The following is a 72,089-nucleotide window of genomic DNA, read 5'->3' as shown; positions in this document are numbered from 1 at the left end:
TCTAAACCTTCCAATACCTCTAAGCAATGTACCTCAATGAGATGAATTAACTGTAAATGGCTCCCTCTCTGTGTGAGTGTCTTCCAATTTAAAATCTCATTATTCGTAGAAGATCCAGAACAAGGTGACTCTTAGGATAGATCGAATAAGTGAAGATAATCTCACCGGCCAGTTTTATGCAAATAGGAGATGTATTGAATCAACTAAAAGAAGAATGGCGAATCAAATAAGCTAATAAAGCAAGGTTAGGTTAAAAACTCAGCATGAATTGCGGTTCTGACGGCGAGCACCTCGGCTCTCGGCTTTGTGCCATTGTGTGCCAAGTTGCAAAGTGTATTACGTCTGTCATAGAAGTTAGATTTCCACTATAGTCCTGCATTTAAAGTATTAGGGAAATCTCTGCATGAAGCCTGGGGTGGATTTGAGTAAGTTTTGGCGAGAGAATCAGGTCCCTCATGGTTGTTCAAACATTCACTGAACATGTTTAGGACAGAAAGGTACATAACGCTGGCTGCAATATCCCAGTTCATTAACTACATTAATGAACTTGCAAGCAGAAGTTGAAGTGGAGGCCTCATAGCTCAGACAATCATGTGAGAGTTCAAGTATATTCACCATTCATGCCATTAATAATGTAAGATTCATTACACAGAAATGTGAAGCTGCATTTTTTTTTGCACCCAGCCTGAACATAAAGCTAAAATATTAAGTGATGCAATTTGTTCTTGACCCAAAGCATGAACTGAAGTTACATCATAACCTTCCCATATATCTAGCCTGCAGACAAGGAAAATACAAGACCACATGTTATGAAGTAAGGCAGTTGTTGTTTTTATTAAATTGTGAGATTAACCTTGTCTTCTAAGCATATGATGATTTTTTTAAGGAATATCAGAGTTCAATACAGATTGTTCAGTTGAAAATAATAGTGACTCGTCCCTTGTTCTCTTTAAAAAAAAAAAAAAAAAATAAAAAAAAAAAAAATAGAGGTCATGTTGAGGCACTTACGGAAGTAAATGAAGTACATTTTCGGAAGGTTTAAAAGCAGAAATCTGAAGCTTATAATTGGCTGAAAGCACTTACATTAATTCTTCTGTTAAAATGTGTGCTATTTGAGGTTTTATTGTTTTTTATGGTTATTTTAGGGTTTATGTTATGTTGTCATGGCAACCGAGTTGTAAAATTGGATATGATTTACATAGAAAAGGTTAGTAAGCTATTTTTTCACACTAAACTCATACAACATGCTGTTGATCAAGCTTTTTTTGAACCCAGGCTATTCCTTTTTCTTGTTCTTTGTTTTTCTCAGTTTATTTACTGCATGCTTGAATCTTGTCAGTATAGCTTTGTTTATAAGGTCATTTGGATTTTCATTTTCAGCAGTCAGTTGACCGCAACTTAGTTTAATTCAAACTAATTATCAATTTACTTCCACAGAGGACTGGGATTTGCTAGCAAGTAAGCAAGTTGAAGTCTTACAGCATTTTTCATCTAGCTCTTCAGAGCGTTGGTAATGCTGCACAAAGAAGCCTCTGGAGAGACAATTTTTTCTTTCTGTTTCTGTTTTTTTTTTTTTTTTTTTTTTTTGGTACTGTGGATTTACAAGATTTATTGCAAAGACAGCTGTGTGTCAACCACTTTGAGCTCCTGCAGGCCCCCCATCATTCCATATTACAACTCCTTTGAACATCAGTGTACTTCACTCTGAGCTGCTGACATGCCGTGTGAATCTGAAGATGTAAAATTATACACATTTAAGCACAACTGCTCGGCATTAGAGGAGAGATGAGAGTCTGTAAGGATGCATTGTGGAGTTTGTTGAATATCAAGAGCCGTGTGATTCACCACGGTGTTGAAGGTGCTATGCCAGTGTTTCCTCCTCGTTGACGTGCCTGAAACTTATGATCTCTTACCACGCAAACTCATGTCAGTGACAAAGAATTATATTCTTTGTTAAAGTGAACTATAACTATAAAACATTTTATCTAAAAAAAAAACAAATCAAACAAAATTGATCTAAAAATCAGTATAAGGATGATCTTATATAAAGATTATATAATTAATTAAATAATCTAATGTTTACAAACATTACATTTGTTTTTTAAGCTTATATGATGTCATAAGAGAATATTAAATTCCTATGACATCATAGAAGAAAATATTTTTAAGATTCTATCATGCCAAAGAAAAGCATTTTAAGCTCCTAGAGCCATTAAAGAACACTGACATCATAGGACAGCAAATGTAAGTCTTGTCACATCATAGGAGAAAATTTTGCTCCTAATGCCATTGAAAAACATTGACGTCTAGGAAAAGATTTTTTTAAGCTTGCATGATGTCATAGTAAGGAGAACAACTGTTTTAAAGTAATTTGAGAACAGTAATGTTGTAGAAGAACATTTTAGGCTATTATTATGTCTATGAAGTACACAGGAGTTCAAAAATGTCCTACTATATTAATGATCACATCAGACTGAGATTGTAAGAGAACATTGTTCATCTCCTACGGTGCCATAGGAGATCAGGAGAAGTTAGGTGTTCGCATGATGCCAAAGATGACAACTCTAAGTTCTATAGTCCTAAAAACCCATGTACTTGCTTCATAAAATCAGTTAGGCTGTAACAAATAATTCTTAGAATCTTTACACTGACCTGAAGGACCTTCAATGTATCAGAAACATTTTTAAAAACCAGATAGTCAAGTCAAAACTCTTATATAAAATGTAAAAGGGTTTGTTTCTGAACTTAAGATGCTGCAAAGACCTGTTAAAAAAAGTAGGTGTCGAGAAAGGAAGATCCAGTAACATGATTGATTCTTCAAGCCTGTCAGCACATTAGTAGGGATCAGAACAAATCCAGGGTCAGAGTTGTACAGCAGGCCGTGAAGAATCTTCTCTTCCTCTTCCTCATGCCAGAGAGGGGATCAAAGCAGCAGCGGCGGCTCCATGACTGCGCCGTCCTCCATCAGCTGAGCATATATGTCAGCCGTGATGAAAAGTCATGATTTTATGGGGGGAAAATTAGATTTATGGATGTATTCATTGCGAAATACGTTCTAGTGCTTTTTGTGAGTTACAGTAGCTGTGAATTTGGCAGAGTGGTTTGAAACGATGAGGAGACGCCAAAAACAATGACAGTAACATGGAAGGAATTTGGAATAATCCTCTCTCTTTTTTTATCTGGCTGTTGCATCCTAAAAAACTGAAACGGCTTAAAAACGTACAGAGTATGAGCACAACAATCTGCCCCTCTGACTGGCTATCCTGTTTGATTTGGCAGGATATTAATCATTTGTGTCAATAAAAAGCGTAGTGAATGCAAATATCCGGGCTAGCCGTCAATAAGTAACCATGAAACCAGTGCAAATTAACCTCTAAATGTCATGGGAAAACCCAATACCAAATCCATTATCCACTGATAGGTAGAAAATGCTCATATTACTGTTGCTCCACAGACTGAAGAGGAAAAAAAGACCCCTCAGAGAAGAGGCTTGGACATATTCAAGCCTCTGATGGGCCACTGCAGCCTTATAAATGCCACCGGAAACTGCTGCTTTCATTACTTACGTCAACATGATGAAACTATGAGCAAGTGCAAAAACCAGCAGCATCACATGATTCTGTTTTGTTTGAACAGTTGTTTTGTCATGTTTCCAGTAAAAATTGTTAAAATGAGAAATTTACTTATAAAAATATATCTAACAAATTGTTAGATTTATTAGATTTATGCTTAAAACAAATGAATAAAGTCCGAAAAATCAACAACTCACATTCTCTCCCTAAAAAAAAAAAAAAAAAAAAAATTCAAGTCATAAAGGGAAAGTTCAAATTTTGTCACTATTTAATAACCCAAGGGAAGTCCACACCACAACTATAACAACAATGACACAGAGGAACGTTATAGATGGAATCAATTTCAGAGCATTTTTTCCAGCTGATGAATGATTAAAACATTGACAGCCAATCAGAATCCATTCAACTTTAGAGAGCTCTAGCATTTGAAGAAGCAGACAACATAACTGCAGTGTGTGCTTATAATAAACAAATCATTGTTGTGCACTGGTGTGGACGCTAATATAATTACAGTTGTGAATGGGCCTTAACTCCAGTGCCTTGTTTTTAGAATGCCATGTCATACGCAAGATGCAGCAAAAGATGCAAGAGCAACGGTCAAAACTCATCTGTCTAGTGCATGTTTACATAGAAAAACTTTGTGTAAACAATCCATAATTAGCATTGTATAAAGCTCTATATAAACAAACTTGACGACATAAAAGCTGTGTGGGCCACTTGAATGATACTTTTATGGTGTTTTGTGTCTTTTTTGAACCCCAGTTCAATGTAATTTGCATGAGCGGCCAACGCAGTCTTCAGAATATTGAAGGGGGAGTAAATGCTGACAGAATGTTGATTTCTGTATAAACTATCCATTTAATAAGTTATGCAATCTCATCAAAACCAAAGTTTTTTTTTTTACTATGCGATTAGAACATATACTAGGAGAGTTTTTCCACCAAAACGTGTGTAAAGTTTTGCTGTTATCCTCTACTTTCAGCCGGTTACTCTGGCAGACACCTCTCTAACGTGGAGTCTATTTACGAGCGCACTCTCTAATCCATTAAAAGGGATTCATGCGCAAACTAATGTTTCTCTGCATAATTTTAATGGCACAAAGCTCTTCAGTGTTAACCTTACTAGCCAGGCTTTATTATAAAGCAGGTTAGAGCTTTATCCCATCAAGAACATTTTTATGGAAATTGTGTCATTTAGAAATCCAGCTAATATTAAAAGTAATGTCACACACCAAGGTCCTAATATTCATAAGCGCTTGTTTCATGTGTCTCATTAAGTGTTTATTTTGTGTTGCGTCGGTGAATTGAATGACTCCAAAGTCTTTGATAAGGTCACTCAGCTTTAACAGTGTTGTGCTGTCGCACGTGTACAGTGACTCTGTTTAGAAAAAGCAACTTTGAATGTTTTTGTAAGCTACAGTGAGTCAACCAATGACAGGCCATCTTTAAAAAAAAAACATTGAAATGTTGATGATAAGCCTTAAGAGAAAAAAACCCCAGAACAAATCCATGTCACTAATGTTCTCTACAATGACAATATCAAAACAAATGTCAACACTGAGGTGCACAGGTGGGCCGGGATGACTGAGTAAAATGTGACATGGGTGGTCTGGTGTTTGCTGAGCCACTCGGCTTTTTATTATCCAGCTGGGTTTCTAGAAACCACTCCGCCGGCCATATACTGACTGTAGAGTGCTCGCATGTACATATATGCTTTGTCTGGATTCATAATGCTCAATATATTCATTGCTGTTTTTGCACCAATGCGTCTTGCTGCAGGCCTGCTCCAAACTTCCAAATTTATTTCTCTGTGACATTTCAAAATTGATCCCTTGTTTCTTCTCTATATGTCTCTTCCCGAGTTATTAAAGACATATGAGTCTCTATTTTAAATGAAGAGGCTGTGTTATGCTCTTTGGAATTATATTTCATTATAGTCCATATGAGAAAATCAGTGTTTGTTTGCAGAGACGGTGAAGCTCTTGAGCAATACCGAATTCTTTTGCATATATTACTCAAGGGTATTACCCAGCAAGCCAAAATATACCTCCTCGCCATTCAAACCGGCTTACTCTCCCTCAGCCACTTAAAGGAATTATGACAGATGAGCTGTTCCAGAACAACATAATTTGTGTGTTTATGTGTGTATTGTCTAAGACATGCAAATTGTTTGCTTCCCATTGGTTTGGTCTGTGTGGTGTAAAAGGCTTCCAGCGCCTGTGCTTTAAAAGCCTGGATCGCGTTGTTTCCGTGTTGTCTTTGGCTCACGCGTATGCATTTTTCTTGTGTGGATAATATTGACGAACTTGTTTGCCTTCTCATGATAAGATTCTCTGTTGAGTATTTGGCAAATAAAGAAAATATATACTTGATGTTTTCGAACCAAGCGAATGGTGTCTCAGCATCTCAGTGGCAAGCTTTTCATATTACTTACTAAAGCTTGAGTAAAGAGTATATTATTAGAGCAGATCCATTAATTCCTGCATGTAGACACAGGGCTTGTGTAGAAAACATTGCCAGGCTCATTTGTACTATTTCTCTAGATTCACATTCAGCTCTCTCTGCACAACTGTCTGTGGTACTGCAGTGAAATACATCCTGACATTTCACAAATCTATTTGTTATGAGAAAGGTTATTTAGTTTCCTTGTTGTTCGGCTCATTGAACCGCACCGGGGCCACACGCTCAATCCAGACGAGTGTTGCCTAACCACCTCACAAGCTTTTCATATTCCCATTGGCTGCACTTTGAGATGGCTGATTGATATGTTCAAACCAGACACTGGCCATTTATTGTACTCTTGGCTCGTGTGCTACCAAAAGCATTATAGCAGAGCTACTCTGGTGCTCCATCAAGAATTTCACATGGGCCGTGCAAGTTGACTGGCTGAATGAATGTATAAATGAATTAATAAAAATATGATAAATAAAAAGGCATATAAATTAAGATCAAATAAAATAATATAAAATAAGCATAAAAATTTATAAATAAATAAAAATACACTTTTGTTCAAAAGTTTGGGGTCAGTAAGTTTTTGTGGGGGGAAATAAGTTAAAAGTTTTATTCAGCAATAATGCATTAAATTGGTCAAAAGTGACAGTAAAGACATTTAGAATGTTATAAAAGATTTATATTACATTGAATGCTGTTCTTTAGAATTTTCTATTCATCAAACAATCCTGAAAAATGTATCACAGTTTACACCAAAAAAACAATATATATATATATTAAACAGCACAGCTGTTTTCAACATAAAAAAAAAAAATCAGCATATTAGAATAAATATCAGAATAAATTACATAATAAAATATATTCAAAAAGAAAATGGTTATAAATTGGAATAATATTTAACAATATTACTGTTTTTACTGTATTTTTGAATAAATGAATCCTTGGTGAGCATAAGAGACTTTTTTTCAAAGTGACCCCAGACTTTTGAAGGGTAGTGTAAAAAGATTAAATAAATATTATTTACATAGAGCACCAAAACTAAAATAGTCAACTAATTGATTTTTTTTTTATCAACCAATTTACTACATGCTCATAGTAAATCCAGTCTTTCTATTCTAGTGAACCGTTTGTTAATTTAGGTTAATTACTTCCATTAATTAATATTAATTAACCTTAAACCTTCATTAATTAACTGTAAACAAGACAGCAGTTTTTTCATGATTATGTATCAGTTGTTCTAATGATAGTTGGGGTGTTAAGTGGTCCTGAAAAACTTTGAGCAGTACTGCAATAAAGTACATTTTCAGTTTCTGGATAATATAGGATTTATCATGGAGCCCCTGTAGTGGGACTGGTCAGAGGTGGGGATATTTAACACTGGGAGGGATTTCTCCCTTTGAGAGTGCTAATTACTTACTGAGGACAACTCTGTCCCCATCCCTCACTCTGTCACTCAATATTAATACGGCCGCTCATTGATGTCTGGCAAGCTGTCTAGACATCACCTGAGCCATTAATCAGAGTTGTGTTAAAGCAGAGACGAATCTAGCAACACAGGCTACAGATAGATAACCAGAACAAGTCTCCACAGCACAACCAATGACTGACTAATACGGACCCGATCAGCCCGCTTAAAGTCCTGTGTTAACATTTTAAATCTATGGGCTCATAAAAGGTGAGTGCAAGGAAACGTCGCACTAGCATTTCCCCAAATCACACACTCCTTGATTTGCAATTCTAAAAAATCTGGTACATAAATAGAGCTTCACGGCCACGGTGTGAAACCAACTAAAAAACCTTGAATAGATTGTGAATTTTAAAGTCAAGATCAAATGAAAATCGCACAAAGGAGGCAGCAAGTGGAATTGAAAGTGTGATACAGAAGAGGGGGGTGTGGATAAATACAGGATTAGACTCCGCAGGCCTGGTTCCCACAGATTGCCTGAAACGGGGGTTACAGATTTAAAGCAGGTACTGGCTGTTGACAGGTTCGGTTGTGCACATGCAAACCCCCCCCCCACACACACACACAAACACACCTTTTTTTCTGCATGTCTTACACATTAAAGCAGACCCATGTCAAAACCTGTTTACATGTAATCACAAGGAATGTAACATATTCTAGTCTGGTGTTTTCATTTGATCAAGCTCGTCTATACAAACACAAGCTCCCTTTTTTTCACGCTTTTTCTTTAACTCTTTGCTTTAATTTCTTTACATACTAACAGGTTAGGGCTTGCTTTCCTGTGCGTCAGCAAGTTTAGTAGCTCCGTGTTTAATGGGATAAGGAGGGACATGTGGCTCACTTCAATCCCAGGCCAATTGAGTGTTTTTAATGCAATTTGTGAACTAGCCTCTGCTAGTAGGATTTGTTCCATACTGTTAGATGTGGAGTCAATTACACAGTATCTCCGGAGTGAATTTGGAGGAATTGCTCATCTAGCTATAAAGATACTTATGACTAGTATTGAATATGTGAGCTCAGCATGGCAGTTTGAAGTCTCTACTTATATATATATATATATATATATATATAGATAGATAGATAGATAGATAGATAGATAGATAGATAGATTAAAGCAGTTTATTGCAATTTTCCAGTCACTGTTTTCCAGTTAACAGTCTGTTTTTGGTCAGCCAATTAACATTTTTCCAAACCAAACCACTGGTCATTGCTACACAAAGTAGTGCTACAAATTTATTGAGTGATCGATTCAGTGATACACTCAAAACTCAAAAAAGACCCGTTTTGTTCTGAATGAATCAGCGTTTTAAACGAATTGGCTGAATGAATGATTCAATGATTAATTCAAAGCCAGTCACTTGACTCCACCTACTGGTGTACTGATGTAACCTGCGGAAAAAGTCACAGAAAAATCCCCACCACTAGACAGGCCTGCACTTCCCAAAAGCATTCTTAGCCAACAATGGGTGCAAGTTCTGTTGTTACCAACTGTTAGATTATATTATGCTCTCTGCCAGATGTTTTTTTTAATTTGTGAGATCCCTCCTCCCTTCTTACTCCTTTTCTTCTGTCTTGCTCCCTCCTCCCTTCTGTGTTCTCTTTCTATACCTCAATGTATGCACACACATGCATATTTCCTCATGAGTTCAGATGTTCAGACCAGGACGGGGGCTATAGGCCCGAAGGTTATTGAGTTTGGTCTGTCCTTCTGCTCAGAGTTGAAGTATCCTTTGCCAAAGAGTTATGCCTAATATGTCCAGAACTTCCTGACCAGACTTCCATTCTATATAACATACAGATGTACGGGCTCTAGAGGCAGCAGGAGGGAAAACCCCTTGTTTTCTAGACATTCCTATATGGTGTAGTGTACAATGCTTATTGGATAAACCACTACACCACCCTTTGCAATGCAACTATATAATGTGTGAATGTAATAATAAACGGTGAAGAAGTTTGTGAGCAGACTAAAAGGCTTCATGTTCATTTACTTCTTTCCATGAGCTCATGCAAGGACTGAGAATGGTCGGACGGCATCGAAAAGATAAAGACAGAATTATGTGTTATTTAACAGTGGGGGCTCGTCCGGGATTTCTGCAGACAGGTGAGGAATAATCTTTAATTATTCTTACTGTCTGTTAAGAAATTGAACATATTTTTCGTGCCGTGAATTTGGACTCTGTCATATTTGGCAGAGTGGGTTATCCTCGTACTGTGTAAGACATACGGGGAAGAACAGTATCGGGTCGCGACCGACTGTTATTGGAATAGAAGTTTCGCAATAGATAACTTTTTTTCATTACTCATTCTTAAAAAGCGAATGGACGCTTCGTGAAAGGCTATCTTTGTTACCTATTCTCACATTGACATTCTCAGTCCTTCCTAGATTTAGGATTTTAAATGATTTGAGAGTTTTGTGAAGTCCTTGCAAGGCACTAAAACAAATAAATTGATAAATCGCAATTCTTTTAATTGTCTATGTATGTCCCTTGATCTATACAGGATGGGTGAAACAGCAGAGTAGTGTTCCATCAATTGTTTTTAGTGCACATTCATCTAATGGCTATTTGCCATTCTAAGTTCACTTGGATTTAGTGAAGTTTTGAAACGAATCTACTCTTGCTTTTTTCTCTCTCAGCTGTGTTTGATCAGTGAGTTGCTATTTTAGGAGGCACTAGGTGGGTTTCCATTATAGATTTGCGCAAAACTTTGTTGATATTTTATGAATGTCGATAAAAAAAATAAAAAATTATAAATGAATTAAATTTTTAAAAAAAAGCATTGTGAAATGACAGTGTTTTCCATTAACCAAGGTTATGCTTCTAAAACATAATATTTTGCCACTCGCGATAAGTCATGGCAACTGATTTTGGCTATATTTATTCAAAGGAGGCGTATGCATGTATCTTTACAGCTGAGAGCTGCTTCAGAGCCTCCGTGTCACGGCTTGAGCAAACACAAGCATTGACTAGAGTGGCTGCGATCAGCTTCAGTGGCTGTATCAGAGCCAAATTGCATCGCAGATGTGTGCAGTGTAAATTGTCTAAGCATTAATGGTAGGGGAAAACCCTTATACCGGACGTATGAAATGTTTTTTTGGAGGTTATAGTACATTGAAAAATTATCATATGACTTTTTACATAAGGCATGTGACATGTAAATGCGAAAACCCTGTTTCCACAGCAGGTTTGCGAATTATTAATTTTTTAATAATAAAATATAAAATATGAATAAAAACAGCAAGTTTTTTTTAAATTGGTGTTTCCATTAGGCGTATTTTCAATTCGCAATGTCATTTTGCGCAATATGAAGGGAAATGGAAGCACGCCTATATGTCAGTAACCAACAAAGCCAAAATTAGGACAGTATTGTTGATCAGAGGGATGGCAATGTGTAGAGGAGAAATGAAAACTATATTTAGATGATTTGGCAGAATTTTTTTAGGATATTTGAGTTAAGTATTGGCTCTGAAAAGTTAAAGGCTAGTTTATATGAAAAGTGGGAGCCACAAGGGAATTATATTGATGAATAAACAAGTAATATAATGATAAATAGATGTTTTCAAAGAGATAGCTTGCATTACATTTTATCTTTACAAGAGTGAAGTTTGTGTGTCCGTTATCTCTGGGGGACAGCCTGAAATGTGATACATTGTGGAGATTGAGACTATAGTTTTTGTGTTAACTAAAATAACTTGTGCATTGTGATCAATGGGAACAAGATTGAGTGACTATTTTAAACGGCCGTATTAAGCTAATAATTTAGATTAAGAAAAAAGATTTCAGTCTGAAGTTATAATACAATGCATCATGCTGATGTATTCATAAGAATTATAGAAGTATAATGCTCATAAATGCTCATATCAGATAGAATAGGTTACTGCTCTTTTCTGCATTCTGCAAAGAAGGAATTGCTTGCACTTTTCCAGCAAAGAAGAACTTGCTTATTAAAATAAACCAAAGAACTGCTATATATATATATATTGTTAACTGGATGAGATTCCTTAAATTTTGGACAGTTGCACAAGATGACTGACCATACCAGAGATTGCTTATATGCAATTGTGGTCAAAGTTTATAATGCGGTTCTCTTGAGTGTTCATTTTATAGAAGCAACAAGACGACATCTTGGGCAGCTGCCAAAGGGCGATACAACATGAAGAAAGAGGCATTATGGCTGTGAAGAACAGGAAAAGCTGAGGAGCGATCGGCTACACCCCCTGTAAGAGGAATCTGACACTTCTGGGAGGGGCTGGAATGGAGAAAGACTGAAAACATTGCAGACATCTGCCATGAGAGGCAGAGCGGAAGATAACTGCATCCCGAGTCAAAACTCCGATGCCCCATCATATCCTCATCACCAAGTGACAGACTGGAAGCCACTGCAGAAGGAAAAGACACTAAAACAGCCAAGACCTGTTCAAATGACTTTCAGAGACTTTCATCTTTTCCCTCGTGGGCAGGTACTGCATATACAGTGACCACTACAGAGACCGCCTCAGATTTTGATTTGTCATATTAATTTGCAACTTGATAATTCAATGGTCTAATAGCAGTTCTTTGTAAGCTGTTTAACTAACAACAAACTGCTTTCTTTTAATAGGCACCAATCCAGCCCTATGAAAGAAGTTAACTGTTTGCTTGATTTCTCAATCAGCTAAAACTTGGACTGGATTTAGCATAGAGAGGACTTACTGTGAAATACAGGGAGAGTTTAGACTCTGATGTAAAGACGGAGCTTCTTGTAAAGCTGATAAACAGAGATGTTCCAAGATTCCTTAAAACATAGGGGAGTAGAGGGCACAAAGTGTCCAAGATCAAAATATGAATTGTAAAGCAATGATACTAGTCACTCCATCTTGGTAAATATAGATTTCTTAGGGCTGAATTTAAGTTTTAAAATTCCAAACTTGTCAAAATACAAATGCTGTCATATACCCAGAGAAAGCGGTCACATGATGTAAGTGTTTTTGGCCATGAATCCAAGATTATGTGGAGATCTCCAATCTTTAAGAGCAGCTCATGAGCAATATAAAAAACTAGTAAAGACAAAACTAAAATACAGAGATAATTTTATTAGAAATTAAGAAAATTAAGAAATTAAAAAGAAAATTAAATTAAAATTAAAATTGGTTCTTTCAATAATGGCATGCCTAGGCCTAAAAGATTATTTTGACAAAACAATGTAAAATTTTGGGGTTATGAACGCGATGAGGAATTCAACCCCATTGTGATGGACATCATCCAACGGTTATAGTCCAGCGTTTAGACACTGTTGCAAGGGGAATGCCACAGTGCCTACGTTGAGTAGCTTCTGTCGGTACCGAAATTGTTTTATTCGAGAAAGACTTGGTGGTATTCCACCCTAGAAACTGACATTCCCCATTCAATTCACTGTCTGTGGAGACAGTGACGAAAAGAGATGCTCTGGCCAGAGGGGGGGTGTGAGAGTGTGTGAAAGTGTGTGAGTGATGGTGCACCAAGGCAGACAAACTGCCATGAACAGCTGTTTCAAAATTTTATAAGTGGGCACACAAGGTAGATTATGCCCCAGAAAATAATGGCTATGGATTAATTTGGCTAATTATCCTGGCTTGGGATATTAAGTGGCAGGTAAAGAAAAAGTGCCACACCTGCGCAGGGTTTAAACATGGGAAGGCAGAGCAAGAAGGTTTGCTCTGTCCACCCCAAACTTAACTTTTTATTTTTCCCTTTTCAGGATGTCATGACGGACTTCATCAACTGATTATGTGTCAGATGTATGAAATATATTGTGCTTGTTAACATGTTACATGTGGGCTGAGTGTTTCAAAGAAAAACTGATATTAATAGCTTAAAAGCCTGAATAAAAAGGTCATGTTTCAGAAAGTATTTGATGATAGTGAGATACCTTGAAACAACACAGAAATAATTGAGTTGAGTTGAATTGAACTTTAGTGTATACCACTTAGACGTGGTATACAGGGGGAAGAGGAAAGAAGTCAGATGGAAAAAAAAAAGAAATAAATGATATTGATTGAAATTGGAATGATATGGGTTCTAGTCCTCTCACTTTACTGGTGTTATTGGGAAAATGGACAGCCCTCAGTCCACATGATTTTTTTTCCTCACAGGTCACTACAATAAGGATCGACTGGGTGATGAGTAAACGTGTTGTTTCTAACAGAAGCTTTTTAAGATCTCCTATCACAGGTATAGGTAGTTCAAGGATGGGTTACTCCGCTAATCTGGAATGTCCGATGAGACAGCGATATACATGGCTTCGGTGTTCCTTGTCATTGAAAGGAGGAACATCCTGAGTTCACACCAGGTGTGCCTCTAACCCAGGCAGGGGCAGAAGAGTCCCTTAGGGGGACCAGCGAGGAGAATGAGCAAACTCAACTGGTGGCTTAAAAGCCCGCTGTTTGCTCCAACTGATTAAGATCCTGCCGGAATCAAGGGAAGATTGAGGAGCAACTCTAGGCAGGGAAAAGAGACTGATTAAATCATCCTGATCCTGACCTCATTCTGATACAGCATGGAACGAAGAGATTATGATGTGGTTTACATTTATCAGAAGATTTATTTTTTGTGTATTTGATTGACATTACTGATAATGTTGTTGTTCTAGTAGTTGACTTGAGTTACTGCATAGGTCTATAGCACTGATATAGACTTTAATAGAGTTAATTTGTTAGATTAACTTGATTTTTACATTAGAATTATTAATAACACAAGCTAAAATTAAAAGTGCAGCACAAATGAGACTAGATGAAAAATTGGACCACCTCTAGAAGTCCACCTGACATTATAAACCTGAGAGCTATAGTAAGTCAGCAACCCAGCAGACATCCAGGTGACATTAGGGGTTAGTTATATTGGCCCGAATCTGACTGTCCTGGTTAAGGTCTCATACATTAAGCATATCCAGTTGGGGATAAAGAGGTATTTTTAGAAACCAAAGATGTGAACAATGTAATGAAAAGCATTTAAATGTTTGCAGTCTAATATATTATGTTTTGATAGAGAATTATGTGTAGGAAACCAGAATTTGTAAGAATAATACTAAAAGTATTGGGCCATGGCTGCTTAACTGGTAATATGCCTGGCTGTACAGAAAGCTTGCTCACCTGTACATGTTCCCTTGTAAATATGGGTGAGGAAAATTGGCTAGATAATGCAGATAAACCACACATTTGCTAAGAACATGTAGTAGTGACTAGCCAACCATATTATTAATATTGAGGCCAAGGAAAAGCTACAAGGCTTACAGTTACCTGCACTGCAAAATGAACAGATTATGTTTAAAGGACAAAATGTGTTATAGTGGGAATATTATGTTACACAGATAACCCTCATAATGAGGCGGATGGTAAATGTTTGATCAAGGTTGATTGATGCTGATTGATAAAGGTTTACTGAATATGTCTAGGAATGCTTAGGAATTATAAGGCAAGGGAAGTAGCGAACACTCAGAATGATTTTTGCCTTGGTTCGCAAGTTGGTAAAGGATGCTCGTGAGTGTGTTGATGAATAGAACTGTTGAATGTGCTGATCTTAAGTGGAATGGAAAAAATGCTGAGCTAATGTTAAGAGAAGGGGAATTGGGCAGAGAGCCTATGTTGTTTATTATATAAACAAATGGGGGAACTGTTAGATTATATTATGCTCTCTGCCAGATGTTTTTGTGCCTCTCTGCAATCCCTCCTCCCTTCTTACTCCTTTTCTTCTGTCTTGCTCCCTCCCTCCCTTCTGTGTTCTCTTTCTATACCTCAATGTATGCACACACATGCATATTTCCTCATGAGTTCAGATGTTCAGACCAGGACGGGGGCTATAGGCCCGAAGGTTATTGAGTTTGGTCTGTCCTTCTGCTCAGAGTTGAAGTATCCTTTGCCAAGAGTATGCCTAATATGTCCAGAACTTCCTGACCATACTTCCATTCTATATAACATACAGATGTACGGGCTCTAGAGGCAGCAGGAGGGAAAACCCCTTGTTTTCTAGACATTCCTATATGGTGTAGTGTACAATGCTTATTGGATAAACCACTACACCACCCTTTGCAATGCAACTATATAATGTGTGAATGTAATAATAAACGGGGAAGAAGTTTGTGAGCAGACTAAAAGGCTTCATGTTCATTTACTTCTTTCCATGAGCTCATGCAAGGACTGAGAATGGTCGGACGGCATCGAAAAGATAAAGACAGAATTATGTGTTATTTAACACCAACATAATACAGTGATTCTGCATTTCTAGAAACTATAGTTCAAATGAACATTCGCAAACATTAATGATTGGCACTACGACTCCTCAACCTGTGTTTAGAAGCATTGTTTACATGTTAGGTTGAGCACAATAAGCAGGCTAATATGCAGTGCAATCTATATATTTTATTTAATTTAATTTAAATATATCTAGTTTTTTACATTTTATATATATATAGTGTCCTCAGTAAGCAGCGTTTATGCAGAGTGCGCATGTGCATAAATGTGTAAGGGAACCCGCAATGAATCAAGCATCAAGTGAAGCAAAATGACAAGCCATCAGATGCCATGTTCATTACAGCAGCATCTCAGAGATCTCAAATTGAGTCATTAACAGTTTTTACTCCACTACCTGCATGTGATGTTAATAGTGATGGTCCTATATTGTTGAACCAGTGTGGTTCAAAAGACAGAGGTGTGACCATGTTACTACAGTTTCGGGAAACAGCCATGATTAGTTGGTAAGTTTCACCTCAGAATGAGATTGATAACAAGGACAAGTGTAATGATACTGTTTGACTGTTACATTAACACTCTAAAAAAGTTAAACATTCATCTAAAAAGTACACATTAATGTGATTAATATACTGTAAATAGCATGATTAATTGCAATAACAGTGAGTTATTACAAGCTGCTGTACAACAATTGCACAAAGGTTATATGTTGTTTCTATATATTGAACACTATAAAGTGTGATGGTGTTATTTTGTGTTTTGGCTTTTTGATTGTGCTGTTTATCTTCTCAGCAAGTGCATGCCCTGTAAAAACGTTCTGCCTGTGTGTTTGTGTTGTGGAGAAGAGGTTCCCTAGTGCCCTAAGTGTTATATCACACACATCTCGCACCCCCAGCTGGAGCTCCATACATTAATGTATAAACTGCTTGTGCAGACTCAGCTATTGTTTGTAAGCTAGAGTCCATATCAGTGGGGAGCACTACAAGCATGCAGGCCCACAATCAGATGGAGGTGTATATGTGCATTATGTGACATCATATTGTCCTTCCTGTGTCCATATTTTTATTAAAATTAGTGTGTAATGTTGTTCCACGCATCATGTTTTATGCATTATTTTATGCATTCTGTTAAAATGCAAATGTATTTAAAATGTAAATATGTTTGCTTTTTACGGATTATTCAATTTTCCAAAACAAACGGGAAAAGAGCCGTAAAAACCATGCATTTGAGCTCTATCCATAGAGAAAATGAGCCTGAGGAACGTGCATGAATCACCATCGGAAGCAAGGCACTTATTCGCTAAATGAGGGTCTACTTTGTTTAGGCCCAGCAGTAAATAGAAAGCCTTCGCTCCATAATATCGTTATTATTGAAAATGTTCTATATGATTAATCATAGATTTGAAGCACCCCCAATGACTTATAGGATAATGTTAACAAATAATTCTCCCTCGAGGGGTTCTATTAATAATTTTCATATTCTTTCCAAATATTATTCCACCCACCTGCTGGGTGAGATTCTTTTTTTTTTTCTTCTTTCGTTTTGTGATCATACATTATTTAGTCCCATGCCACATCTAATAAATGATGTTGACATATGCTCTAGGAGGGAGCAAAGCCTGGAAATGTTGGATGATAAGCTGCTTTGCATTCACACTGGATCCAATTTTGTCCTATCAGTGCGTGTGTAGGGCTGCAGACATAGTCCACTAGGCCCTGAGATGTCCTGGGGCTTGTGATTAGTGAAAGCAGTGCAGAGAGAGAGAGAGAGAGAGAGAGAGAGAAAGAGAGAGAAAGCGTGAGGGGGAATCAGCAAGGGACTTGAAAAACAGAGCCCACGAAACTGTCCTATCACAACTGCTATCAGCTGTCACAGTAATGTTCCCCCATTGCTGCCGAGTACTTGATTTCCAATTTCCTTTCAATATGTGTGTATATTTTTGTATTTCATCAGGCCGTCTGCTTCTTGTGTTTCTGTTTTTATTTACCCGTGGGGAGGTTATTGCATTGATCTGCTATTCTATTTGTGTTCAGTCGATTCACACTCGCTAAGAAATAATCATTATTTATGTATGTAATTAGTCTCTTTTGTAATACACTTATACTCTAAAAGGTATAGATCATAATTTGAAATATGCTTAAAAACATTTGAAATCTTATAATAAAAACCCGTTCCACATAAAAGTTTAATATACAGTATAAAGATACAGTATACATTAAAGACATTTGTAAAATGCACCAATAATTCTGTTTTAAATAAATACTGTTCATTTGAACTTTCTATTCCTCAAAGTGTTAAATATATTAAATTCTATCTAAAAGAGATATTTTATATGAAATATTTCAGAATGTAACTTTATTTTGATCACATAAATGTAACCTTTTAAAAATGTGTGTGTGTGTACATGTTAAAAAGCCATGTTTAATGGCTTTTAAGTTCTTTTGTCTCAATTTAACGAATCTTTGGTGCTTTAAGTTTAAAGTTTTTCGAAACAAACTGAGCTGTGTTTCCCTTGGATGTGCAAATGTTTTCAGAGATGTTCAGGGAATTCGGTTTCAAAAGCCTCGCCGGCGAATCAATTCAATCAATTCCTCTCCACCAATTGTTTGTTATTTTTCTGCTGACCACACTGCAAGAATTAATATTTGATTAGCCTTTAGGAGAAGTGGAAAGTACTTATTAACCTTATTTGTCAATCTGTCAGTGCCACTCTGTGTTTTGGCCCTTGCTGCAGGCGGAGGGGTAGGGAACAGGAGGAGGACCATTTTAATTTCCACCGATGGCTCGCAGGGTAGCTCGCAGGTACGTATCTCACAGGGCAGCCGCGCCATAATTAGCCACTTAGGCTCGAACATGCATGCATTTGCTATCAGTTTTCCATGACTGTAATCTGATCTTTTTAAGCAGCTTGCCTGCTGTGGTGTTTGAGATCAACAAATTAGACATACACGCAATTATGCTCCAGTAACAGACATTACACTTGGCACCTGATGTAACGCTAAGGGCATTTCTGAGCATAATTCATGCAAAAACAAGAAAAAAATGTTAGTTTTTCATATTGATGCTATAGTAAGAGTCATTATAAGAACAAATGAAGCTCTCTCCAGGGACTCGACTCTTAACAGTTTTCAGAGTTGTTGTGTGGTGTACACACCATTTCTTCCACATTGGATCAAAGTGATGTGGAGTGAATACACATTGATCCAGAATAATGAGGAAATCCTCAGCCCACACACGGATCTAAACGCCTCCGAGACCCAAGCCCCCCACTTTCTCAAATAGTAATATTCAAGAGCCAGCAACTTTACTTCTTTATTTGATCATGTACACCTTTAAAAATCAAGGTTCCAAAAGGGGGTTTTGCAGCAGTCCCATAGAAAAGCCATTTTGGGATCCCTAAAGATCCTTCTGATGAACAATTCTTAAAAAGAATGTGAAGAACATTGTAGTAATCTAAAGAGAATTTTTCCGCTTTTGTGCAATGATAAGGTTCCATGGATGTTAAAGATTCTTCATGGAACTATCAATGCCAATAAAGAGCCTGTATTTTTAAGAGTGTAGGCCTCAAACAAATGCTTGTGTTTGTGCAAGTTGTGTGGTGAATGTTGGGTCTCTAAAAAGCATTTACTTGCATATGAGGGAATTTGTTTAGCATTATGAATAATAGTTTTCATTTTCACTCATTATATAGTTCTGATATATTTGAATTGGGCTGGTGGGTTCTATAATTAATAATACCTTTAATGTTTCCATTTATTTGTAAATAAATCATGCTTTATTGCAAGTAAGGTCATTTTCATTACCTTGCAAAAAGTAGGAAGGCAAAGCATTTCAATTCCCTTACTTGAAAATTGATAAGTACGGCTCCTTGCAAAGACACGCTCATTTTTTCATTACTAATTTTAATTAAGTCGTCTGCACAACATAGAAATTGACTGTTTGTATAATTGTTCATTATGGGCCTTGTTTTCCTCAATGGCTAGATTAAAATTCCCCTAAATAGAAGAATTTAAGAAATGATTAGTCTTTTCATCCAAAATATATAATTGCCTTCTCCAAGAGCAAAGGCGTTGTGAAATGAGAATAAATTAAAGATATTGATAGCTGTGGCTATACAAATCCAAAAATGAAATCTGATACAGCAAAATATGGATTCTGCAAATTGCTTCTCCACGCTTATAATGAGATATTGTTCCCTGTTAGTGACAAAGAAATAGATTCCGCCAATAAATATTCAGCACTGTAAAGAGCTGATGCTCTAATTATACCTACTGTTGTGGAAGTTCGCTAAAAAATTAAATGAAGGTAAGACATGAAAACGCTTCCACTTGTTGGCAAGCTATCATACACCATGTCCCAGGTGCTTTTATTTATCTGAACCCTGGAATATTCTTCACATCATGATAAGCTCTTCTCTCTTCTCTGTTCCCCTGAGCTCACTGGAGGCCTCATCTGCTCAGCCGAGTTTTATCAGGGATCATCCACCCCCATGCCATAGCATCAGGCTAAAGACCGTCCTACAGTTAGCCGTCTTAATTACAGATCCTTTGATGTGATAGAGCGCAGCCCTGTTGAGATTGATTACTGTTAGAACTAAGTTGTCTACCAATTACTTAGACAATTAGCGAACTAATTAAAATACTTACCCAGTGCATTTGAAAGGGAAGAGGAGCGGTGCTATGAGAAGCTCCCCTGACAGATGAGCTGCCTGGGATTCTCACTGTCTTACAGACACGAGTCAAAAAACTGCTATGATGTGTTTATTTACCACTAGCAAGTGGCTAGCAAGTTAGCAAGGGAGATTTGAGCTCTGTTCCAAAACCTGCAGCATCCTAACTTAAAAGGAACCTTGAAAGTGATTGATTTGGAACACAAATAACACTCTGCATGTGAAGCACATAGAAGATTCGACTTGCTATACAGGCAATGCAAGGACAACAATGTGATACTATGTAAGCGTACATGTATACAGCACAAATCTGAGTGTTTTATTATGTTAGTTGTTCTATTATTCTAACCATTTTAATTATTTTAATTAAACTATTATTATTTATATAAATACAGTGTTATTTAAATGTATTGATTTTATTTTTATAATATTACTTAAAATATTATTTTGTTTACTTTAACAATTTCATTTAAATGATTGTTTTATTTGTATTCAATTTATTAGAATATTATTAAATAAATACAATATTATTTAAAATATTTATTTATATTATCATAATATATTTTTTATAAAATGTACTATTTAAATAAAATATTAATAGATATTTTGTTATTTATAATTATAATAATATTATGTAATTGAATTATTGTTATTAAAAGTTTTATTACAAATAATATTATTCAAATAAAATGCAATATTAGCATTATTTTTCAATAGTGAAAGTGTATTATATTAGAAATTAAGTGTATTATCAACTTTTCCCTCTAGTTGTCCGCCTGATGTAGACTTCACACTTTCAGATTTATTTATTTATTTTATTTATTTATTTAGATGGGTTTTTTTGTTTGTTTGTTTGGTTTTTTAACACAAACATAATTCGGACGTGTCTTGATATGTTGATCATATACTGTCATTTTTTCAGCTTTTGGACATAGTCACTGACCTGTCAAAAGCTGCACTTTTTCTGAAATAGGTCATTGAGCAGTTGACAGTCCATCAAATGTTATTGTGCAGAGACAGATGGGTAACATGTACAGGTTTAGTGTTGGGGACAGTAAGGTCCTTTTCTGTGCGTTTACATACTGTGATTTAAAAAAAAATATTAATGATTATTAATTAATTAATTAATTAAAATTTTACTTATCCTTTAGGAGAAGATGTGGAACACCATAAGGAAATGCTGCAAGCAGGATTAAAACCTGTGCTGCCTACACAAGGACTTTAAGGCAAGTGTGGTATTACATTTATAAAGATCTTATGATTTCCCTGGTGAATGTTAAAAACATTATCTTGAGAAATTATAAAAATCTACTTGAAATATTTAAAATATTCCAAAAATATTTGTCATTTGGTCTTCTAAACAACCACAAAAACAAAAATTCTTCCTCAAATATATTAGATCTAAGTCACTTTTTTCAGCAATGGTAATTTCCATTCCTATCACATAATATAAACCTACAAGATGTGAATGTGTCCTCCTAAATCTGCGCAGAATAGTCACGCCTAACAGTTTGCTGCCGGGGATCTAATGGTATCTTCCACCAATTTAAGAATGGTCATTCTGACAAAAATAAATACATTACCCCTATTCATTTTATTCAAAATCATTGTTGACACTAAATGTTCATTTGTTCGCTGCTCTCCCTTCAGGTTTTTTTTTTTTTTTTTTTTTTTTTTTTTCATGAATGGGCTGTCAGGCTCAGGGAAATGGCTCAAGCATGTCTGATTGAAGTTGCCAGGGCAGGTTGGATCGAAAGGCCCACACTGATTAGAAAGGGTGTGAACTCTATGCGATCAAACTCTTCAGCTTCATCCTCTAATCACAGGCAATATAAAACAATCTAAGCACCACTTAACCTGAGCAGAAGCCCTGTTATGACTTTGCAAGCCCTGTCTCCATTAATCAATCTGACTCCGTGTCTGGAGAGCAGAGATGCAAATACATGGTAATGCCCCCTCCTCCATCCTGGATCATTCTTCTCTGGGTTTTTCACTTGCTCTCGATTTGCTTGTGTTCTTTCTGTTGTTGAAATAGCCAGAAAGCACATCCCGAAATGGTCTTTACAACAGTGCCATGTGCTGCTGAATGTGTCTTGCCGCTAGTGTTGGAATGAGTCTGTAATGAGGCAAAGCAGACAATCCCTTCACTTCTCTCTCTCCGTTCAGCCTGATCTGGCCTGGGCAGCAGGCTCCCTGCTGGTCAAGGGAAGTAGGGAGCTTGTCCAAATGGCCGGCTGTCCCTTACACCCAGGCCTCTTGCCGTGCTGTTGAGTGCCCACATAAACAAAGGCAAAAAAGCAGCGTCTCTGTGAGTTTTCCAGGTGCTTAGGCACGCTGTTGCTCATGATGGCAGGAGTTATTTAGTCCTTATGAGAGGGCAGGATGTCTCTGGTGTCGGCAGCGGGTGATTAATGAGTGGGAATGACTGCCTCCTGCTGCCGTGGAGCACACGGTCTAGACTGAGATTACTAGAGCAGCCCCCTCCCCGCCATGGGAAAGGCTTCAGCTGAACTCACACAGTGGTGGCCTCTGGCCTGTGGAATAACTTAGACATTTAGGCTTTTTTGAACAGAGCTGTAATTGATTTGTCAACGGATGAATCAATCAAAGCATTTACTTGCATAAGAATATTCTGATATTAATCAGAATTTGGTCATTTTCTGATTATGTGACTTGTCAATGCATTATCTTGGTTGCCATAAACAGATTAAACCAATATTCAGATTATGGTTAGATATCTGAATAAAACAGACAATAATAATAAAACATAATCAGAATTTTGTCCGATTTTTTTTTCTTCTTCCTTTTGAATATCAACTAGTCAAGCTAGTGAGATATAATTTTTATTTTATTTTTTAAAGCAAGGTGACTTGTTTTGTTTACTGAGATTTAGAAAAAAAAAAAAAAAAATCAGTATTTGTAAGAGTCTCATGATAGTCAATTTGCAATTTATCTGGCTTTTGCATATGCGTAATGAGAAGTAATGAGCTGTTTAAATTATTGTCCAAAATGAAGAAAATACTGCGTAATAAATGGCAAGAGTGAGCATTTCCAATGCTTTCAGAAGTGCACAGCGGGAAGATAAAATGCATGTCTTGGTTAATTTGGATTTAGATTATTTGATTTGATTATACAGAAATATTCCAGTAGCTATTGTGTGTAAGGGTGTTTAACTGTCCAAAGGGTTATTTGCTTGTTTATTTATTTATGACTGTACTGAAATGTTTTAATCATATCTTTTTTTATTTCGGCGACTGTTCGTGTGGGTGTGTTTCAAAAGTCACCACAGAAACAACAGTGTCAATGAAGAACATACCTGAGATGAAATATGAGACTGATAACAGAAAACATCAGGTAAATGTCACTAATCTGATTGTAAGGTATGTATTTGTTACATAAAATGCTAGCCTTAGCATGATAAAGAAGCCTGCCATTTTATTCCAAATGACATTTCCATCACAGGATATTATTAAACACAAACCATCATTTGAGACGTGATGGAAATGACATTTTGGTGGGAATAATCATTACTTTAAGAGAGGTAAAAGAAAAGAAAAAATAGCCTGTGATATACTGTATGTAAATACTGTGTTAGACATTGTTTATGGACAAAATAGATAAAACTTGTGATAGTGTGGAGTGTGTTTTAAGAGAGTTTATCTCCAACAGGGCCAAATATAAATAATGTGTTTGTATTTGTTTAAACACCCATTGATTTGTAAAATGTGTGTGTGTGTGTGTGTGTGTGTGTGTGTGTGTGTGTGTGTGTGTGTGTGTGTGTGTGTGTGTGTGTGTGTGTGTGTGTGTGTGTGTGTGTGTGTGAGACTTTGCTAATAGTCAAACTCACTGATATTATGACTTGCACTCTCATTCCCAAATCCTGTGTCTTTTATTTTGCCTCATCACCATACTGAAAGGAACTCGGTTCATTGTGAAATTGCTTAGACAACCTCTGCACTCCCCTTCCATGTACACAAAATAATGAATACATTTTTAATGGGAATTTGTCAGAATATATTAAACGGCACAGTCGGGTCATAAAATCAGGCGCTTGGCCTCTCACCACTCGTAATAGTTATCCTGTTCCTCCTCTCTGCCATGGACTCATTTGCAGGAGTTGTCTAACACCGAGGCTATTTATCACTGAGCTACAAAGAGCTTTATGAGAGTGAAATACCAGCATTTTGATTTATTGAGTTTAGAAAAATCCGTCTGTGAGCTTGTCACAATTGTTCCTCAAATCTTCCCTCGCAAGCCACAAGCACACAAGCTTCTCTCTTGAGAAATAAAAACTGGGTCCTTTTATATACAATGCATTATTAACAACAACATTACAATGGGCACACTGGGTTAGGGTAATTGTTTCTGAGGGATTTTATGTGAGATGTTTCAATGAGGAGGCCATGCTGGGAGCTACTGTCTTGCCTGACCTTTACCATCAAAGCCTATTCTTATTTCCAATTCCCTCTGAGCGCCGCCAACAACCACGCTCTGCTGGGGACTATAGGACTTACATTATATCATTTGTCCAATTTGCTATTGTTTCATCCCTGTCAGGGTAATTTGCTTTGGGTTTCTATGTTATACCTGGGGTTTTAGGCTTCCCCTAGAGAGGCCTCTTCTGAAGTGTGTGCCCCAGATAGCATCTGTTTATCAAGCACCCTTTGCTCTGTCACGTTCGCTTCCTCAACGATGATGCGCAGATCAAAAGCACGTCTCCATCTAGCGCAGTCTCCTGCGAACTAACCCGCTGATCTCCGAATGGCCTAGCTCTTGCTCCGTGTTTGTGCTGTAAGCGCCGGGAAAATATAGGCAACAGTAGATGAGAGGTCATTTTCCTCATAGCCTGACATTTCTCTCTCATTTCTAATATTAGCGCAAGGTGATCGCTGGATCATTGGTTTTTATTGCGGGCCCATTGGAAAACTAATTCATTTAATGTGTCGTTACGTTTTCCCTTCCCATGTGCTACTGCACATTGCCCATCTACATCTATTTGGGAAATGCTGTCCAGGGACTCCTGTCCTGTTCTTTATTGGCATGTATGGTTCCACGGAGAACCTTTAACATCCATGGAACCTTTCCATTGAACAGAAGGTTCTTTATAATGGAAAAAAAGGTACTTTCAATTATTAAGTTGTTCTTCATACTAAGGGGGAAAAAATCTGTTCACTAAAAGGTTCTTTGGAGAACCAAAAATGGTTCTTCTACACTCTTAAAAATAAATATTCTTTATTAGCATTGACGGACCCTTGAAGAAATCTTTGGAACCTTTCCATTGCACAAAAAGGTTCTTTATAGTGGAAAAACGCTGCGAAAACCCAGTTTTTTAATCTTTATTTTAAGAAAGTGTTCTTCGCACTAAGAAAGAAATAATTCTTTTAAGAACTGTTCACTGAAAGGTTCATTGATGATCTAAATATGGTTCTTCTGTGGCATTGCTGTGAAACCAATCTTTTGGAACCTTCTTTTACCACCCTATATAATGTGCTTTTTCAGCACTATACTAAGCCAGCAACCGAATATCTGGCTGGAAGTGCTTTGAGAGGAAAAACAATTGCATGTCCTGCCTGTGGGACTGAGACGAACTGCACAGTTTAAACATAATGTCACTGTGTTAATGAATAAAGACACTGCGATTCGCGTTTTGAGGGAAACACCAAATTGATTTTCAATGAAAGTGCGTTATAGGGAGAGGGCCTGGGAGAGGGCCGGCAGCTTAACAATCGGCGTCATATTTTGACGTGTGGCGGTCGAGAGCTCATTAATCACCTTGTGAACCCAGTCATTTTCTGCCTGGTGGGTTCACTAGTCACATGAGTAATAGACAGCAGCCACGCTATCCGGACGGGCCTCTGACAGCTCCGTCTGGCTTCCCCAAACCATACGGCAGCCTCAGCACCAGGCACCCGGAGACGGGCGGGACGCAGGCGTCTTTGTCATTAATAATGATGAAGTGCTGAGAGCTCCTCTCCTCCTTCATCTTTAGCAGCTCGTGTCATGCTTCCTCCATTAATTGCTTGTGTTCCAAATGTATCTCGCCACATTATCTTGTTCTATCTTTTGATTGTGCAAGCTTAATCCTTATCATAAATGACTCTGTTGCGTGCCGCCACTGGGCCGGTCGTGTCTCATACTAAATTAGGCTTAAAATTGTTTTGCCGTGCTTTTTGCTTTTGATGCAGCCTCTTTAGCTATGAGTTTAATATCCTCACAGACCCAATTACATGCTTTCACAGTGGATAATCCCCAGGAAAAGGAGGAGTGAAGCCAATGTGGCAACACCTTGGTGTTATTTTGGTGTCGATTCGGCTCGTGCCCTACATCATCATAAAGAACCACTACATCCTGTATGATTCTGATTGTCATATATGGCACCATAAGTCAGGGAAATAGCACAGGAGCCAAAGCAGGAAGAAGAGTAATGGTGCACATCATTAGCATGAATGGAAGCCGGGGTAATGGAGCACTCTGTTATTGTTCTGCTTGTTCAGGCATTGCTCTTACAATAATGGGTGGAAAAACCCTCTGTGTACATTATGGAATGCATTTGCAGGCGCATGGAGACACAACTGAGTTTAACTATCCAATTCATTCAAGCCTTGAATGAGTATCAAGCATGTCGCAAAGGCAAAAAAACAAAAAGGCAATAGAAATGAAAGGAGGCGGACTGCAAGTCAACAATCTCTGGGATGTTTGGATCTCTACCAGCATTTCTATTCAAAGAGGCTGTTCAGAATTGAAGAATTGAATTGGCCACACCCCACAGGAAGCTGAACTGGAATGACAGAAAACAGAATTGCAATTCAAAGTAGGTAATGCATTCTGCTAAATGAAGTGTTCTTCAACCCTGACCCATAAAAGTACAATATAAATAAATATTTCATCATATAATATCCATCATTTTGTCATTCTTTCTATCATTCTATCGATCTATTTCTATGTCCGTAAAGGCTTCAGACTATCTATCTATCTATTGCTCTACAATTAAATAATTATTTTGTTCTATCATTCTATTGAAGGTTTTTAACTTTGAAAGTTCGCTTGACAAAACTTTTTGCACTTCAATTCATTTTAATTCTACTTCCTTGCAATCAAATTTGAATTGCAATTCTGAGTCCTGTTAACTACCTCATTTCAAATTCAATTCAAATGAAGTTTGAATTCAAAAGGCATTATCATGATGGGCCACAACCAGTGTTTATGTTCAGAGATGCTGTGTGGTGATGCTTCGCCGGAGGTTGTAGACTCAGCAGACGTGTGGCTAAATGATGGGATGTTTATCGTGTCGGGCCCAAGCATCCACCACCCAGCTATTTTGTCCCCATTTTGCCCACATGATCTAAGCCAGCACAGCTTTGTAATCAGCCTCCCTGGGCTAAATGACTAACACCCAACCCTAGGGCAGCTACACAGTGGTACAGATGCTTCTTATGAATGACAGCCGTCTGATGCCTCTCATGCCATGTGCTGCCTAATCGGTGCCCACCCTTTCCGTTCAAGCACTTTACAGTGGGCTACAAAGAGATTTGAATGGCTTTATGATGCAAAAGGCCGAAGGGTCCCACCCTCTCTTTATGTGGCTGCGAACCAAGAGCATATTGTCAGCTCAGCTGGCATCTGCAGTCAAAACTCCACACATCTTTTTTTCATGAGCGCCGTGGACAGCCGACTGCTGCGCAGGGTCTGGAGCAATTATTGTGGTGTGTTTATTTTCTTATTTGCCCAGGCGTTAGAAAACCGTGCTGTTTCAAAGCAGCACTTTAATACCACCCGTGTTTGTGGGAGTGGATGTGTGTGTTTTTTAAGGCCGCCTGTCACACTGTTACGATGCCGGTTTGGGCAGTAGCTGCTATCTACTGGAGTCTCAGCAGAGGCATTGTCACAGACAATGTTTGCCTTGTTAATTAAATTTCTTCTCGGCAAATGAGGGTCATGGGCTGCCATGGGTTGTAATGTCTCTCTCATGTACAACAAAGGGAATGCGGGGAGCCCAGGAATCTTAACTGAAAAACAATCACGGAAAAATCTCTCTTTATTTTTGTCTGCAGATCTATATTTTTTCTTGAGCATCACTGCTGAGATATTTGATGTACAGCGAGTGGTTTTTATTGCTTCAATTTTACAGACAGTTGGGATTAATGACAGGCTCTATAGCTTCCAGGAAGAGCTGGCAATAATGCAAGGGCTTTTCCCATTATTCTCAGCCGATACAGAATGAACACATTTGCTCACATGTCAGAAAGTGATGATGACCAGATTGTAACTGTACGCTGTTTAAAATGTATCTCGTATTGATAAATGTCATTTTGCGCTTTATATGTGCAATCCCGCAGTAATGTTTCCGGGGTCAGCTCGGCGATAAGGATTATTTGATCTTTTTCAACCTTTATCGGTGCGATGGAGCGCTCATGGCCATGTGTAATAACTTACTGCTAAATAAGCAGCTTGTATGCAGAAGCAAGTGAACATGCTAAGGCGCAAATGAAGTTCCCTGGCAGAGAAAGGCAATTGTTTACAGAGATTCTGTTCTGTCATCCAGAAAAAAAACTCTAAAGCCCTAGCCTTTTGAACCGAATTAGAAATAGTTATTTTTTCCGTCTCTGTGGAACAACTCACTTAACTTATCTCGTAAAGGCTCTCTCCACAGTGTCAAGTGAAAGTGCTTGTCCAATTAAAATAATGGGAATGTATTTTTCTCCATTTCTTTATCTCTTACTTCTCTGCTTTTGTTAAGGAACATTTCAAGTTAAAATGAAATCAAAGGTTTGCATAGAACTCCTGTTCAGTGGCCATACTTTCACAAATCCCTCTTCCTGTCTCGCACAGATATGATAATGTAACTTTGAGAATACCGCTGCCCTGCACATATGTTTAATTACTTCAAAATGAAGTGAGACTGATAGTATTACAGTGCCATCTCAATAGAATCCAAAATTGAGCAAATTAAACTTGTGCTAGCAGTTATCGTAATAAAAACAGACAACACAAACAACTGCAGCTTTCGCACAACCGCCGGACTGTTATTGCTGTGATAAATAACCTTGAAACTGTGTAATGCGCTCGGCTTGTCTTCAAGCGAATCGTTTTTGAGTTTGAATTGTTTTATATGCTGTAGACAAACAAAGAACGTGCAACATACTATCTGTTGAATTGCTTATTTGTTGTTGTTTATTTCCATACTATCATGACTGGACTTCAATGCAGTACTGCAGTGTGAGTGTGAGTTAAAACACTATAGGTCAACGCCACTCAAGCACCGTCATTTGATTTTGAGGGTCTGGGAAGCGGATGTGCTTTATTGCAAAAGAATATGTGAATGTTGAGCCCAATGTTCAGCTCCAGCTTATTGTTGTTTTTAATGTTTTATTCATCCCTAAAGAAATTAGCTCATACGCTTGAAGCAACGGTATTGACATGCTCAGAGCCCCGTTGTGATCCGTGTGTGTGTGTGTGTGTGTGTTTGTGCACTCGCATGCTCCTTGTGTTCTGTCCTCTGTTAGGTCCTTAGTCCAAGACTGAAGACAACACAAAGCAGATTAAAGCGGCCAATAGGAAATCTCTAATAAATTTGCATTAACACATTGTGTAAAGCTGCTGGTGATTGCCTCCCCGAGACCCTGGGGTTCGGCATGCCATCCCCGACTCCTGTATGCCGGCCAGATGGTCACTTCAGAATGAGATTGACACACCGTTTCAAACTGATTTCATGCAAGCCCTCTGGAGGGAGAGACAGACCATCAGCTCCACTGGGAATCAAGATTACAAAATAGCCAATTAAAAAGGAAAGTGTTGAAATCTTGGCCTGATAAGGTGGAGATTAAATCGGTTCTAGTTTATTAGGGGAAATTAGATATTAGAACCCACACCTCTCCAAACAGATTTCCATTAACAGCTCTTTTGCTTTTTATCTTGCTCTCTGTATCTTTTGCAGTGCAGGGTGCTGTAATTACTGAACTTAAGAGCAGCAGAAGGGGGCATCATTCAGAAAGCCTTGAAAGAGTCTGAAGTCTGAAGAAATTGTTATAATAACACTGGTCTGCATCACACTGCAATCAAACACTTTGCTAATTTTTTTTTTGTTGTTGGTTGATTTTTTTTGTATTTTTTTTTTTTTTTATTATTTGTAAGGTGAAGAAGTGTTGTATTATCCCTTGATCATTATAAAACTGCCACAAAGACATGATTCTTCCTCTGAGCCAGTTTACAACTATTTGTTCAGTTCTGAATAATTCTAAAGTTATTTTATACCTATTTCTAATTTCCACTTTTTCCACTCTTTTGCAGGTAGCAAGTTAACTGATACATTTCAGTACTTCTTTTTGTCATTAAAAGTTTAGAATTGACTGCTTTTATTATAATTATTATAAAGCTGATATTTATATATTCTATAAAATCTTCAATTTTATATTGTATTTTTTTAAGGATTTTATTGATAATTTTGAAATTAGCATAAACAAATTAGACAATTTTAGGCATTTTTTGAAATATAAAAAAAAATTTAAAAAAAAATGTAGGCCTGTGTAATGTTTGTGTTTATCTCAAATCTGCATTTTTATGGTGATTTTAAAAATAGCACATTAAAAAATTTATTTTATATTAATTTTTGCTGGTGTGGGGCGAGTCATCTGCTCAGTGGGTGTGAGAGGTAATTACTGAAGGAGAATGGTGAAGCAGATGTGAGGGTCTCGCTTAGAGGAGGGAGCCGGGAGCCTCCTCCAGTCTGCTGCTGCTGTTGGTTTAGTGTCCCAGAGCCTCCTGTCCATTCTCCAAAGGCATCTGTGCAGCACCTGTGGGCCAGGTTCCACCCTGCCTCTTCGCTCAAAGTCAGCTTTCACTGTGCCACAGAAAGTGCTGCCCCAGGTCACCCAGGTTCATGAGAAAACACTCCTGTAGACCTTCTCACCTTCCCCGCCTCGACTGGCTTCCTCACTTTAAAGACTTCCTCAGCTGGTGTGCGAATGATGCGCTGCCTGGATGCCCTGTGACCTGGGGCTAACCTGACCACAACCCGACCCCATGTCAATCTCACATGCAACATGAACCCCAAAAGAGTGCTTGGCCTGGCAGTGAAAACAGAGCTATTTTCATGGAAAGAAATACCCAGACATGGTTGTGGTGTCCTCTTGATGGATCTGAGTGAATATTAACTAAAAAGGGGGTGAATCCAGAAAATCAAACGGCCAAAAACAGGTCAATACATTTATTTAGCAATTTATTACAGTTATACAGTATGATCCATAAGTTATCAAACTGTAAAATGTACTAAATTTACTAAAAATGAAATTTACTACAAAACAAGTTAATTTAATTCAAATATGACTAAAAAGTATATTGCAATCAACAGAAAACAGTTATGTAAGCTCATTAACTGGTTATATTAAACAGAACTCTGAATGAAATACAGCAGATTTCTAGTTCCCAGCGTGCTTTGCTTCAGACTATATAAGTAGAGAAATCATTGAAATTAAGTGTTATAAAATGTGTTTTTGCACAAGATTAATAAAGAGGGAGATCTGTTAGTATCTAATGCTCGGTTATGGTGGAGTTGCATGTTTCTTTATTTGAAAAATAATTGTGTACAGTAATTTTGCACAGCTTTGATAGTCTCTTACATGCATGTGTGCTAATGCTAACTATTCAGAAAATCCAAAAAGTGCATTAATTTTATCATTTTGATTTTACTGATTTTCATTAAGATTGAGACCTGTACTGTATCTAAATAGAGTTTATATATGTATATATATATTTTAATCAAGAAATATATTTTTTGTGAATTTCACAGTACGGGTTTCAGACAGTTGGTTAGGGTTGGGTTTAACAGTGCATTAGTGGTGTGTTTGTGGACAGACATGCGTTAGTCCAGACTGTGTCCTGGCAACTCTTTACACAAATGTTTTATTAACCCCAATTTATAACCTTCTCCTTCCTCCAGACTGTGTTTGCTGGTGTTGGATGCCTCGGTCCTCCTTGAGTCTTCATCTGTTATGGGCTGGTTAATGAAATCTGTGCCCCCCACCCCCATCAAAATTTCACAACATATGTGATACTGTAGCCACTCACAGCATTGGCACATCCTAATGTGTTGCTTACAGAAATAGTGGCATTAGGCTCAACAATCTGGTAACAAAACCTCATTCAATGCAAAGATAATAGCAATCCACACACAAAGGAAAGGAACTGCAGGACTCCCATTTGATTTTATTAGAAGGCAAAATGAGAGTCTTGATCTCAGAGGACATCCAGTAACGCCTTTGGCAAATTGACAAGCATTATGTGGTTTGATTTGTTTCTAATACAGACAGCTGACCAGTATCTCTCAGATACTCATGTGCTCATGATATTGAAAGACAGAGGATGGCTCCAAAGTAGTAACAGATTAGGATGAAATGGATAAATAAAATGCCTGGAGTATGTAATACACCAGTAAACATATTAATGTAAGACTGCTAAATTGTCTAGTTTGTTTCTTTCCCCTGATGCACTTATGGCATTTTTGTATTCTGATACAACACATTTCTTGTTTTAGTGCATTTAAACTGACACTACTGCTATAGAATATTTTCTTTCTTACTATTTTAATCTTGTTTTCCAGTACAAATATCTAAACATTCCTAAGTCAAAATATTACTTCAGCATAATGGCATAAAATATTAAGTTTCATTTTCTGAAAAATATATCAAAATTTTGTTAGTTTTTGCCCATTGGCAGATGTTCTTTCTAATGGGATAAGATAAAAATGGGATAAGATAAAGTATCTTATCCCATTATGCTGCAGTAAATGTATCTTGAATTAAGAATGTTTAGATATTTGTACTGGAGAACAAGACAAAAATATTAAGTGAGAAAATCATTTTTTGCAGTGTAGTGAAATGCATGGTCAGAATGCTGTTTATCAAACAAAATAATAACAGGAAATGTAAGGTACAGGAAGTTTACCTGTTGGTGATATGTTGGTGTTAAAATATTTAAAAATCTCATTCTTTTAGTAAATTATCATATGCTTTATTAGGTTGAAATAATATATCGCTGAAATTATTGTTTTGTGGGTGCTGCGTGCTGCTTAATATAGTCTTTGAGAACAGTCGTGCCTATAATCTAGAATCATAGATATTATGTTGCTCAAAGCCTTGATATTTGCACAGGATTTCTTTCCTCGCCCACATAACATAATTGTGGTTCCAGTACTGTTTCGACACTGCTTTTTGTACACAGTATTTCTGTGATTTCCATGGTTACATGTAATTTATAGTTCTCCAAGGAGATGATTATCTAAAACAGTGGTGAACATAGCTGCTTTGCTAACTGTCTTTATATACAAACAGGGCCCCTTCTGCATAATTCATACGTTTGTAACTCTGTGGTGATCATTAAACACAGCCGACACCAAATGAGTATGTTGCGAATATCAAAGCGCAACTATTAAGAAAAAATCAATAAACATTTTTTGACTTGTCTGAGCAGTGCAACACTTTAAAGAATTCATGAGCTTCTCTCCAGATGGCCAGAGCAGTATTTCTGACTAATAATCCATAGCACGCACATTTGGCTTTTTGATGAACACTAGTGCGCTTCTCCACACAATTACAGGTCACATTTACTAGCAGTCACCCAGCACGCAAATTTGTTTTGCAATGGGTGTTTCTCTCTGAGTGGCTGTCAGGCTTTCTGTAGCCATCCGTGGCTGACAATCATACTTTATTGGGAATGGAAAAGTGACGGCTAATTGATTTTACAGTGATACCGATGGAGAGACAATGAATGTGCCATCAATTCAATCCGCTATTTAATGGTTCCAATTTAGCCTCTGTAAATGCTCACTAAACTAATTTCTCTGGGTGCAGCAATCTGAAAAGCTATCATATCTCTAATCTCCTTCTATATATTCATCAGGAAAAGGGAATTTAGCCAATTCCAAGGTCTGGAGATGATCTGTTAGTGCAGTGTAAATGTTTAGAACGCTGCAATCGAGTTCATTTATTGGGATATGAAAAGTTTTATTGGCAGAGTCAGTGGAGTGGAACTGTTGGATAATAGGCAGTTACCCAGAAATCTTTGGGAGCTATGAAGCATAGAGATGTAGGGAATAAAATGCCAGGACATACCTTAATCGGAAGCTAAACTGAAATTCTGAAACAGCACGGCTGTTAGATTCCCACTGATAAAAGGTGCAGGGGCACGGGCGATTGCTATTCAACCATCTATTTATTTTCCTCTGTGTAAGCTCTTCAATTTTGGCCAAAACTAGGGTTCAGTGAGCTGCATATGCCAATGTGACGTGAAATGGAGATGGGGATGCGATGGGCTCTACCTTTCCATCAGGACATTCCAGCAAGCCAATCATCATCGGATATGACTTTGACTTCGAAACCGTAGAGCAACTAGATGATAATATGGCTATTTTCTCCAATATAAATTCACAATAGCCTTTTAAGGACCCGATCGCTCCATTCATACCTCGGTATGGTGCTGACCAATATAACCTCACCCCTCCTCTCCTATCCAACATGCACACGTTCATATCCTCTGCAGGCTTTTTTTTTTGTCAGCTTAAAACCTTTCTTTTCTCAGTAGAGGGTTAAAGATGAATTACTTGCTGGGATGAAAACTATCCTTAGTTGAAGATAAAGGCGTTTTGAGGGCTTTTTTTGCTTATTGAGGAGAATGTCACATTTATACCGGTGAACAGCCAAAAGCTGCTTGTTTGGTCAGCTCTCGCCCTTACAAACAAAATAAATAAATAAAAACAAATGTGCAAATGTCACAATTAAAAGCATATTTCTTGCCTGTATTTTATTTTAAAAACTATGTAAATGACTATTAATTCAGATGAAATGACATCAGACATCAAGCAAAGCAATTAGGCTTGATTTTTCATCCAATGGAGGCTTTTAGCAAGTGCGATATTTTTGTTTTGTTGTCAGCCTAGCTCTTTTTTTAATGTTGCTATATTGAAAGTGTCCCTGGTGCAGTTTGGATGGCCGCGTGTGTCCCTGCAGCAGTATTCAGTGTGGTAACTATAGAGAGCATCTCCTCTGAGAGCCCCTGAAGAGAGTCACTGAGGGGCCAGGCTCAGTCTATTCCCATCCTGCTGCTGTTTGTTTTCCTCCTGTTTAACTGTTTGGGTGAACATAGACTCACTAATTCGGGCTATTTGAGTTGATTATGTGCTTCAATTCAAACCCATGGATTACACACACAGTATTGGCTGTTGTGAAAAGCTGAATCAGGCTTGACGGTATCAGCCTTTCCAAGGGGGGTGAATGCATAGCAATGGGTCCGTTCAACCACCATCAAGACTTGTTTTTCCCCACCGCTGTGAGTGTGGCCATTTAATTGCATGTTTAATGGTTGGAAGCTTGTAGTGGAGATTAGAGCCTGTATTTCTTAAGTTTTGCATTTGGGGACTCCAATAGTGCCCCTCTCAGGAGAGGAGGTTGTACAGTAAATATTCTTGATAAACTTGTATTGTTACCATAGAAACTATTCTCAGTAGACTTTTAACCTTATTGTGTCCCACAACGTGTCTTCCCATTTCTAGGCTTGGTTAATAAAATAGTATCCAAAAACATTAGCTTTTTTAAATATACTTAGATACTATTGCAGAGTTTGGTTCAACAATGAATAAATGCACCTCTGCCTGTCTTTTTTTTAAACTGTTTACTAGGTAAATGTCATGAATATAATTCAAAATGCTCCTTGTTCAGTGTATTCAAAGTGCCAGTGTAATGCACCAAAATGTCTTATGGGATGTGTTGGTAATTTCAAAAAGGTGCAAAATCATTTCTTTATTTATAAATTGAAATGGGAAGTTAATAGGCTCCACATTTTTGAGGGACATGATTAAAATATCCATTATAAAATCAGCTCTTGAGTTTCTGCATTGTGGATTACTTTAATCTCGACAGCCCGTAAATTATATAGAGCTCTGCTCTCAATCTAATGAGGTAATTGCCTAAAAGATTCATTGTTCCTTTCATTTCCAGAGCCATCCTAGCAACAGAACTCTCAAGGCTATCATTTTATCCTATCAATTTATTTTCCCCCCTTTTCCCTCTCCCATGGCATACGTTTGCATAAAAACATACGATTTGACCTCAAACGCATTTTCCCAATCCTCTCTCATGGCCACTTTCCCTGGTTTGCACAGGTTTGCATGTGCTAATACGCTTTGGCGTTTGGCTCTGTTGATTAGAGTGATTGCAATAGGTTACTTTTTTTGTACAACAATGGCAGCATCATGCATAGTTTGTGCAACAGAAACAGAAAAACAAATCCCTTGCAAACAAGCATCTTTGGCTGGAAGCTGACAGTGGTGTGGTAGAGTGAGGGCCGCAGTTAAACAAAAATATGAGTGACTGAGAGAGCTCAGCTTAGATAAGGGCGATCATGCTGAAAATGACTCCCAGGTAAGACCTCTATCTCTGGATACCCAGCTAGAACAAGCCTTATCTAGTGTGGTCCTGATCACGATCTTAAAGAGAAAACTGCATGAGTTCCCTCTGTAGAGCAATAAGACTGTGGAGGTGGTTGACAGTTATTGTATTTGCTAGCTTCGTTCATGCCCTACTAAACTTTTGAGCACATCTTTGTCTAATCGAACAACATGGGAAATAGTATAAAATAAAAAATTTAAAAAAATTTAAATCTTTCTATTAAATCCAAATTGGATCTATAAATCCAATTTTGCTTTGATGGTAATAATCATAATGTCCTAATCTAATCACACGCCTCACAAAAAAAGAAATAATCTGTTTTTTAAATGAAAAATCTTATTTGGGCATGTTGATCTTTTATCGAATTGATTACGAACCCACGTGAGTTTTAAACTCAATTATGTAAAATAAAGAATATACAAAAATAATCTAAATAAGTTGTGAATTCATAGCTCCGTTCCTGGTTTGGCTAGCTTTTCAATTCCTCCGTACCCAATGGGGCCAGGCTCAAAGATCTAATTGTGGTGCTCTTAAGAGCACAAACCTAACATTGTATTTCAGAGGCAAATGAGAGATAAGAATGCGTCTGTGGATCAGGAGTAGTGCCTTTCAAAATCCCATCACCCAGGTCCCTAAGCAGAAGACTCGGGATTAAAAGAACCAGATTAAAAAGCTCAATTTAATTAGGATGAATGGATAGATCCTTCACATGAAAGAGTAATAACTACAGTCTCACTAACGAAAGATAGCTCAGGCCCCGCTGAGTTCTCCACACTACAGGTAAAATTAAAGATGAAATCAGCCAATGAGACAAAAAATAGGAGAAGAGACTCCCAGGCCGTGATTCTCGTATCATATCTTGGCGTTTGCCTTCTTTCTCGCGATCTTCTAAATGCAGATCAATTACAAGCCAGAGAAGCCTGGGTGTCACATGTGATTCACAATGTCAATTTCATGCTTTCGGAAACTGTTTGGCAAGTGCTTCCTCACTTTACATCTGGTAACCAATCAGAAGGGCAGCATGTCAGAGAAAGAGACAATTTAATGGTGTGACAGTTAACCAGGGAGTGCAATGTAGTGAGATTGTGCCAGGAAGCCTCTGTCTGTCATAGACTGATATTTATTTATTTACTGAACAGCACAGCACAAATAAAATGTCACATCTCATTTACACTCTTGCCCTTTGGAGATGCACAGAATCTCTTTAAATCAGAGTTGCTCTGTCTGCTTAAAGCTCACTGAAAAGGGCCTTGATGACACACGCCGCAGTTTAGTACGAGGACAATTGAAAATAAGAGTGTTAACACACTCGCACTCCCACCAAGAAAATGAGTTTAAGTAAGCAATCCACGCCGCTCTGTTTGATCCTCGGCTCTGGGGTGACTTTTTTGTTAAAGCATATTTCTTATGAAGCCATTTTAGAGGATTAAAATTGATAAATTAGTGTTGTCACGATATCAAGGGCTCCTTCCACTCGGAATCAGCAGTCGTACAGCCATGTAAGCTGATGGGAAGGTCTTAACTGGATCTTAGCACTCATTTTGTTAGGCCACGGAGTCAGCTCGCCGCTTGCATCCGAGTCCCGTTTCCGCTTTCTCAGACAAAGGGGAGGCGCTCCACCCCGCTCAAAGAGGTCCGGCGGAAGCTCGTCTGAAGAAAGACGAGATGTTTCCACCGTCCCGGGGGGAGGTTAGCTTTTGGAAATAAACATGCTGCAGTGCCAGGGCTATTTTGCATGCTGAAAAGAGGCAGTCCGTTAATCTATGAATGGGAAAGCCAGGGCACCCCTGTGTAAAATGTTATCTCGGCGTGGCATAGAGGGTTGAAACCTATTCAGCCCCCCACTCTCGAGCCATTGCTAAGATTATGTCACCCTAATCCCTAATGCAGGCGGTTTTGTGGCCTAGATGGGCAGGTGATTCCAAGCATTGTGGAAGGAAATTGTTCTGTTTTCTTCCTATGCCAATAGAGGTGTTGTCATATCACACTCATATATTTTTAAGAGGAGAGCTCATGGATTGAATAGCCTTACAGGAAGAGATGATACAAGGACACCACAAAGACACGGCGAAGGAAGTACATTCAGAATATGCACATCAAGAACGTTGGAGGCCCACACAAGTGGTGGGAGACAAAGCATTTCCCCCAGATTTCCCTCTCTCAGCGCTTGCTACAGTGTTTCTGAACAAATAAAAGCGCTAACTGAATGAGAGCAGGGTGGGAGAAGAGAGGTCAGAGCACTCATTATTTCTCCCAGCCCAGTGGAAGCTGAACTTTCTGTGAGTGGGCTGTTTAATTGATTCTTATGGAACTGTGGTATTGATTACTTAAGAGCCTCTGGTCTTAATGCCTAGCTCACTGTCTCGCTCACACCTTCATAAGGCAGAGTCCTCGTGCTGCAGGCTTTTATTGTGCCGGCAGAACTGTAGCTGGCGTAATAAGGCAGGATGAGCAGCATCTCTGGTGACCCATTGGTTGTGGGTGATTGTGCCACCTTGATTTCATTTAATTGAGTTTGCATTGGCTTTAATTTAAATGTTGATGTAGCCTCAGATGAGGTCATTTACAGGGCTGTGATTCAATGCTGCGTAATTGAAGTTCTTTCTTTTCTGTGAAGGTTTGGGGAATTCATCGGCGGATGCTCAAGGACACGCAGGAAAGATGTCCAGAAATTAGACGGGATTAATTGAAAATCTTAATTACTTTCTGAGGGCATAAACATCTCAATATCAATTAAAACGTATTTCCACCGCACTTGGAGGATATGAGGAGCAGCAGTAATTAGATATCGAGACTGTCAAGACAACTCGACGGGTTTGTGCGTAAGCCCTCTGATTGAGTGCCGTGAATTAATGAGGAATAAATTATGAATGGGCCAAACCTGTTTCCTACCTGTGATGCACAGACACTGAGAGTGGCCTTCTCGAAGTTGAGCAAAGTCGAAACTTGGGAAAAAATATGGCAAAGCACATTCTGGTTATTACTGAAGTGTCTTAAATTATAGAGTGCATATTAAGCAGAGTTATATGACTTGGGCCAACAGGGAAATAATATCCTCCAGCTTCTGCGGAGCTGTGCGCTTGAGTGGGCAGATAAAAGCTGGTGTAAAAATGGGTAGTGGATGAAGAAATGTTTTGGAGGTGTAAAGTGATTGTTATTCAGAGGACACTGCTCTGTCACCGCCGGCAGTGCAGCCTTGAGCCCTGCCCGTCATCCCCGTGAATTTCACACACATCTGTTTCGCCGATATATTTCTTTCATTTTTTTTCCATTTAGTTTGTTTTTCCATTTTAATTTCCTGCCTATCTGCTGGGACTCAAGCCAAGGCCTTGTGTTTTAGAGTCTATCTTTACCTTACATCTCGCTCGCCAACATCGGCTCGTTCCCTCGCCGGAGGAAAAAGGTCTCGGCAGTCATGAACCATTTAGCCAGAGGAAACCGAAGGGGCTGCTCTTTTAAACTGGGAATTTTTGGACCAATCTGTGCAGTGTATTCGAATTGCAGAGTAACAAATGGACAGTGGAAGGGGTTTGTAATGGTGATTAGAGTCTGAAATTGGTTCAGATTTACAGTGTCAGTCAGAGATGGAGGGGAAGGAATAAGCAGTCTAAGCGGTCTAATGGATCCATCAGCTCGCTTCGGCTGCTCAGTGGGCCGAGTGAGGTCACCAGCCATCCGCGGGCAGCACAAAAGCACTTCAATTTTGTTAGGAAATGTATCAATTTAACTGACTCGAGCGGCACACTGGAAACCTAATGAATCTGGACTCAATTTTCCACCACACTGCCTCTGTGAACTGGAGGAAACAATGCTGCTGGTGAAGGGTTGAGGGAAGTCTTCTGTGATTGGCTGGCGGCGACCGCGCTGCCGCCGTGCCGGCCAGTTGGGAAGACGGGGACCGGCCTTCGTTTATCTAGCGATAGCCGCGACCCAGACCACTGTCACTCATCTAACAATGATGTCATTAAAGGTAAATTGGCCTCTATTTCAGCGGGATGATAATGCTAATTGAGTGGCAAAACATAATACAGAGAGCTGTTGTGTGCCGTTAAGGGGAGGAGGGGGACAGATTAAATGGCCATACAATGGTGGGTGTCAGGCACGGCAGATGTTGCTTTGTGCTGAGGACTGCATTGACATATCTCTTGCTTGTCAGGCCTGGGCTTTAGGAGAGACTTACAGGACTGGGGACCAGATGGTCTCACACAGAGTCTGACTAAAGCGGTTAAACAGAGGCTGGTTATTAAAAAAAGACAACTCCACCACAAGAAATGTGTTGCTTGGTAAATAAGAGAGCTGGACTGCCTTATCGATCTGACTGCCACGCGCCGGGCTGACTGCAGGCTAATGAAAGGCCTCTGGACGGCGGGCGTCATGTTTATTTAGGGGCAGGCCTCAGATCAGCTGGCATTCTCCCCTCCCTGGAACATGAGATAGACGGAGAGACGGAAACTCTTAACGCTCGCAGTGTGGCGCTTTTCATTTGCCTGATATTATTGGATTGATTTATTCAGATTCTCTGTGCATGTTTTACTCGAGATATAAAGGGAGTGATTACCTCACAACAACCGTTATAGTAATTATTTCTTTCCTGTTTCCATCTTAATTGATACTGTCGACATGATTACCAATTATACTTTTTATTACTACAGTATTTAGATAACAGTGTAACAGTTTGGCTTTTATACTCTTTGTTAATTTGTCAGTAGACATCACACTGTGTTGTGATTTCTGCAAACATAATGCTTCATAATTACTGTACAGCTGAACCTGCAATATGGGTATTAAATGGAAGCAAAGTGCTGCCAGTGTTAGGAGACATTTGCTGTAAGTTTTTATTTTTATTTTTTTAGCTATAAGGATTCCACACCTGGATTTCTCAGAATATGTCACTTAGCTGCTGTGTTTATCACACTGTAAATCCAGCAGGCATATTTTAATGTTCGCCGGCTCTGTGGATTAGAATTGAAAAGTGGCCCTTCCACTTGACCTCCCTATTATTACCAACACTGATCTCATTTGGCAAGGCAGACACCAGCAGCCTCCAATGTGTTTCACATGCCTTCAAAGCCAATTCTGCTAAACGCCGGGTGATGAGGAGAGCAAAACACTATTTATGAAATAAAACTGTCAAATCGTGGATCTATATCAGATTTAGTTTTTCTTATCTGAAGAAATATTAGAACATTATTCTGAAGAGGTCAGATCGTTTTTCTAGTGAAAAGTAGGAAACTTTACATTTATTTATAAAGTTATATATTTTTTTTGTTTTATGATTAAAACCTAATTAATCTAATTAGTTTTCATTTTCATTGGATTGCTCAACATCTTTTATTACTACACAAGCTGAAATCTCCAGTACAGCTGGATACAGTGGAACAGGGAAACTAAAGAAGTAGCTCCTCTCAGAAGGGTATGCAGCTTAATTTGTAAAATAATGCAAATGAGTAGGGTTCAGTTTAGATGCTGCTTTCTTATACAAATCCTAGATGTACCTGAAACATTTTCTTATTGGTTTTAAGATCTTTTGAAGGGGCACTTTTTTATGTGGCACTCTTTAGTATGGCAGTCCTAGTGGCATGGAACCAATAGTTGCTGGTTACCTAAGATGTTGTAGATTTGCATTATTCAAGGTAAGTGAGCAAAAGTATCCAACAATACGTGATGAAATTAATAGTTAGGTTGGTCATATGATTTCAACATGTCAGCCACCATAAGGCAATGTTAAATAAAGCAGTTTTTATGACATGACTGGATTTTGATGTGTGTGAGTGTATATGATTTGAATTTATTCAGAAACAGTAGAAATATATATCAATCATCACAAAAAAAAGCATAAATACACACAATCTTTTTAGCCTGTCTTAAATAGTTAAACACTCAGAATTAGGTCAGTTATAAGTTATACATAGTTTGAAATGAAATAGGTCATATTTCAATAAGAAATAACTCTATTTCATAGCTTCAAAGACTGATGAGAAACTAGTCAGCTGTCATTGTTATATTGTTATTTCCCCCATCTTTTTCCACATTTCAAACATTCTAATCAAAATTTGCAAAAACAAACAAACCAAAAAAGTAACCAAGATTTTAAACATTTTTTTTTTTCATTGGATACAGTATTTTCTATTATATAATGACGTCAGTATAAAATAAATCATTCTTGAATTATTGAAAAGCATCTGTACTGTCAGTCAAAAATCAGACTACTTGCTTGGGCCCAACAGTGAGCCGCATGTTTCTTCTTTGAGTGTGAGGTTAAAAAAGCAGTTCAAGCATTGCCTAAATTGTTCCCATCCCACTTCACTTACCACCTGGATCACACTCCTGAATTACTCAATCAGAGTTAGTTTAGGAGCAGGACAAAGCGCTAAGAGAGGCTGATGATGTGACCAGAGCTCAGATTGATGTGTGATTCCCTGACATTTCAACCATGCTTGCTCTGCTCTCCTTCAATCAGCCTGTGCTCTTCGCTTTGTCATTTCAGCTGGAACAAACACAAATAAGCAGGCAGATCTGCGCCCGAGCCCTCAGGACAGGAAAACTTTTGAAATGCTATTTGACAGGTTCACGTCGACTGTTTTATTTTGTCTCTCCTCTCTGTCCCCTAGGTGTTTGACTGTGAGACATTTAATCGTGGGACTAGCGCTTTCATATCAGTAACAAAAATCAAATAATGCAAGATGATTTACTCCCCCTAGCAACCGAGGAGCTCACTCATAGCAACCAGCCGAGCCTCGGGCCTCAGTGTAATCAGCTTGAAAATATTTCAATTATTGTGTTGATTTTAGTGGATTTGAGAGGCGGTCGGTGAGCGCCTCAGTACATTCAGCCCATGACCTGCAGAGGAAGACATTGATTTAAACAGGTGTCAGAGAGGGAAAGCAGAGGCAATTTAAATGGGAATGGGATAGCAAAGTCATTGAGCACTGTTCAGTGCATGTGTGACATCCGCCTGCTGCTGCCGAATCAATGCAGCTCAACTGAAAAAAAAAGAAAAAAAAATCTCACCTTGAGGAATCATCCGTCTGCCGTGGCCCAGTGGAGCAGGAGGATGGAGGTTTCACCACGCTTCTCCCCAGCCTGCCTAAAGCCTGATCGGGGTCTTTAGCCGTGCATGTGGGTCCACAGGTGACTCTGTGGATTGAAAAGCTAAGGAAGTGCCTAAAAGCAGGGTGCACACTAAATAATACACATAAATAGGATACTGTTTATGTTTGGTTGAGCTCTGAAAAATCAACTATGGTGGCTAAAATAGGAACAATGGCTGTGTTCATGACAAAGGTAATGCAGTATCTGCGTCTGAAACTTTTTGTTCAAACTTGACTACAGTTGGAACTATGTGTTTTTCTTTGTTTCCCCAAAGAAAAGAGACAATAACTGCTTCACTAAGATAAATGGAGACTGCGTAATTCCAAACATAAGATGCAGCGCTAATGCATAATTGTACTTTTCACACTATTTTACAGGCTGAAGTGAAGTGGAAGCAGAATGGTGTATTGTAATCTTTTTGCTTAAAATGTAATTTCTCTTTAAAGGATTCATTAGGAGTAAATTTAGCAGTGTTGCTCACCACTATCTTAACCGCTGGAAATATTAACATTGGCCTTTTATTGAATTTGCAGGGTTATATTTAGCATGCAAATTGATTCCTTTCACTTTTCCACAAATACAGATCATTTCAGCACAGCTAATTTTGAGGCTATGAGAGGAGACGTAAGTGTAATTAAAACCGCCGACTTCTCCATCTACAACTCTGAGTGTCCCAAACTCAATCTCGCTCCTAACCCTTTAATACCATTCCTTTTTTATCTTTTTTGGTGATTCTATCATCCCGGGCTTATCTTCCATTACCAGTAATGTTCACTCGTATTTATAGCATTGGCACGCTGGATTTCACATTTGTATGTAGATTTCAGACATGAATATGGCAGCTTTTGTTTCTATTCTTCTCTATTGTCTTTGCTCATGTCGACGTCCACACGATGCAGTGCATGTGATCCTCACTAGAAGACAATGCATTTAACAAAAAAGAAACAAAAAAGGCATAGCCACTCAATCAAGGAAATGTGCAACAAATGTATTTTTTAGGGATTAGATCATCTGTGCTTTATTCGAAGAGGAAAATGCCTTATATATAGACCTGGCACAGCTATTAGATCAAAACGTCCCAGATATGTTGACAGAAAATAATGTACATGTGTCTTTGTGCTTTGTGATCATGCAGACAGAGGATTTGTGTAATCATTTGCTGATATCCAATGCCCACGGTCAGTCTGTGAGCTGTGGGTATGTGTAGGTGTTGATTGTGTTATGTGTTATGTGTTATGAGTGGGTGAGTTCAGTTGACTGTCAAACACACACTTTCCCCAGAGGTAATGGATTTGAATATTTTATAAATGCAATTTTTTTGCCAAATGCAGCTTTATATTTTCGTAGTATTATTATATGTTATTAGAGTCAACGTGAAGTCAAAAATGACCCTATTTACTTTCTTAATGCATGTTATTACTGGTGTTATTGTGAACGATTCATCAATGCATGTTATACAAAAAATATAATAACTTTCTCTTCCTCTTAAACAACTTTCCTTTTCCACTGACATCACTTAGCCTGTGCATTTAGTGGATAAAACAGCCATGCATGCTGAGAACAATTCTGCTGATTTGCCAAAAAGGCTTAATATGACCTAATTTGATGAAATAAAATTAAAAAAAAATAAATAATTAAATAAAAATGTAAAAAATTAAATAAATTAAAATCTTTTTATAGAAAATTAAGATTTTTAAAAAAAATTATATATATATATATATATATATATATATATATATATATATATATATATATATATATATATATATATATATATATACATATTATATGTATATATATATATATATATATATATATATATATATACACATATTTACATATATATATATAGCTTTAATGTGCATATGAAAATAAAGCTGTTATATAAAAGTTTTTAAGAAGTATTCAAGAGATATCATTTACTTTCAGTCTGTAAAGGAAAAATATAAAAATACTCTAGTTTAATGTCAAAAAACTTTATATGACCACAAGTTTGCTAAAATAAAATAGGTTGAAATAAGAAACAAGTGTTGGATATTTGAAAAAAACTTGTGAAAGATAGTTGAGATAGGCTGTGTTAATGTCCTCATTTGAAACACAAAAAAAAAGCTCCATGGGAGGATTTTTGAATATGAGCGGTGCTAATGCTTGTGATCACACATTAATCGTCTGACAGCATCTCACTCTCCACAGCCAGTCTATTAGGATTTTACACAGAGGTAGGGTCTAAGTGTCAGGTGTCATAATTTAATTGTGTTGTTTTCTATGTCTCCACCTTCACTTTTAGGATGGGTTTGCAGGCTAATCTATGTAGAGTTCTGTCACAACCCTCTATCCTGTCTTTTTCTTTGTTTTAAACTGGGGATTCAAGTAATTCACCTTTGCGTTCAAGTCTTCAAATGAGCCCAGCAGGACGACTGGATCATTATCTCAAAGCAATTGCATTGTAATGGGATAAATTAAATGTTAATCTTGCATTGTGTGAAAGGAGGAAGAAGTCATCAGATTGTTTAGTTGTTTTTCTCTGCACAAGTCGCTGTAATGTGATTTTAAGTACATGGACAACGGATGGATACAGTTCTAAAGGACTGTTTAATAACTATTTGTATAGTTCAAGTTGATAAAATCCCATGCATAAATAATAAACTGATAATAAAACAACTGTTTTTAATGATTTCTGGCCCTCATATTTTTTTCATTTATAAATAAAGGTGATAACTCTTCTAAGAAAATTCTCTTTGTTCTTGATCACTGGCAACAGATATTAACACATGCCGTGCACAAGAGCAGCTCCAATTTGGCAAACGCAGGGAATTAGTCTGGTGAATGACAGAATGAGAGAAAAAAAATCCTTCCTAATAGCCTAAATATTTGGAAATTCCTTCCATGTGTTTATCCGTGCACACTCCTCACTCATGCGCATGTATTTTATTCCAAATAAATGAACTAGGTTTTGATAAGCTACTTCGGAAGCGCAATTGTTTGGCGAAGTTAATTACTGACTCAGTATATCTACAATGAATCTGTCTTCACACTATTGTCCAATGTTGCATTTCCATTCTTACATTATAATGTTGAAATTCAAGTTACAGTAATGCTTTATTGCATTATTATTGTACATCTTCCTGTGTTATCCCAAATGAGAATTTTTCCTTCCATTTACTTTACGTATTTTGCATCTAATTGAATTCGTATTTGGTAGCAAGACTGCTGGAGGGAATCATGTTTTGTTGGTGGAAAATAAATGTCCTGTTGCTAGCCCGTGTATCTGTCTTAAAAGGTATTGGTGATGCTTTAATTGATTCTTACCTGCCTTAATCATTTATTTTGAATGGCTGAGCAGCTTATCAATAGCACCAAAATTAGTGTTATATCCTAAAACTTCCCTTCCTCAGGTTCTCCCCTGATCACCAATACAGTGTTGGATAAAAGCAATCCACAGCCAACCTGGAGCTACTGATAGATATGGTCACACTTTAGAGAGGTAAACAGTATTGATTCGGTTCCACTATCGTCTCTAATTTTCTTCCAGCCATTGAACAATACGATCCTTTATAACTAATCACACTCACTTATAGGGCTGGAACAAGACGTTTAAGTGTGTTTTTCTTTGACTGTTTTGTTTTATGGTGAGGTGTTCTCTCGGACCGTCTGTATTGAAGTGTTTCTGCGCTGTCACATCTCCCCACTTCCACTGCTCTAATGTGATTGATTGGGCCAGCATCAGGGCCGTAGCACTAGACACATCTGAAAGTGACATTTCAGACCCAGTTAGAACCTATTTCTCCTCACTGTTAAATAAAAAAAGTGGACCCTGAGTGATATGAAGTTTTTTGGGGCCTGTTCTTGAGCCTTTCTGAGCCCTAATGGGAAAGTGAATGTCTGTACAACCAGGGAGTCCAAAGGATTAAACCTTTAGTAATGCGCATGTAAAGTCTGAGTTACTGGCCAAGCTGTGTTAAAAGCTTTCGCAACTTTCGTTTAATGATGTAGCTGGGAGATGGTGACTGGCTTTCTATAGGAAATTTAAAACTCTTTTAATATAATTGCAACGGAGGGATATTAATGTACTGTAGACATACGTTTACAAAGCATTGTTAAGATTAGGATTATGAGAAAGAAAAAAAATGATCTTGTACCCATTTTCACTGACCAGCTAAAACTAAAAGTTTAATTTTTGTCGTCAGCAATCAATATGAATTATATTCCTGCATTTAAACTTTTCCTGCAGAATCGTTAATTAGCTATGATATGTAAACGACAGGCTTCCTCTAAAATATATAAATATGTATATATTTATTTTCAAATTTACTAATTTACAAGAAAGATGAAAGGCAGAAAAAAAAGTAACGCACCTTATTCATTTTTTTTGATGCCCAATTACAGTCAATAACAACAGATACTGTAGGAAAGTACATTGCCAGCAAGAATTCAAGTTGATCAAGGCCAAAGTAGTCCATACCAAATATTAATTTGTTTGGTTATTATGTGTGAATAAATACTATTTCGTTGTTTCAGTTCGTTATTTGCCTAAAAAATAACATTTTTAGTTTCAAACAAGTTTTTTTTTTACAGATTCTTAAAACATTTGTGTATTCTCTTCATTATGACAGGTGGTCTAATAAATTTATTAAATTTATTATTTTTTTCTGCCTTTCTTGTAAAACATAAAATTCGAAAATTCATTGACGACAACAATAATTATATTTTAGCATTAGAAACATTGTGACTAAAGAGCTTACACTGGTGGATTGACCACTCGAGAAACATACACAATAATTATGGTAACCACTAATACTGTTAGTTTAGGGCAGTGGGCAGCTGTGGACAACCTTACACTGGGTGGTGGTGGTGGTCTAATAAATTTGTTAAGCACTTTATGTATAATAAAGTGTTCAATGCATAAAACAATGCCAACAAGATGAGCACTGCAACAATATTACAGTAATAGACCTTAGTCAACGTAGACGCCATATTTAATTACAAAGGGCTGTGAGGAATAGACAGTCGTTACAATGTTATGCTGTAATTTACACTTTTAGGAATACGTGCAGCCAGCACATCTAACTGGATCTTAATGTAACTTTCAAAACTGTTTCATGGAGTTTTTGTTTACTGAAAGTAAACTACTGTTGTTGTTGTTTCTTCTTTGCTGGTAAACAATTGTTGTTAAAGAACAGTATAATCAAATTGAACACACTGTAATTCTATCCCTCACAGCATTGTTTTCATTCCTGTCAAAAATGAAATATGGCGCTTCCCTGACCTAGGTCCTCTGAGGTCAGTTTCACTGCAATCGATATCTATTTGAATCTTAACAGATTTTAAAACACTAGGCATAATATACACTTACCGACTTTGTAAATGGTTACTAATAAAACTAAATGACTGAGGATCACACACTACCAGACTTTTCAAGTCGTTCTGAAAACAACAAACTCACGCAGAAACTTGCGCTACCTTGCTAAGAGACGCATGGCAAATAAAATCAGAATTTATTCTAAAATCAGCTTAAAATATCAAACATGTTTTATATGCTCTGACTGGATGGAATCATAGTCTGAAATCATAGTCTTTCATTCATTTATAAATGAAAAAAGCTGCCTTATCATACACTATACACAAACTCCAACTGCCCAAAATCTTTGACTTTTCAACTTCTCCAGACTACAAATCGAGGTAAAAATAAGAGTTATTATTGTTATTTTTTTTTTAATTTTAGTAAGATGAAGATGGTGCCAGTTGCTCTTTGTAAACGCAAGTCCGTGTTGTGATACAACAAACATTAAAGTAGCGCCGTTTAGTTTGTGATTTTTTTTAATTGACCAATCTAGAATAAATTATCCTGTATTATTTTAGTCAGTTGCTGACTTGCTGAAATTGCAAAAAAGTTATCTTTGCTTTTATGAGTAAGTTTGGCAATAAATTCAAATTTGTGATTCCGTTTGGTGCCACTAGTGGCGCAAAAATAACACTGTACGCTTTTCGTTTTATTGAGCAAACCTTGTCAGTACTTTATGTGTAAACTGGGCACATGACACAGTGGGATTTTTTTGTGCCTTTTGTTTGCATCATGAAGAAACAGCTCCTCTTAGAGTCTCTCTAGAGTAGGATCGAGAAATAGCTTTGACACAATGTCTTTCAAAGTTCACCTGAAAGGAATCATTTATTATATTTTAAGGAGATTCTCCCCCTGTGAGATGTCTCTTTATGATGCTGTGTATTCCACATCAAGTTGAGCAGGTCTTTTATGAATCGGACTAACTGCGTCCTCTCCGTATGAAATGGGGAAGGTTAATGTGGTTTAAGGTATAAAATAATTACCAATTATCTCAGGGTTAACTACACCCTTTGGCAATTTCTTTCATGTCCCGCTATGTTGGGCTTGACCCAAATCAATGACAAAAGATACCTTATAAATCCCCATAACAAAGTTTGACCTTCCACAGCTAAGTTAGGGTGGTGGTTATTTGGAAGAGGGGAATAAAGAAATGCTGTGAGTGATCTAGGGAGAAAATAATACTCTACTATAATGAAAAGCATAGTTAATGTTAATTCAAAATGTCTGCACTCTGCATGTGTTAAAGCCTCTAGGAACAGAAGTCTTTATTCTGAAATTCAGCACCAGTTGCAGATTTTTACAACGGCCCTTCAAACTGTCACTTCACCGTTATGTGAAGTCATTTTGATGTTAACAAGTTCTTTACTGAGAACATCAGCGCATTTACACCTTCTAGTGAGCTGTGATGGGTTACACTGGTTTCACTGAATCCATTTTTAATACTGCTCCCTTAGCCTGTATATTTTTAAAGCAACAGCTGGATCAAGAAGCCGCTAGTTTTGGTAGTTGGTAAATGGTCAGAGGGGAGCTTATTTATCTCTCACATAACTAGAGTTATTTGTGACCCGTAAAGGGTTGACACCTACAAATAGATTTGGACAGTGTTGCCTTAACATCTGGAAACACTATTTAACTCATCCCATCTCAGGAAGTTTTCACACTTCACGCTTCATTAACCTCTAGGGTCTGGAGTCCCTGGGAAGACAGGGGAGTGAAACGCCTGTTTACACAGCGCCTTCTAAATCACCAGCGAGAGCTTTAGCCATCACTGTGGCACATCAGTGCAGGTGAAGAAAATACAGGTGCCAGGCTCTCGAGGATCCTTCCCACCCATCTCCATTTTCACTTCTAATTGATAATGAATTAGCTTTCAAGTGAGAATGAACTGCTAGTGTCAGTTCACAGTGAAGCACATTCTGCCTAGGTTTATTTTGTATCTTACTATCACCAAGGTTTGCATTTTATTGTGTGGATGCCTCATTGTGCCCGTAGCTAACCATGCATTATTAGTTTGTGTCCTATTCATTAAGCTGATTATGAAGAAGAAAACATCTATTTTTGGTATACACACACACTAGCATATTTACACCATCATGAAATGGTTGACAAAGGGGATAAAGCTATTCAGTTGTTTTGTCCAGTTGTGCAAAGTGTGTATCAGAAATGGACTTTAGCTTGATGGACGTTTTTACTTAATAAAGTAATTGCTTTTCTTTGCTGTGACATAATGAGTCTGCATTTGGAAATGAGAAGAATCTTTTGCCAGTAGCAGTTTTCCCTTATTACAGAGGTTGAATAAGTTAAAAAGGTTAACAAATTTTGAAACATAATAAGATCTACATCAAAATAAAAACAAAATGACTTAAATATTATATATTCTGCACTGTGTCAGTTCATTTTGCTTTTATGATGATTTTTGGATGATGCTTGATTATTGAAATATATTCATTATAATGTCGATGATTGTTTAAACAAATACAATTTTAGTAAGCTATAGCTACTGCAATTTTCAATACAAGCATTTTAATATAAGGGATCATTTGTTGGAGCCTTTGGTCATTAAGATCCAGAAAGATGTGCTGGCTCCACATATTCCTAAAATCTCTTGTTGAGATTGTTGTCATGGACCAACAGATTCTCCTTTGGCCAGAATTCAGTGGTTTATCAGATGAAATATAGGTAATGAAACACATCTCACAAGGTGATAATTAGAAAAGAAGAGCAAAGCAGCAGTCACAGGCTGTTAGATTTTTAATAACCACAATGACCAGGGGAGTTAGTGTTAACATTTGGGTCATGTTTATCATGCTGACTTACACCGGGTCAAGAATATGTATAAAAAACAAAAAAAAAGAAAAATTCAAATGCTAATACATATCATAATCTAGTAGTATTGTTTTTTAATAAAATATCTATGTTTTGTTTGTTTTCCCCATGGTACATCTCTTGAAAAGTGTTTCTTTTTATATAACTAAAGAGTGAATGTTCAAGTTAAGCCAGCATGTGATAAAATTTATGGAATCTAATGAAATGATAGAAAATTAAGTATTAAAACACACTATATGGAGACTTTGGAACTCTGTATTTTGAAATGAACCAACATTTTTAATATTTTGTTAATTGCATTGCTAAACTAAATACTAGAATTGCCAATTCTAAACACAAAGTGCATTATGAGTTGTTCATAATGCTGTTTTCACTCTTTTAATTGCCCTCAAATGGAATTATTTAATTAACTCACTGAAACTTCCCAATTAATGGTCTCTTTGTAAATTAGAAGATGTCTGTGTGAAAACTCGCATGTATTTCTGTTTCAAGCTCGGGACAAAAATCGATAATCGCTAGTATTATAAGGGGTGATTGAATCAAAGTTCAGTCTTATTTCAGTAGGAATGAATGTTGAAGTGATTGCAGGGACAGAAGCCTCTACTACTGGAAGCCAAAGAAAAGCAGTGCCACTTAGATCTTTCTCACAATCACTTAAAACGGTACTTGACATTTGGCTCCTATCCTGCAGCTACTCTGCCATGCATTTTAGGATTACTTTACAGCGTATGCCTATTAATTCACCGGCGGACTTCAACGCTCTTATCTCTGCCATGCAAACGCGGGATGAGGGATATAACTGACATGCGCATTGTTTATTCACGATCCCTAAATTGATTAACTCAAGCAAGGTAGAGGCTTAATTTTTTGTCGTCTTAAAGAATTATATGCTTTATCACTTTGTGTTTTATGTTTTATTTTCGTGAATGTTATTGATAAATAGAGAAAAGTTATTCATTTAATTGAACCATCATTCTCATATTAGTTCGCCACTCTATAGATTTTTTGTCTCTTTTGCAATCAGAAATATTGCCTTTTGACAAAGGTTTTGGTCCTCAATCGATTAAACATAACACCTTACGATTGACTTCCTCTAATTCACTCTCTTTTGGAGATGTCGATCTCCGAAAAATATAGTTTTATAATCCAAAAAAAATGCAATTTAGACGATTTTCTGGTCTATTCAATAAAATTAATTTGTTTTTCGTCATGATACACGAACGGCCAGGTAACTGTGAATAGCTATATAACATTGCATTGCCAATTAATTACCCATTTTGGGGGGGTTAACAGCAATCAAAATGTAGGCTATCTGTGGCTATGATTATTGTATAGCCTATGAGAACGCCACATTTAATTCCATGAAGATTTATATGGAAATCCAGAATGGGTCACTGATTTCTCCGGCCACGTTAAAGCAGTGTAGTCTAATAGAGAAGCAGAATATAATCACTATTCGGTTGGGCCGTTGGCCTTGCACCTGTCCTCGAGGTATATGGGGAGCTCTCTGAGTTAGGCAAAATATAAAACGACAAAAGAAAATAATCTACAAAGCACTCAAGGAGGGGTTAAGACTGGGTGTTGCAAACGAGGCTCTTGAAATCACCTCCATAATTAATTGTGCGAATTTGATTCTATTAAATAAAAATAACACGTATTGAGGAACTCAATTAGCATTAATTAAGCTTGATATCCTAATTTGGAAAATGTGTTGAGGAAAACAAGCGTTTTCCGAGTCGTTTTACCCCTGATGTTGTTGAATACCAGCTTTCTGCCTTTGGGCTGCTTTTCTCTCCTCAGAGAGTTGAAAATGAGAAATGGAGATGGAATATCAGGAGGTGCTAAATTAGCTGCCTGATCTGCACTTATTGCTGCACACACACCCCCATTACTTTGCTGTTCTCTCTCTCTCTTAACATTCCAGGCATGGCGCGGCGTCGAGATAGCAGATTTATCAAATGGGAAAATGAATGCATGATGATCAGTTAAATTGAAAATCAGCGCCTGCATGACAGCCCGACCTGACACCTCCGTAATTAGAAAGAAAAATGATGGCGTCCGATGCATAATAGAGCAAAAAAAAACAATTTACACTCTCCCATAATGATCCAGCGTTCAAATTGAAAATTTCTCCGGGTAGAAATTGAATTCATAAAGTATGATTCATGGAGGACACATCTCCTGGAGGCTGCCTGGGCCATATCGATTGATAGTTTGTCTTGAATCATACAGCGTGCTGCTTTCAGGCAAAAGCTTAACTACTTAAGCAAATCGCTAATTTCACCTTAAGGCCACCAGTGTGCAGCCAGCGCTACTCCTATTCAGATTGCAAATGAATTAAACATGAACGCGCCCGGCTAGGAAAAAACAGCAGCAAATTGAAGGACACCTCCAGACAAATAATATTTTCTAAGCACTTGCTTTTTTTATATATAGCCTACAAAAGGCAACTGACTGACTGAAATAAAGATATATTATAAACGGTTGACTTGAAGATAGCGGGATGATGGCTTCAGATAATCAAATAAGCCGTATTAGGAATAAATAATATAGCCTATATTTTTTTTTTTATAGCAATGGGCCATCTGTATTCCTCTGCATTGTGTGCAAAATAGGCTATGTGCTTATTGATTGTCCTGACATCTTTTTTGCTCTCCCCCTGTGGTTTATCTTGCCCACTTTTGTGTAGTCTGTTTGCCCTGGACACCATATGCTGAGTCTTAAGTCTGTCTCTGGTGAAAATTATGTAAATAGTATGAAAGAGACACTGGCTCAGAAATTCATTTGCGCCGGTCCCACTGATTATTTTCAATTTATTTGCAAATCAAGACCCGTTGGAAGTGAGACGACCAGAGGATGTCTAAGAAGACAATAAACGCGCCTGTATGACCAAATTAAACACCTTGGAAAATGAAAATGCTAATTCATTATTGCTAGGACTATTTACCGGTTATATTTATCATGAAAACGATTCTATTTTATTGCCTTCTTTTCTTACCTCGCCTTTAGATCTGGTCAACAGTGCTAATATTGTCAAGGCGCAGATGTCTGGGAGCCCCCACAGGGTCCCATGGGACCGCCAACCCTATTAGAACAAATGTGTTTCTGCTATTGTAAATAGGCACGTTTGCTTCGCCCGTCCTATTACAGCCGACGCATGATCAATAGGCTGATAACACAGGAACATCTATATAAGCGACAGAACAATGAGGGATATCATCGAACATCTATCTTAATATAGCCAGCTACAAGGGCCCTGACAAAGTGAAAAGCTCATGAAAATTCCGCCCCACGAATTCCCATCTCCTATCCAATATGCACAAACACACTCCCAGCTGCCGGGGCTATTATTTTCGTATTTCAATTTGACACCCCAGCCTTTCATGCTAATTCTATTATTCTTGGAAGTTTATGTGATTTCATATCACTAGAAATCGGTAATGTATTATAACCCTTTGGGCTAAAATAAACTGAATCCCTGCAGTAGCCACCGGGAAAATAATTACTTTCATATCAAAACTCTGCAGGAGTCGAACGGGTCTTTTCGCCTCCGGCTCGTAACCTCATTTCAGTGTAGCTTATAGATGAATAAATTTGTTAAAGCAATACACAAAATACAACACATGGTTTTGGGAGAAGGAGCTATAGCCCACAATATAAGCTCTATTTAGGGCCATTCACGCTTAAGTTTGTTGTATACAATCGATTTATTTATGAAAAAACTTACATATATAAATATCTTAATGCTTTGTACAACGTTTGAGGTTTTGTCTTGGTTTTTTCTTCTTTTCTTTTACAGTTTCTTATACAGGGAGCTGCTGCTATTTGTTCAATAAACATCTGAGATAGCCCACCACACACATACACAATTTTTTTCACACAGATATTTCCCCTAATCAGAATATAAATATGTCAATGAAAACGATACGTTTCGATATGTCGACTTTTTTTCCTCTTTGCTTAATCTGCGGTCGTGCAATATCGACACGCACCTCAGTTTCTACTACGATTTCATTTATTCCATATCGACGTCAACTGAGTCTTTGTCGGTGTCCTTGTTGCTTGTCGTTGATTCTGAATTTTGTGGTGGATAGTCAGGTAACGACTGCTCCTTTTTCTCCGACTGTGGAGACTTTGGATCGACGGGGTCTAACTCTATATCTTGTGAGCATCTTTCGTTACATCTGCCCGCCAAGTGACCATTAATGGTAGTCTGTGGTGAACTGCTCTGTGGTGAACACGTTATGTTGCCCGACTGACTGACCTGGCCTTTGATTGCTCGCGCGCCGCTGTTGTTTACACTGTTGTTCTCCTTGGCGTTCCTGTGTCCTAGGTTTCCAGCAAAGGTACTGTCAGCAGCTGGCCCTTTCTGGCCATTTTCAGCATCAGGGCCTGGTGCTGTGCTCTTTAAAGCAGTCTGTGGAACAATGAAACCGAGAGGTTGTGTAATAGGGTACAGTAAAAAATGTCCTTTCCCTATCAAAGGCCGTGGAGCCGATACTGGGAAGTCTATAGGCGTCTTGCGCCTCGGCCTGGAGTCCGACAGAAGGCTTTCCACACTGAAGGGATTGAGTTTTTGAAGAGTGGAAGACCTACTATTGGAGCACAGGTTTGACTGCTGACCGCTGTCGGACGAGTCCAGCTCGGATCCACTCGCGTCTTGGTCTGCGGTTCTTTGGTTCTGGAGTTTCTGTGGTGTTTGGTCACAGCTTGGTTGCGTTTGGTTTCGGCCCATGTCGCAATGGATGCTTTGTTCATTGTCCGTTACTTGTGACAAGCCACTGTCACTGTCAGATCCTGGGGTGTGAAATAAGTCCCCGGGAATGAGTTTGTTCTGCGACTTTAAAAGCCGTCTTTCTTGTTTCCTTTTCTTTTTCTCCAGCCTCTCTAGTTCTCTGCGCGCAATTTCCTCTGGGTCCATTGGCTCGCCGCTGCAGGTCGTCGGATGGGAGTTGTGTGCAGGTCGCCCCGGCCCCTTCTTCGTGTTTTCCTTTTTTCTCCATTTCGCTCTTCGGTTTTGAAACCATACCTAAACATGAAAATATATATTATTATTATTATTATTATTATTATTATTATTATTATTATCATTATTATTATTTTCACGACATTAAAATAATGCCAAGTGTGCTGAAATAAATACATATAAAAAATAAAAAAATAAAAAATAGGCCTTCTTTTAAACATAATATAGGCTATGCAAATTAAATTTACGTTATTTGTAAAGCTATATATTCACCTATACAGATTATACATACATACAAATTATATTACTATATTTATAATATACAGTACAGTATATTATATTTACTTTATTATTTTTGTTGTTTTTCAATCTTTAAACATACAAGTATTAAAACACATTTTGCTTAATTATGAGTTGCTAGTATTTTATAGAATGCTGGAAATTTACTGAATATGTATTATAAATGTGGTATTGTTTTAATGTAATTTAAAATAAAACGCCATTATCCAAACATCACATTTTAGAATAATGTTGTGGTTCAAAAATATCATCTTGAATGCCGCTGTAAAAATAGGCCGCATCCTGAATGAATTACATTAGGCTCCATACAATTTAAGGCAAGGAGTTTTGATTTATAGGCCAAATGTTTGATTCTATGTTTTCAGATAAAAATAATGATAATGAACTTACGCCTGACAGACATGCTATTTTCTCTCGAACAGAGTAGTAGCCTACATCGACTGAATGTAATTATTTAGCCTAGTGATATTTTATAAGAATCATGCATAATAATTCATGTAGGCCTATATTTTCCCTCGATTTCGCAAAACATTTAACCCGACTGTATGTAAAAGAGAATCAAAAATACTTGTAAATATATATATTAAAGCTAACCTATTATTTTATTTTTGTGCAGTGTGATCTCTTGATATTTTTTTCTGCTAACAGTGGGGCCTACTGTATAGTTTACAAAATACAGTACAAAACTACAAAAATACGTCTAAACATTTCTTGTACATTTTAGATAAAGCTTCCTAAACCTTAATGAAGACAATTAAAAAAAAGAAGCATTTTCAAAATAAGCACATACCCTGTTTTATACAAATAACATTATGAAAGAAAATAGCAGAACAAAGAACAAGGGGGGAAAAAACAAAAACAATAAGAGATGGTTATTCATAAAACCGTGTTGTGTTTACATCAAAATAATTTTTGATTCATCTGTTCATAACGTCACAGCACAACACGTGAAAAATAAATTTATTGTATTTACCTGCACTCTCGATTCTATCAAATCCAATCTCAGAGCAAGTGCTTCCCTCATGAACACATCTGGATAGTGACTTTCATTAAAAGCCTTCTCTAATTCTTCCAGCTGCCAGCCAGTGAAATTGGTACGAGTTCGTCTTCTTTTACAACCCGGGCTATCCTTGTCTGGATCACCCGAATCTACGTGAAAAACAATAAATTACCATCGCTTGTAACTTGCACAGTTACAGGGGGCCCACTGAAATTCTTCGTAGTGTTTATTTGTCTGCATGAGCCTTTACTGTTAACGCGTAAGAAAGGATAGAGAGAAAACGAAAGCCGTCAGTTTTGTTTTCTTGCTAATGAAACTATAACGAGAAAATAATGCTGTCAACAATTTTGTAGAATATTTTATATTAGCCTCTCTTCCTTATAAAACCAGTCTGCTTTTATGCCAGTAAACTAGCTTGAACACATGAGCGAACGACATGCATAGTCCTTTCTTTTGTTTCCCCTGGCTATTCCTCAAAGCTTTATGTGGGGGGAAATAAATATATATTTTTGTTTTACAACATGACAGAAACATGCTTTTTTTCTTCAATCAAAGACCATTATGCCAGTTTAGGACAAGTGCGTGTTTGCTTACCTGTCAGTTTGTACTGTTGGTTATCTCCATTCATACCGCAGCCAGACGACAAGAGATGGTTAGAATTCACCACGGAAGCCGTGCAGGAGCCGTTAAGTAATCCGTCTATTGAGAAAGGAACTGCGGCCGTAGATTGAAGTTGATGACCGGCTAATTCGTACACATGATGGTGGCTTAGATGGTACGGAAAGCTCACCATCCCACCGAGCGAGCCTCCGAACTGGGCATGAGGTGGATCCAGTATCCTGCTGTCCATCATCTCCCAGGCAAAAGGAAACGACGTCTGGTGGTTGGTGATGTGAATTTAAAAAACATGCAGCGAGAGTGGCCAGCGAGGAGGGGACATGATGTGGAGAGTAGGATGAGCTGTTCTTTATCAACACGCAGCTTCCAATAATTAGCTTAGGCTCTGGGAATTTGAGACCAATGAGAAGCGTTAATCGGCGCTGACGTCAGAGACGTAGTCTGAAAAACGCTTTCCATATCGATTGCTAATTAAACCTGACATCCACCTCAATAAACAATATCAGAGCTGTCACAACAAGACAGGAGGGCTTTGATAAGAACTACATCACGACTACACAGGGGGCCTTAGAGGGAGAGCGATCAGATTTGATACCCAGTTAAACGCTAAATAGACACTGAAATCTCACCTCGGACTGCAGCCACACACAGAGCGGCGGATTCATCACCGTTTGAGGCAATGTCCCTCTAGTCTATTCATTTCGAATCTTTTGCACACACAAACAAACATAAAAAAGAAAAGAAGCCGGGGGGAAACAAACACACACACCCGTACCGACTCACCAAGTCGTGTAAGCTTCCTAGCGCACTGTTGACAAATTGACCTATCCACTATACAATCTGTTTATTTACGTGGCGATTCTTGGGCAACTTGTCAAAAGTCAAGCCGAAGATATTCGTCAAACAGAGCTGTCAAATTTCATTCCGAACCACAACCAGACGCGCCACGAGTCTAACACAATGCTTTCAAAAATAAGGAGCGTGAGAATGATGTGAACCTGCTCGTTTGATAACGCCGGAGGAATAAATGAACTTTTAATTACATGAATAGCTAATTAGAAGGCACTCGACATTTAACAGAAACTTAGATATATTTCCCCAGCCATAGCACTCCGGTGTAATTAATGTCATTTAAACAGCTGATGTACACATTGTGCGCGGTTTATTTGTGGTCATTGTGTGTAATATCATGCTTGCTTTAACTTACAACAGTTGTTACACCTCTGAAACAATATTCGTTTATTAACGTATGCTGCGCTCCCATGAGTATTCATTAATATTATATATAGTTTAAAGTATAAAGCTTTTTTTCTGTCAGTATGGAAAACAAAATAAAAAAAGAACAGTGAGAAAATAAAATTGTAAACGAGTAATAATTGTTTAACATTTCATATTTTGAATTAAATCTAGAACAGTCACCTTAATCTAACATTATAATTAATTTGTCTTATATTAATATATCTATGTGTTATATTTATGCAAGTGAGCTGTGTTTTTTTTTTTTAAATAGAGAATGGTAATCAATCCCACCGTTTTAAGAGGCAGTGCTGTCTCCCCCTCTCATTGCAAAGAATTAATTCGACTTTATTTGGCCAGTGTCTGGAGTTGTCATAATGTTAATCTGAGTTGAAATGTCGCTCCCCGCTTACTCCCTGACCCTTGCCACTCGGATTGGCGTGTTGTAATAACCCGAATCTTTCAACAGAGGCCCTGATAATTGTTACATTATTAGCATGCAAATTGTTTAATTAATATTATTATGAGGAACTATATAATCCGTTCGTCTCTTGACCTCGAGCTCAAATAGTACCCCACTGCATTTCAATGTTTAAATTTTAATGAACCCTTTAAATATAGTATCTCAAGATCTAGCCTTTTATCCCTTAAGTGCTTTTAGAAGTTTGAGGAATCTTTGAATGTTAGTTTCTTTGTGTCTTAAACTTATATTATCACACTGTACACAAGTATGAATAATTCGGTTCTCCAGATCTCTTTTTGAACATCAGAATTCTATAATTGCAGCTTTGACAGTTCAGGGCGCGGTCCCGTCCTGGCGCGATCTTGGCTCAATGAAAAGCAGCCCTTGACACGCGTTCCCGGGAGACACTGCATTTAAATCAGTTTTTCTACAACCAAGTGGCATTGTCAGATCCTAGCTTTAATTAACCCGATAATAAGACGAACACGACTTGCTTTCAGGGCTGTTGTTAGACTGTCTTATTTGCCATTTATTTGGATTCTGGAGTTTCAGTCACAATCTAGGCAGTGTTCAGTGGGCCACATTATAAATAATGTATTTTAATGAGCACAGACGAATGTAATGTTGTATTTCTAAAATGATAACTGGACATCTGATTTGGTTTATTAAACATAAGCACGTTTATCTCGTCTCAGTAGATTACAGGGCGTTGTGTTCTATTAAAGTGTCATGGTGTGGTGCAAAAAGTGTGCAATTCTGCAAAGGTGGCTATGATGAAAAAAAAATGCATAGTAAGTCAACAACTTTATTATATTTATACACACCTACCAGTAGCCTATATCACCAGTTACACTACATTCCCCGCGTTCATCCTCAAGCCCATTCCCCGGAGTTCTCCTATATGCCTGGAACCATTATATAGCTTACTGGGGCATATATCCTCTCTTAAAATCCCAACAACCGTACCCAAGATGTCTTATAATTAGCAGGTGGAATTTCAGTTACATGAAGTTATCTGAACTCAGAAAGGATGCACTGGAGCGTACCTGAGCAAAACCCACCCAAAGCTACCCTTGAAACCATGCCTCTGGCGGAAAATGAGCATGTGCAATCAAGTAGACGTCACTGACCCCATTAACAGCAGGTGTTCAGATGTAACGCCTAACCAAACAAACTAATCAAAGCGCCCATCCAACACCGACGCCCGCATCACTAACATTACATAAAACCAAATTCATTTTTAATTAGGCTAGCAAATTAATACGCAACAGCTGAGGAGTTTAATTACTCAATTAACTTCACGCGCGTTAATTTTTAACTATCTAAATTAAGTTGCACATTATTCGATTTGATGATAATTATAGAATTAAATCTAAATGAATTGTTGTGGATGATTTGATACGACGAGATGCAGCTCCAATTAAAGAAATAGACTTGGCTCTAGTGTTTTAAACCAAATCCTTTGATTCGATTTTAGCAGGCAGGAAACGCGGTTTCCAAATTTTCTCTGATCCTGAAAATTTCCCGCTCTTCTTAATCCCTACAATTAAAAGTTTCCTCCATCTAATTATCTGTAATTGTGCTGCTGTCAAAGTAGAATGGAGAAGTGAAAGCGATTGATTTGGACTTTTAATTCACTTCATTTCTGATAGAAGGGAAAGTAATTCCCTTCAAATTACCTCATTCAATCCTGACACCCTAATACCCTTCAAAATCTTTTTACTCACCGCATTTATATATTAAAAAGGAATCTAAAATGAGTGCGGCCTCCTAATAATAATAACCAAAACTTCCATTAGAATAATAATTTCATTTCAATTAAAAACTGACTTATCACCTTTGCTAAAACGTGCTTAATATGCCGAAAATTATCAATGCTTGAAGGAGCCCAAACTGGGGAGTCTAATTGTAATCAGCAAATCAGAGGTGCTTGTCGCTCCCGTGCCATCGCAGTGAGGCAGGCAGTTCGGAAATAGAACTAATTTACTCAACTCCCCCGGGAAATCCGCTCAACAGATTAACATTTTCAAAATATAGTAATGATATAATTTGAGAAATGGTGACGCCAATTTGTGAGAAGCCTTTGTGCAGAATCATTTGCATTTTTTCACCGCCTGCATTTTTCCCGTTAATTACAGCTCCACAGATGAAGGGTGTGCAGTTTGACTCATTGCTTATTATTCAACTTCAATCTAGTAATATAACAACGGGGAAGGAAAATAACCAAATCTTCCTCCTAACCCCATTTAATTCCTGAAGTGTCTCAGATTTTAGGCAATGCAAAGAGACAACTGTCTCCCTTGTGAACCAAAAGTGGTAAACTACTGGCGTGCGTGCGTGTGTGTGTGTATTTCCATAGATGTTCAGAGGTGTGTAATGAAGAGTCACGTGAATAATTCCCCCCAAAATCTAAGGAGGACATACTTGTCATGAACATGGCCTGCAGGCAACTGGGCCTAAAGAAAGACCCAATCTAGACATCAACCTTTTGACTCGACCTGTATTTGACAACAAAAACACCCCCATGATAAGTCCGGCCTGCCCTGATCATACACCTCTCCAATGTGGGCCAGAAATGGTTAAACGTTTCCTTTGTTAAGATTTGGCTGTCCGTTAATCTCCTGCCAGGTCGGTAGCTCACGTTGTAGGGATCTGAGGCACGGAGAGCGTTAACTATTATCCACAGCCTGGCCATCTGCTGCTGTAGAAAATTCAAAGCCCAGGAGATCTGCATATATCCACATCGTAAACGAGGAAAGATGTTTTAATTAAGAGAAATCAGGTTAACTTAGCGCTAATTAACAAGCTATCTTCTTAATGAATTGTGTGTGCTGTTCTCTTTCTATGAAGCGAATAGGACATATTTCATTTCCAAAAACCAGTCCCCACTGCACAGGGCCGTGCACAGACCTTTTGAGGGGCATGTGCTGAAACTGAAAAAGGGCACCCCCCTCCCTTTTTTTATATCAAGATTATTTAGCCATACTGTTACTATAACATATCCAACATGTATCCGCCTACCTGGCAAAAATTTGATACTGTGGTGGAGCCCAGGGATGGTTGGTCTCTTGAAGGTTTCTTATTCACTACACTTTCCCTAAAATAAGCCAGCAATGAAAAAAATAAATAAAAAATAGTGTGAAAAGTACAGTTGCAGTGAAAAGCATTTCTGAAGGATCACGTGACACTGAAGAGTACTGAACTGGAGTTATGATGCTGAAAATTCAGCTTTGATCACAAAAATAAATTACATTTTTAAAATATATTCAAAATAGAAAACAGTTATTTAAAATTGTAAAAAATATTACACAATATTACTGTTTTTGCTGTATTTTGGATCAAATAAATGAAGCCTTGGAATGAATCATGAATTACATTCTGCATGATAAAATATAAAGATTTCACAGTGATCTTCTGTAATTTTTTTTTAGTTTACTACTACATTACTGTATGTTTTTATACATGTGAGGACGAGCGGAGAGTATACCATAACATGATTAGCCTAAATGTTAATAAATTAAGTGTATCAGCAATCATAAATCAAAGAAGAAATTTCTTATATATGTTATCTAGGTGACGAGGATCACTCATCGCTTTTGTATAAGTTCCAGTACGAAACAGCGCGGGGGGCGCACCTGTTATGATTTTCCGATGGTAAAAAAAAAATTATATGTTGTTGTATTACTTATCAATATATAGTTTTTTGACCAGCGAATGTGTGCAAATGTGAATTTTGTTTTTTTGTCCGTCATTAAAACGGCGACGGCGCCTCACCTTAAATTTTCATCTACAGGTTACAAACTAGTTTTTGTAGCTATATAGACGGAGCGCTCAGTTCCCTTTCAAGGGAACTTCGAACTGCGTCCTCTAGGGGTCGCTATGGGGAACACCTCGTCGTGACCCGTGTCTGAAGCATACAAATGAAAAAACACCAACGAGTTGGCCGGCGACAGCCCTCTGACGTCACTACCGGTGCGACTATAAAACAGGCACCGGGAAACCGCACTTCATCTTCTTCGTCTTCACTGACTGTTTTGTTTGAAGCGTGCATCTGAAAGAACCGGTAAGAGCGCTCTTTCTCTGTCTATCATGGCGACTACTAGCAAGCGTTTAGACAATGTATGCATCCGTGTTGGCGTTATTTGACACCTGATGACACACACGATCTTTACGTGATTTGTTTGGGTAAAGAGCACGCACGCGATGTCTTTGAGGAGGCAATCTGCGTTCTTTGCGAGCATTTTTTCAAGAAAAAAGCTCCGCTCTCGTTCGTCTCTCTTTCCGAAAAAAAAAAAGGCAGCCATCTGCTTCCCGCGGTTCAGGACCCGCCGTTGCTGAGGCACGGAGGAGAATGAGCTCGTGAGAATTTCAGGTGGATCTGTCTGAATGGTTTAAAGAGGGACTTTCCCTTTCGCGCTCAAAATGGCGGCGGACGAGAGAGAGCCTCGGGAGGATGATGTTATATCTTTAACACTTTCTGATACTGAGGTTAGTGCTCTGCTGGGTTTTTTACCCAGGAAAAGCAGGGGATATTTGAGGATGGTGAAGAAGCTGAGGCTGAGCCTTCTCAATTCTCCTGCCCTGCGTATGTAGAGCTGTTGGAGTTTATCGATCGCACCTCGATGAGCGTTATCTTTCCGACCATAGCCCTCCAGCTCAGGTGAGCCTTCCATTTCTGCCTGATCTCCATACAGAGATCGAAAGGAAATGAAAGAGGCCTGTTTCTTCTCGCATCCATCGGTTTCAGCATAAGAGTTTTGCCGACATCGAGGCGATGCGCGCGAAAACGGCTATGAGAGGATGCCCCCTGCAGAAAGAGCTTTCATTCTGCGGGGGAGACATCCTCTCTTAATCTCCCTCCTTGCTATCTAAGCCCCTTCAAGCAATGCATCTGGCTTAAATGGCAAGGCATACGCAGCCAGCAGGTCAGGCTGTGGCTTTATTACAAAATAAATGCTTCAAGCATATCAGACTGATCTGCTGAAAGACCTGGATAGAGGCAAAGGCCTTTTTCCTGATCAGGTAGCCGAGCTGCGCCGCACCACAGGCCTCTCTCCGGGCTACCAAGCAGGCCGTCTCTGCCAAGCGCAGGACTATGGCGGCCATGGTGGTGGCGGAGAGACATCTGTGGATGAACCTGGCAGACATCGGGAAGAAAAAAAAGGCTTTCTTCTCGATGCTCAGGTTTCGCCTTCTGAACTTTTCGGTATTTCCGTTGAGACGGTGATCGAGAAGTTCGGGGAGACGAAGGCGCACTCCGCTGCTTTCAGATCCTTCGTTCCACGAAGGTCCAGGTCTGAGCCCGAACAACATAGGGGTCCTGGCCTGTCTTGATCTGAGGATCAAAGACGGGCACAGAAGGCTAGTGTCGCGACTCACGCTCCTCCCCCACCTGCGGGCAGGGTTAAGAGGAATTGTGGGTCACAAGGGGGTAAGCAGAACCTAAGGGATGTGATCCAGACGAGGCAGCGTTCTCGTCTGAGTCAGAGTGATACTGAGGTATCTACTCGTTCCCTTTAGGGATTTTTAACTTCTGCTTTTTATCCTCCCCTTCCTAATTCCCCTGTAACCACCAGCTCTCCACCTGATCGAGGTTAGGTGGAAACCTCTAACACATAACAGTCTCCTATGCTGGACCTATAATGTTTTTGGCTGTTTCTATGTTCATAGCAACCACCTTACTGATGGTCCGGACTAAAAGGAGGCGCCCCTTGAGCGGGGCTCCAGCGCAGGAGGGTGGGAGTAAAACAAAAATAACCCTTTCTGTATATACTTATGTGTAAATTGCTGGTGGTTATGTGTCTACTAATAAACTCTGTGAGTTTCCTTTGCAGTGCTCAGTTACAGTGTTTACTAAACACTCGTCAGCATCAGCCATCCGGCTTCATGTTCCGGTATTAGGCGGCTGAGATCACAGGTTTCTGCGGGAGCCTCCTTGATCATCAGGCCTGGCACAGCACTGCAGGGAATTTCATGGATGTCCGGCCAGGTCACCCTGAGGGGTCTCCTGGCCGCTTAGCTGCTGTCGCATCCAGCGGGAAGTGAAGGTGACAGTTACAGAAGTCTTCTTGTATATGCTGCCTCAGGTGATGCTCCCCTCGCTAGAGGTTTTGTAAAATTTGAGCTTGCCTCTCCCGTGCGGTTCAGCGCCTCTGCGATGCTTAGGAACCTTTAGGTACACACGCTAAGCTCTGTGTACTTTCTGAAAGCCACATGGTGGTCAGTGTGCACGTGAACACTTTGCGCACTTTCTAAAAATCCACGTATTGGTAAGTGTGCACGCAAGACTCTGCGCACTTTCTGAAATCCTGTATGGTAAGGGTTACGCGATCCGCCTCGTTCCCTTTCTTGAGATGATTAGACCTTGGTTCCTTGGGCTCCATTCAGCCAGTGTGTATTTGTTTATACACCTCAAGCATCGCTTCCCTCAACATGAAGGGCTATTCGGGCGATTCTCGTGGTAGTTTAGCAGCGCTCCCCTTTTCCAAGAAGGGTCGCCTATGAGCGTGCTTCTCTGTATTCAGGAGTTCTCCTCTCATATGAGACTGAGTTCACTGTTTTTCCCAGAGCGCTCCAGCATTATTTCCACAGATCGAGTTGATGACTCTCAAACATGCTTTTTTTGAGATGCACCATTCCATCGATGAGCTGCTCTATCAGAGTGCCACGAGAGCCCTTCCTTAGAACAGTATTTGAAAATCCATGATATGGTAAGTGTGCACGTGAAGTCTTTGCACACTTTCTGAAATCCACATTGTGGTAAGTTCGCATGCTAGTACTCTGCGTTCTTTCTAAAAGTCCTATATGGTGAGGGCTTCGCGCGGTTGCTTCGTGCCCTTTCTTGAGCTGGTAAAAGCCCCGTTCATCTTGGGCGCCACTCCACCCATGTATCCTCGGATACCTATCTAAACAGGGTGTTGCTACTGGAGATCTGTTGAGACAGCTCCTTCAGCAAGCTTTTGCGGAAGCAAGCTGTAGCCCCTGTGTGACAGGCTAGACTTAGTATAAAATGCTAGGTTCCTAGCTGTATCCCTTTAAAGGAATCTTTCCTGATTCCAAGCCTTTAGCTCTACCACCGGGCCGAGGCCCTAACAATTAAGTTGGGTATGTAGCTTAGGCCTTTGGCCGTAAGGGGTATTGTCACAGACAGCCGTCTAAACGTCCCGGGGGCAACTCCCATTGAAATGGTAGAGTTGGTACTTAGTGTTCGCCATGATTCTGGCCTGCACTCCCCTCAGCATGGCGGCGTGGGTATACTGTTCCCCATAGCGACCCCCTAGAGGACGCAGTTCGAAGTTCCCTTGAAAGGGAACGTCTCAGGTTACGAATGTAACCATGGTTCCCTGAGTAGGGAACGAGACACTGCGTCCTCTAGCTCCCTGCCATGCTTCGGACGCAAGCTTCAGACGAAGAAGTGAATGACGTGTTTCCCGGTGCCTGTTTTTATAGTCGCACCGGTAGTGACGTCAGAGGCTGTCGCCGGCCAACTCGTTGGTGTTTTTTCATTTGTATGCTTCAGACACGGGTCACGACGAGGTGTTCCCCATAGCGACCCCCTAGAGGACGCAGTGTCTCGTTCCCTACTCAGGGAACCATGGTTACATTCGTAACCTGAGACGTTTTTCCTGTGGTAAAATGCATTTGGCCAAAATCGCATTTTATAAAAGATGAAATGCTACTGTATGCACAGGCTATTTAAGTGTTGGCTATGTATTGGCTATGACTAGATGGCAAAATGCTAGCCCTCTCTCTCAGGCGACGTCCCACATGTCTCAGTCAGTGAGTCAGTCAGACAGACATCAAATAATAAAATATGAGCCTTTATAGACATAGTGTTTAGTAGTAGTACTTATTCAAACAACAAGATATTTATTTACCCTTCGCAAAACTTTGTTCAGCTCAGCTGTTGTCTACTGTGCGGCTGATGTGGAACTTCAGTTGATTCAATGAATATAGAGGGGCGGAGTTATCAGCTTACTGACAGCTTGAGGATCGAATAAGATTTACACAAGCTCGTTTTAAGAACTTTCATTTGCTAAATATTTGTAAAACAGACAGACAGACGTAAAGGGTGACCAATAGCATTGATTAAAAAAAAAAAAAAAAACACCACCAAAAAAAAAGGGCACTTCGGAGTGTAAGGGCAAAAAGGGAATGTGCTCTGCACAGGTTGAGCCCTACCTGTGCACGTGCCTGCCACTGCACCATCCATGAAAGGTGCATTATGCTCACCCGTTTATTAGGCCTCCTAAATTTTATACTACAAAGTTTAATCAACGTCAGCGACTCGCTCGCATTATTCGCGAGTCACTTTCAGCGTGCGTCGACGTGCTTAATTGATAAAAGTTCTATTGCTCATTAATGGGTTTGTGTCTTTTTAATTACCACTCTTCAAAGCCCATTTAGTCAAAAATCGAATACATGAGCGCCATCAAGCGGCGGCCCGTTTCCAACGTAGAATTCATTTTAGACCTCTTGACTAAGCAAAACTATTGTTTTTGTCATATTGAAGCTATTTTACTTTACATTAATTCTAGATACGCTATAGCACCCATATTCATTTAAGGCATTACATATAGGCTATTAAATTCAAGTTTATTTTTTTTTTTACTCATGAAATGATGATCTTCTATGGACATCCTAAATGGTCCTGACTCCTGACATTGCGTTTCCTCCACACCTCACCCCATCTGTTCACTTTTGTCGTCTCTTTATTCGAGTTGTATTTTAGTTCATTGTCCCTGACACGTTTATTGACGCCTCTTTTACATTCACCCTCCCTCTAACTTTACTCTAGCCCCGAGCCGCCTCCTCATTAACTCATTGAAGAAACCTGCTTAAACAAAAGGCTGAAAGGCGATCCTCGGAGGTAACAAGTAGTGTTGTCACATTGGTCAAAGCAGCCGACCTAGAGCATGTTTGCAGCCTCCCTCAGCCATGTAAACATGACAAAAAAACTTAATACAGACTATGTTAAAATGTTTTAAATCTTCTGAGACCCAGCAAAATTATTTTTGTACTTAGATATTTGTATATGATAATAAATATAAGTTAGCCTAATAATAAGAAACATATTGCCTTTTAACTGAACTGAATTTATTGTAAATATGTGATAAAATTATAATAATAATAATACATCAAAATATGATGGAAAAAAATAGTAATTTAATTTATTCTAAATATATTATTATTATATTGTTATTATTATCCACACCACAATCATGTTGTATAAGAGAAAAAAAAGACATTATTTTCAGCTCATACAAAATTGGCATCTAGGGTTACAAAAATGTAAAGCTAGGGCTCTGAAGGATATGTCTCTGATCATATATTCAGAATAACGTTCTTAAAAAAATAAAGGTTCCATAAAGGTTCATTAAAAATCCTCTTCTTGTTTTGTCTTATGCATCTTATATAGGCTATATTTAATTTTTAAAATAGGGGATCTTGAATTCTTTCTTAAAATAATCAATTTCTTAAAATAATAATTTAAAGAATTATACCTCCAGCCTTTATTTTTAAGAGTGTATAACATCTGAACATAAACTGTAGGCAAATCAGACCTTTCTTTTTTTTTTTTTTTTTTAAAGTGCTGAAAATGTGTTGTACTTTTTCCGACAAACAGTAATATTTACACATCCAAACCTGCTTTGCAATTCTTAATAAGAATTACAGATATGTCCAATCACAAAAGCTTAACAAGCCTTCAGATGCAATGGTTTATTACGTGCAATTATCATTCAGACAGCCTATCAAAATTCAATCATGCATAAAGGGATTATTAACCAAGAATAATACTATCTCATAATAGAAAATACGTTGGATTGCTTCCCTTCAATTTGTCGTGGCAGTAATTACTATCCAATTTAGAGTCACCGCCTAGCTTATATTTCTGGATGCGCTCAACTGAATGTAAGGACAAAACAAAGAAAGACTTATTTGTTTATAGTTGGACTCAAGGAGTTGGTCATCGCTGGGTCACTGAATGCTCTTCAGAGCAAACAAAGTTTAAAAATAAACTTCAGTGGTATGCTTTTATTTTTTATCCTGAATATTTCTCCAATATTTAAATCCAATTCACTTTTTTATGGCTGTGTGAATTCATTATAATATAACTATAAGAATTTTTATTTATAATAAATGCATTGTGTCCCTTTGAATCTCACACCTGTGAGCCTATGAGGATTTTTTTAGTGCTAAGTGCTTAAAGGGGAATGTCACATTTCAGCAGGAAACCCCACAGTTTAGAAGGTGTGAATGTGCGTATGAGGCATGGTATGTCAAACACACCTATAAAAAAAGTGAAATGCTTTGCAAGTACTGGACACCTGGGAAATCTGTGACACCACTGACAGGGTGAGTGAGAAATGGTGATGAGCGGCCCCTAAACAAAAGCGTTTATGATGCTATTTGACAGACACTGTCACCGCACAGAGAAATGGAGGGTGACCCAGAGAGACATTTTGGCAGAGAGCCATTGCACATTTGTAGGCATAAACGTTTGCTCTCGCAAAGACAGGATAATAAGCAGATATGAAATTATTACAATCATTTTACTATTCAAGCAGACAGAGTTTCGGCAACGTAAAGGAATCCCGATGATGAAGCAGGTGTTCTCTGAGAGGTGCCATCTGGCAGCAAAATTAGCAGCTTATGAGCCAGGTGCTCTTGTACCAGGGAAGAATCTGAGATGAGCTCAAAAGTGATCTTTTACACGGGCCTCCAGGAGCATGACTGAGCACTGTTGCATAATAAGAAGCTGGGTGGTCTTTGTTTTGAATTATTTAAATGCGTTTGCGCGAGGGTGTTTATGCGTGCTGTGTAAACCTATTTTGCAAATATAGGAATTTCAGATCTTTAAATTGGATCACTGCTTGAGTGATCAATACACTAATTAACCTGTTAGAGATTATTGAGGGTTTCAGAATCCATGTGTTTTCACAGCCTGAACATTAGCTGTTAATCTTCCTGACTACATTCATTGTTCACGCTCATTTCATGTATAGATGCTTTTAATGGAATAGTTCACCTTAAAATGAAGGTTCTGTTATTTAGTCACCGTCATGTTTTGAAGAAAACTGGATCCTATACTGACTTTCACTATATAAAAGCAAAAAAAAAAAAAAAAAAAAAAATTCTTTAAATTATCTTCTGTGTTCACAGGTTTGGATCATGAGGGTGAGTAAATGATGAGAGAATTTACATTTTTGGATGAACAGGAATAAAAAAAACATGGTGTGCAGAGCTGGGTAGTAACTGATTACATGTAATCTGAATTTCAGAAATTAAAGGAATAGTTCACCCAAAAATGAAAATTAGCCCATGATTTACCCTCAAGGCATCCTATGACTTTCTTCTTTCAGACCTATCCAATCGGAGTTATATTAAAAATTGTCCTGGCTCTTCCAAGCTTTATAATGACAGTGGGCAGGTGTTTCTGTTAAACAGTTCAATA

At 38.2% G+C, this 72,089-nt stretch overlaps 1 protein-coding gene across 1 annotated transcript; it reads right to left on the bottom strand.

Annotated features, from left to right (window-relative positions):
* Positions 1-55,262: 55,262 nt before the first annotated feature.
* On the bottom strand, positions 55,263-59,371 carry uncx (UNC homeobox). Its single transcript, XM_042720966.1, has 3 exons — positions 58,912-59,371; positions 58,291-58,466; positions 55,263-57,080 (listed from the first exon to the last, which is right to left on the bottom strand). Exons 1-3 carry the CDS (start codon positions 59,168-59,170, stop codon positions 56,067-56,069), a joined length of 1,449 nt encoding a protein of 482 aa, XP_042576900.1. The 5' UTR covers positions 59,171-59,371; the 3' UTR covers positions 55,263-56,066.
* Positions 59,372-72,089: the final 12,718 nt, after the last annotated feature.

This window comes from Cyprinus carpio, chromosome A3, assembly GCF_018340385.1.
Source record: "Cyprinus carpio isolate SPL01 chromosome A3, ASM1834038v1, whole genome shotgun sequence".
Taxonomy (NCBI): Eukaryota; Metazoa; Chordata; class Actinopteri; order Cypriniformes; family Cyprinidae; genus Cyprinus; species Cyprinus carpio.
The sequence above is the reverse complement of the archived record's forward strand: the minus strand, read 5'-3'. Positions and strand labels throughout refer to the sequence as shown.

What these genes read in the sequence shown, in the direction of transcription:
- uncx (XM_042720966.1), bottom strand. Translation starts at nt 59,170, where the DNA reads ATGATGGACAGCAGGATACTGGATCCACCTCATGCCCAGTTCGGAGGC. An exon ending in CCAACAGTACAAACTGACAG is followed by an intron (nt 58,467 to 58,911) that starts GTAAGCAAACAC and finishes TTTTTCACGTAG; the next exon opens with ATTCGGGTGATCCAGACAAG. An exon ending in TGATAGAATCGAGAGTGCAG is followed by an intron (nt 57,081 to 58,290) that starts GTAAATACAATA and finishes TTTCATGTTTAG; the next exon opens with GTATGGTTTCAAAACCGAAG.